Below are 72,089 nucleotides of genomic sequence, written 5' to 3'. Positions count from 1 at the left end.
CACCAAGAAATTGGAGATATAATGGTTTATGGTACCGATTATAATACCGAAACCAAGCACCTCACATTGACATGGAAGAGCTTACAAAGATGATGCAAAACATTTGATTTACTATTACTTTTTTTTTTAACAATTGTTGTAAACTTTTAATTTGCAAGTTCAAATATTTAAAAAATCAAAAAAGAACTAGCAAATTAATTAGAAGTACTATATATTATTCAATAAAAATATCAAAGTTACTTAAAAATTGTGAATTTTTATATTGCATAATGTCTTATACTCTTATTCAATATTTTTTATATAGACTTATGCATTTATATTAATATGTTTTATGTTTTAGACTTTTAGTTTGTTCTTTTAATTCTAACCCTTAAAAGTTCAATTCTAATCTTTAATTTTAACCCTTAAAAGTTTGAAAACACTTAGTACTTAACTATCAATAACATTGAAAAAGAAAAATATAAGATAGTTAAAAATAATTTTAAAAAAAACGAAAGCCCGACCCGCCCGAACCCGCTAGGCCCGAACCCGTAGGGCCCTATAGAACCCGAAAAATCCCAGCCCGCCACCAGCCCGTTAACTTCAGCCCGCTAACAACCCGCCCGTAACCCTAACGGACTGACCATTTTTGTGTCTAGCCCGTCCGATAAACACCTATAAGCTAAACACAATGGAAGGTCAAGGTTCTTCATAATGTATTAATAATGGCGTTGAAAAGTTATGCTTCTAAAAAATGGGACGCCTCCTTCTTTATATTGAAACAACGGAAAAAAAATCCTTAATTAGTACAGTTGTCATCAATTGTTTACATATCCTAATCTACATCTTCAATGTCGGCAATTATTATATTTAAAAAAATTACCTTCACTTAGTTGACAATAAAAGTCTTTTTTTGGGACGTGTCTATGACTTGTCACGCATTTTCTTTTGTAAACCTACCTGCTAAAGGCGGAATCAATAGAAAAAAAAAAAGGATTGAAAAGTCGACCAGATAATTCCTTTTTTTTTTCTTTGGCAGAATGATATGTTTTGTACGATTTTGTCGAAATTTTATTATAACTTTCTTAACCTTAATAAATTGGGAATAGATTTGCGATTAAATTTTATTTGTGGTCATTCAACTGTGTTATGTAAAAGTCATTAAATTTTGTATTTATTAAAAAAGAACTGAGAAATATTTTGTTGGACGAAGACTTTGTCAACCTCCATAGAAATTAAAATAGAAAAAAAATCAATCAATGGGGTCCTTTTTCTTTGGCAGAGAAGAGAGAGAGGGAGGATGTTTGTGCTTTTGAGCAATAATTCAATTCAATTCAATTGGGATAGGTAGACTCTTTCTTTGTAGCTTCCCACTTGTATTTTTATATGTCCATTGTGTATATACAGAGGAGTATTGGGAGGACTTTGTCCATTGAAGGAATTTCCTACCTCCTTCTATTAAAGTTCAAAGAAAACCCATCTCATACAAACTTTTCTTATTTGAAGTGCTAGTAGCTAGTTGTTTATTTCTTTCTCTGATATTATCAGTTGATCTCTTACGACAACTACAATTTATCCACATACAGGTTTTTTTCTTTTCAATCAATGGCATCATCTTCTGCTTCTGCGAGTACTTCACAATTTCCTTGGTGGAACTACAAAGTCTTTCTAAGTTTTAAAGGTGAAGATACTCGAAAAACATTTATAGGTCACCTCTTCAAAGGCTTGGAAAACAGTGGAATATTCACATTTCAAGATGATAAAAGGCTAGAGCATGGCACTTCAATATCAGATGAACTCTTGAAAGCTATCGAACAGTCTCAAGTTGCCCTTGTCGTTTTCTCAAAAAATTATGCGACATCGAGGTGGTGCTTAGATGAGCTAGTGAAGATCATGGAATGCAAGGATCAATGCGGACAAACTGTCATACCAGTCTTCTATGATGTGGATCCATCACATGTTCGGAATCAGAGGGAGAGCTTTGCTGAAGCCTTTAACAAACACGAAACAAGCTATAAGGATGATGATGAAGGAATGCAGAAGCTCCAAAGATGGAGGAACGCTCTAACTGCTGCCGCAGATCTAAAAGGATATGATATTCGTGACGGGTGAGTTAAAAACACATACTCCCTCCGTTTCAATTTATGTGAACCCATTTGACTGGGCACGGAGTTTAAGAAAAGAGATAAACTTTTGAACTTGTGGTGTAAAATGAAGCACATATATTTTGTGTGGCTATAAATCATTGCATAAAGGTAAAGAGATCATTTGCACGGACTAAAAAGGAAATAGGTTCACGTAAATTGAAACGGACGAAATAGTATTTTCTTATAATGAAAAAAATAGAATACCACAAAGATGATTGCTCAATTGCTAAGCACCTCCAACTCCAAACCCTTGGGTTGCGGGTTCGAGTTACCATATGAGAAAAGTGAGGAGCTCAAAAGGAATAATTTTCATTCAAATGTGGTTGCGTATGTGAAGACTACATATTCTACTTTAGAAAAAAGAATTTGTACCTCAAAAATGAGTTAAAAAGAATAGACACTAAATAAATTTATCATATTTACAAAATAAAAATTAAAAGGTGGAAGCTTAATCAATTTATTTTGTTAAGAATACTGCTTACACAATCTAATTTCATTGATTGTCATTTAGACGTTAAAAATGTTTTTATTTTTATTTTCCTGAAAAAAAAGAATGATGGTTGTTATATACGTTTCTATCAGTAAGAAGGTATTGTTCCTATCAATATAATTAGAGAGAACAAATACAAACATCTTAATATTTTGATTGCTCCTTCAAGCGTTTGTTTTATGTGCGTAATCTTTTAATCATCTCTATGCAAATTAACAATATTTAGTAGCTCAATTTGTTAGCTATTTACCTAGTTGATGAGAGTTTGATTCCTCACCTTGCAATCTTCTCTCCTTTTCCCCCACCCCTATGTAATAAAAAATAATAATTATGAATTCTTACTAATACTTGACTTTCTTACATTTATCCACAATTAATTTTCTTATTTTTGTAGGATTGAAGTAGAGAATATTCAGCAGATTGTCGACCAAATTTCCAAATTGTGTAATAGTGCTAATTTGTCTTCTTTGCGAGAAGTTGTGGGAATAGATACTCATCTGGAGAAACTAAAGTCTCTACTTAAGGTAGGAATCAATGATGTTCGGATCATATTGGGGATCTGGGGCATGGGCGGTCTAGGGAAGACGACAATAGCAAGAGCCATTTTTGACACTTTATCTCACCAATTTGAAGCTGCTTGTTTCCTTGCGGATATTAAAGAAAATGAAAAACTACATTCTTTGCAAAACACTCTTCTCTCTGAATTGTTAAGAAAAAAAGATGATTATGTCAATAATAAGCATGATGGGAAGCAGACGATTCCAGACAGACTTCGCTTTAAGAAGGTGCTAGTTGTGCTCGATGATATAGATCATAAAGACCATTTAGATTATTTAGCAGGTGATCTTAGTTGGTTTGGTAATGGCAGTAGGGTTGTTGTAACAACTAGAGACAAGCATTTGATAGGGAAGGATGATATAATATATGAAGTGACTGCACTACCTGATCATGAATCCATTCAATTGTTCTATCAGCATGCTTTCAAAAAAGAGGTTCCAGATGAGTGTTTTAAGGAGCTTTCATTGAAGGTAGTAAATCATGCTAAAGGCCTTCCTTTAGCCCTCAAAGTATGGGGTTCAATGCTGCATAACCTACGAATAACTGAATGGGAAAGTGCTATAGAGCACATGAAAAATAACTCTAATTCTGGAATTGTTGATAAGCTCAAAATTAGTTATGATGGATTAGAGCTCATCCAACAAGAGATGTTTCTAGATATAGCATGCTTCTTGAGAGGGAAATATAAAGATTACGTCATGCAAATTCTTGAGAGTTGTCATTCTGGAGTTGAATACGGATTGCGTGTCTTAATTGACAAATCTCTTATATTTATCTCTGAAAAATGTCAGATTCAAATGCACGACTTAATACAAGAAATGGGTAAATATATAGTGAACTTGCCAAAGAATCCGGGAGAGCGCAGCAGACTATGGCTCGTCAAGGATTTCAAAGAAGTGATGAGCAACAGTACAGTAAGTAGGCTAAACAATGCAATAATATTTAATTTCTAATTTTTATATTCCAAAGACACATAGGGCAGTCAATTCCAATTATTTGTTCATCTTGCTTCATCTTCTTGCAGGTACGTGCTTTTAGTTGTTTACTTTAGTTAGTAGGAGAAGCAAAAATAATAATAATTGCCTAATTAGCAAAAAAAAAAAAAAAAACTGCCCAATTTGTTTAATAGCCTCTTTAATTTTTGTTGCCTAATTTGTTTTTCTTATATTTTTAAGCAGTGGGTTAGTCTAGTAGCCACATAATTTGTTTGATCCAGTTTCATTCTTTGGATTAAAGATTCACTTTACCATTGTTTATTTTTTCTTATTTTAAAAAGTTACTACAATTTATTGGTATTGTTTCAATTACAATTTCTTTCTATCACAACATGAAAAACTTGTAGAATTGACTCTAATGAACTTCTAAGAAATGTAATACAATCACCCTCTATAACAATCTCGCTTGTTCCGATATTTTTTGACTTTTATAGTGAATGACACCTATAACAACATTTGGGGTTTAAATACTTTTTGACAGTTATAGATAAAAATTATCCAAAAATCAACAATTTTTGCTTTTCCAATGTTACATATAAAAGATAAGAAATTTATTCAAATTTAAAATCTCAAAAAATATGCATATTTCACTTGTTAAATATTGAAAAAGACTAATACATTATTAATAAATTCATAACTAAACATATAAAGATTTAAACCATAAGTCACACATTTTAAATCTACTTAGGAAAATAAAGTCTTTCAAGATTAATGGAAGAACTTTGTAATTGTAGTTTGTTTCATGGATTTTATTTTCTTACTAGCAATATAACGCTTGAATTTTTCCGAAGTAACATCAATATTTCTTAAAAAGTAGTCATATTAGCAAGCGGATTTTATGCGATATTTGAAATTATACTTTGTAGACTAATGATCTTCTTATACCAGGGGACCATGGCAATGGAAGCAATCTTTCTTCCTTATCTCAATTCTGGTACATTACGCTTTAGCAAAAATATGAAAAGGCTTAGGATATTTAACATAGAGAGGTCGTTGAACTGTGATGGTTCCATTAAGTATCTGCCCAACAGCTTGCGTTGGTTTGTGTGGGAGAACTTTCCTTGGAAGTCATTGCCATCTACATTTGAACCCAAAATGCTTGTTCACCTTGAACTCTGGGGTAGTTCACTGCATTATTTATGGATGGAAACAAAGGTACAATAGCTGACTTCTATTTTATTGCTATTTATTTTTCTTTTTAACTATCTTTGTCCTTTAATTTAGTGATAATAAACAAATATTATTGCTTTTGTCAAGTATTATTTGAGGTACTTCCTTTTTTTTTTTTTTTGAATTATGATGCATGTCTTTAAATGAAAAAGAGTAAGTTGCTCTAGCGGTAAGCACCCCCACTTCCAACCAAGAGGTTGTGAGTTCGACTCACCCCAAGAGCAAGGTGGGGAGTTCTTGGAGGGAGGGATGCCGAGGGTCTATCGGAAACAACCTCTCTACCCCAAGGTAGGGGTAAGATGTGCGTACACACTACCCTCCCCAGACCCCACTAGTGAGATTATAATGGGTTGTTATTGTTGTTGTTGTTTTTAAATGAACAAAAGTTACTCCCTCCGGTTCATAAAAGTGATTTTTTTGCCTTTTTATTTTGATCCAAAAGAAGTAACCTTTTACATAATCAAGAAGGAATAAATTTTATTTTTTCAAGCTTTGCCCTTGTTTACAAATCTCAATATATCAAGTTAACAATATTCTAATTTTAATTAAGGGTAGTTTAGTCAAAATACTTTTTTTCCTAGGAGTCCTTATTTTCTTAGGAGTGTGTCCAAGGCCAAAATGTTACTTATTATGGTCCGAAGGGAGTATTGATTGATTAACAAGCTCAAATTAATGTATTTCCATCTCCAAAAAAAAAATTTGTATTTTATATTATTTGGGGTTATTTCTTAGACCTTAGTATTATTGTAAGATCTTTTTGTCCTTTTTCCCCAAATCTTCTCATCGTTATTTTAACTAAGAAGCTCAATTTAAGAACTCATTCAATTATTTCTCTTAGTAATATTAGATTCATATGAATCTCATCCTAGGGTTGTACGTAGTGGGACGGAAGGACTACTTATTAGTTAAATAGAAGGAATTTATTGTGTACAATTATTTTCTCGAATGACATATACACTTTCATATATTGCTTCCGGATTTAACATTTGGGTTTCCCTATTTTATATTACAATTTATTAAAGAGAGAAACACTTTTCTCTTTGTTACAGTTTTTTTTTTCAATCAAGTTAAATTACAGTTAGCAATATTTTTATTTATAATTTCCTTTTATTCAGTTTCTTAACAAGTAATTTTCCATACATAAAAATTAAATTTCTAATTTCGCACAAAAATAATGTGTTGGCCCTCATAATTCAAATGCTTTCATTCATTTCTTGTCAATGGAGTAATAAATACTTTTAGGAAAGCTAGCAATAAGTAATTAAAAATCAAGAAAATAGAGGTCATTTACTTATTTGATGCCCACAAATACAAATGATAGATAACCAAATATGTTATTATTGGAATCTTGTGGAGCAGCAAAATAGGTTCTTTTTTTCCCCTCTCTATCTCATTACGTGTGTGTTTTGAACAGCATTTGCCATCTCTACGGAGGATAGATCTCAGCTCCTCTAGAAGACTGAGGCGAACACCAGATTTCACGGGGATGCCAAATTTGGAGTATTTGAATATGTTATATTGCAGAAATCTTGAAGAGGTTCACCATTCCCTGAGATGTTGCAGCAAACTCATTCGGTTAAATTTGAATAATTGTAAAAGCCTTAAGAGGTTTCCATGTGTTAACGTGGAATCTCTTGAATATCTGAGTTTAGAATATTGCTCAAGTTTAGAGAAATTTCCAGAAATCCACGGGAGAATGAAGCCGGAGATACAGATTCACATGCAAGGCTCTGGGATAAGGGAACTACCATCATCTATTACTCAGTACCAAACTCATATTACCAAGCTAGATTTGAGAGGTATGGAAAAACTTGTAGCTCTTCCAAGCAGCATCTGTAGGTTGAAAAGTTTGGTTAGTCTGAGTGTGTCGGGTTGCTTCAAACTTGAAAGCTTGCCAGAAGAGGTAGGGGATTTAGAAAACTTGGAGGAGCTTGATGCCAGTTGTACTCTAATTTCACGACCTCCGTCTTCCATCGTTCGCTTGAGCAAACTTAAAATCTTTGATTTTGGAAGCTCCAAAGATAGAGTGCACTTTGAGCTCCCTCCGGTGGCAGAAGGATTTCGCTCATTGGAAACTTTGAGTCTTAGAAACTGCAATCTAATAGATGGAGGACTTCCGGAAGATATGGGATCCCTATCCTCTTTGAAAAAGTTGTATCTTAGTGGAAATAATTTTGAGCATTTGCCTCGAAGCATAGCCCAACTTGGTGCCCTTCGAATCTTGGAATTAAGAAATTGCAAGAGGCTTACACAGCTGCCAGAATTTACGGGGATGCTAAATTTGGAGTATTTGGATCTGGAGGGATGTAGTTATCTTGAAGAGGTTCACCATTCCCTGGGGTGTTGCAAAAAACTCATTCGGTTAAATTTGAGTTTTTGTAGTAGCCTTATAAGGTTTCCATGTGTTAACATGGAATCTCTTAAATATCTGAGTGTAGGAGAGTGCTCTCGCTTAGAGAAATTCCCAGATATCCATGGGAGAATGAAGCCGGAGATACAGATTCACATGAAACGCTCTGGGATAAGGGAACTACCATCATCTATTTCTCAGTACCAAACTCATATTACCGAGCTAGATTTGAGAAGTATGCATAACCTAGATTCCAGAGGCTACTAGAACTTCCCCCAGAATTAAATGAATTGTGTGTAGATTGTCTATTGATTCTCCATCTTAACCATGGTGAGTTAAAGGATTCCAACGAGTATAACTTTTTATGCTCAAATCAGATCCTGGTATTGTGGAGAAAGCTGAGTACGAGATGAAGTTGAGGTTCGTTCTCCCTTATGATCTCTCTGTTCTTTTATGGGTTTTTAGGAAAAAGTGAAAATAAGCAATGACGGCTTTGTGTTAGCTTGCCTATTATACCAGATGAATCACAGAATACTAGTTTTGTGGTAGAGTTAAAGGCTCACAATCTTTTAAATGTCTTGCAAAATATTGAATGCTAGATTATTATACCAATTGTTACTTAGTATGATCGTTTCAAATTAGGTATATCCGATCCTTTTAATCTTAATGTCTGTTGTTACTTGTTAAAATGGATCTTGATCAAAGTAATAGCATCTATATCTCTATATTACTTATAAATGGTTTTAACAAGTTCACTCTTGCTTTTGGATTAGTTCAAATGGATGGGAACACAAGGTATTTTGAGGTCTGTAGAGGCTGCTATCGTTCGAGGCTGGGCTTTCGCGAACCCAGCTATTTTCTCGAATTGTGTACAACTATTTTCTCGAATGATATATACGCTTTCATACATTGTTTCCAGATTTAACATTTGGGTTTCCCATTTTATATTACATTTTTTTAAAGAGAGACACTTTTCTCTTTGCTACAATTTTTTTCAATCATGTTAAATACAGTTACCAATATTTTTATTTATAATTTACTTTTATTCAGTTTCTTAACAAGATATTTTCCATGTATAAAAAATAAATTTCTAATTTCGCATAAAAAATAATTTCGCCCACAAATACAAATGAAAAAATAAAACAGTTTCTAAATTCCTAGATAGCCCCTAACCAAATACTTTATTATTGGAATCCTGCATAGCAGCAAAATAGGTTCTTTCTTTTTTCTCTCTATCTCATTCTGTCTCTGTTATGAACAGCATTTGCCGTCTCTGCGGACGCTAGATCTCAGCTTCTCTGAAAGACTGATGCGAACACCAGATTTCACGGGGATGCCAAATTTGGAGTATTTGGTTCTGGAGGAATGTAGTAATCTTGAAGAGGTTCACCATTCCCTTGGATGTTGTAGGAAACTCATTCGGTTACATTTGAGTTGGTGTGAAAGCCTTAAGAGGTTTCCATGTGTTAACGTGGAATCTCTTGAATATCTGGGTTTAGAAGATTGCGATAGTTTAGAGAAATTTCCAGAAATCCACGGGAAAATGAAGCCGGAGATACAGATTCGCATGCAACGCTCTGGGATATGGGAACTACCATCTTCTATTACTCAGTACCAAACTCATATTACCAAGCTAAATTTGAGGTATATGAAAAACCTTGTATCTCTTCCAAGTAGCATCTGTAGGTTGAAAAGTTTGGTTAGTCTATATGTGTGGCGTTGCTCAAAACTTGAAAGCTTGCCAGAAGAGATAGGGGATTTAGACAACTTGGAGGTGCTTGATGCCAGAGATACTCAAATTTCACGACCTCCGTCTTCCATAGTCCGCTTGAACAAACTTAAATTCTTGAGTTTTGGAGACTTGGAACATGGAGTGTACTTTGAGTTCCCTTCAGTGGCTGAAGGATTACGGTCATTGGAAACTTTGAGTCTCAAAAACTGCAATCTAATAGATGGAGGACTTCCGGAGGATATTGGATCCTTATCCTCTCTGAAAAAATTGAATCTCAGAGGAAATAATTTTGAGTATTTGCCTCGAAGCATGGCCCAACTTGGTGCTCTTCGATCCTTAGACTTATCATATTGCCAGAGGCTTACACAGCTACCAGAACTTCCACCAGAATTAAATGAATTGCATGTAGATTGTCAAATGGCTCTGAAATTTATCCATGATTTAGTAACAAAGAGGAAGAAACAACAGAGGGTGATATTCAAACCACTGAATAATACTATATATAATTTGTTTGCACATGCCCTGTTTCAGAATATCTCTGCTTCAAATTCCTTGTCCCAAAGTGTGTTTACCATTTGGCATATTAAGATGAAGATCCCAAGTTGGTTCCACCATCAGGGAAGGGATAGAAGTGTATCCGTCAATTTGCCTGAAAATTGGTATATACCTGATAAATTCTTGGGATTTGCTGTATGTCACTCTGGCAGATTAGTTGACACAACAGTCCACTTGATTCCCGTATGTGATGATGGGATGTCGTGGATGAACCGAAAACTTGGCTTATCCAACCATTTAAAAAAAGATAATATTAATTTTTTCTTGGTACCTCTTGTTGGCTTATGGGATCCATCTAAGGCAAATGGAAAAACGCCAAATGACTATGGGCTTATTAGGTTATTTTTTTCTGGAAAAGTGAAGAAGTATGGACTTCGTTTGTTGTATAAAGAAGAAGCTGAGGTTGAGGCCTCGTCCACAAATGAGGGCAAATAACAATGAACCAACAAAACATTCCACTGGGATAAGGAGGACCCGATATAACAATGGTGAACACCATGACTCCGTGACCAATGAAGTCAGTTCCTCCTCCTCTTCTAAGAAACAACGATCACATTTCTAATTTTTAGGGAAACTGTCTTTGAGAATCTGCAGCAACAATTTGAGGGGCCTGTCTCTTTAGAAACTTTGCAGCTCAAATACACAGGTATATATATACCAAGACCAAGTGTTTTCTAATTTTGATTGCAGTTAGCATCAGGTGTTGCTGAAAGTGAGTGTGTATACAATAATGTGAATTCTACTTTCTGTTTGGAGGAACTTTCTCATTAACAAGTACTATAAGAAAGTCATTTTTAAATGTAACATGAAAGTTCTTTCTTCAAGTAGCTTTTAAGCAGATAGGTTAAAGAACGTACAATTCGTAAAATGGACCAACACTAAGATTCTTTCGCATAAAAAAGTTTTTTTTCAACATCTGGAAAGTTTAAGAAAATAATAGAATGTAAAGTACTAAATTTGGTAAATGAAATGAAGCCCACTGTTTAACTTATGGATGCCAGAAAGTTAATCATCCATGCTGAAAAGATGTCAAATTCACGTCTTGAATGTTAGCTTTCTATGCTAACATTCAAATTTGTATTTTCGACTTGTTCATTTATGATGCTTCAATTTACAATTTAATTGGCTCTCTATGAAATAAACTATTTTGTTCTTTAATTAGTTACTCATCATTTTCTGGATATTGTTGAGGTAATAGCTAGTGTGCTTTTAATGAATGAATTTACAGGTTCTGTATATTAGTGTTTTAGGACAGAAAAAGCAAAGTACAAGGACTTGAGACCTGTCCAGGCTCTCCAATTGAAAAATTAGATGTCACAATAGCATCTTACATGATTGAGGCAGTATATATTTCAATTCTTATTTGTGCAAACCATGACGTAGTTTGATTTTTGGGTGTATAATGGTCTTTTAAAAAAAATAAAAAAATACAGAACATATATTTAGAAACTACTCCCTCCATTTCAATTTATATGAATCTGTTTGAATGAGCATAGAGTTTAAGAAAAAATGAAGACTTTTGGAATTTGTGGTCCTAAACAAGTCAAAAAGGATCCAGAGTATTTGTGTGGTTATAAAAGCTTCTCATTAAGGGTATGATTGTAAGTTAAGCTAAGTTATTTCCAAATTTAAAAAGGGGTCATTCTTTTTGGAACGGACCAAAAAGGAAATAGGTTCACATAAACTAGAACGGAGGGAGAGTACAAAATTGTAATTACTCAGGTCAAGATGGTTCCCACAATCAAGATTTTGAAATATGCAAAAAGTAAGACTTTTTATTTGAACTTATGGACAAATCTATTCCCAGTTACTATACATCTAAATATGACATCGGTAAGGGGCATGAGCCTTTTCTGAGTTTGGTTGTCTAGTTTGAGGGTGATATTTATTCCATTTAAAAAAAGTTTATGGGGTAATAGGATTTCCGCAAAAATAAAGTGAGTAGTTGAAAATTTGGGTATAAATCGGGGGTACTTATGCATTTTCCCTAATTAAAAGAGTATACATTATAATACAAAACTTCGTTGCATTTTAATATTCAAATTGATTGAAAATATTTGACAAGTTCATTATTCTGAACGCAGATATATACCGTTGGCTTGACGATGGATTATCACTATTCCACTTAATTTTTGAAGGAAGTAATTCTAAGGTGGAAGTTTATTTCAAATTTATGGGTGTAGTATTTGGATAGGGACCTTTGAACGTGAGACAAATATCAAAACCCGTTTCATACCGATATTTGCTGGAGATTTATTTCTTAAACAATTTATATAACTGATAATTTAACCAAGGGCATGGCGCCGACGATGTATCAGGGCTCGAGTGATTTATCGAAGCGACGAGACCTTGAAAGCTAATTTTTGTATGTGTCAGTAGCGGAACGTTCTATCAATCGAGAAGGTTTCTGCTGACAAGAAATGGGGATATCAGAAGTGAAAATGCTGATATAAGTAACGAAAAATTATGTGAAAACCACGATCGCCTGCCAGTAGAAGGTTTTGCATTCAATCAATCTACACAGATTGAATCGGTCCTAAGGAACCCGATACACGAAAGTGATGAAGTTGCTTTGACTATAGAACCATGCATGTCTATTGGAGCGAATTGGATTTAAAAAATAAAATAAAAGAATAAAATTTATTCTAAAACAGACTAAAAAAAATGATGTTCGATTTGAGATCGAGAATTAGAAAGTTTAACTTTCAGGCTCCAAACTCCTTTATTCTTTTCTAAAACGAAGGGAATAATATATAACAGTGAGTCGATGAAACTTTTTTTTTTTGGTTTTGTAAAAAGTCAACGTAAACCAAAAATCTATCATAATTGAGAATTAAATAACTTTCAGAAATAGATTCTCAGAATTTCCATGATAGAGAGTGACCACTGAAAAATTCAAACCATTCATAGAACCCTTAATATATCATTACTTTCTTACCTAACAAAGTCATTCTAGGGCCCCTAAATGACTCACTCGAATTTAATACATACACATAGCATCCAATTCTATCCTGTGTAACGGAAACATGAGTCTTTTTTTGGGCAATATTTAAAGTATTTCAAGAGGCGTATTTAGGATTTAAAGTTTATGTGTTCCTGCAATGATCTTATCTTAATATGTAATAGTAACCGAATTAACAGATTAAGTTCCGAGCAAAATATTCTTACGCATTTAATGGATTTGAAGGGGAGCCTGGGAGAAGTGGTGAAGTTGTCTTCGTGTGACTCATAAGTCATGAGTTCGAGTCGTGAAAACAATTGCTAATGCTTGCATTAGTGTAGGCTATCTATATCACACCTCTTGGGGTGTGGCCTTCCAGCGCCCTGTGTGAATGCGGTATATCTTGTGCATCGGGCTATCCTTTTTTATTTTTATTTAGTGAATTTTTTAATACCATAGATCGGCTCCTGAGTATCTCACTATCTACAATTAAATTTTTTAATGATATACACCTAAATGAATGGTCAGATACATTGAAAATATAGTTAATATATACATATAACATACCTAGTGTACGCATAAGAATTTCATGTGTGACTTAGAAATTATTTCAACCCTCCTGATATAAATACAGAATAGAGTTCTATTCTCGTATGTCAAAAATTTAATTTCAAAAGCCAAAGTAGACGTTGGACAATTGCACCTTTTACTAGATTTATATAGTTTTATTCTAGACCATTTATATGTGAGTCATTGCTTGGTTGTGCAAATATTTTTTACACCGCAGCCGAAAGCAACCAACTACTTCCTCATATACAAAAGCACAGAATTTTTAGTATTCCAAATCCAAAAATAAAAACAAAAAATTACTCTCTTTCTTCCCTTCTTCTTCTTTCAAGAAAAAACATGTCATCTTCATCTCCTTTCTCTTTCAACAAAACAAAACCATCGAAATCTAGTACTCCCATGGACGATTTAGCTCTAGTAAAAGCAACAACATGGGCTTTGTATCAACATGGAACGGTCTCCACAACAGAAGTACGTAAAAACCTTGATCTGTTTACTTCCTCCTTTAATAAGATCGGAATAAGGAGTGACTTTTTATTGGACGTCGAGGATGGCCTTTCAAAGAATAAAAAGGCACAAGAACCATCAAGGTACAAGGTACAAGTTACAAGTTATTAAGGAAGTTCAAGAAATACAAGAGTCGCCAAATAATGTTTTTGTTCCAATACAATTAATTAGTATTACTAGTAATAGTACTAATAATATTTCCCTTCTTGATAAATATGAGATTGAAAGAATCTCAAGGGAGTTAAATCAATATATAGAAACTACTCATGCTGCTTATCATGAGAATATTCTTGAGAAAAAAAATAATAGTGAGAAAAAGATCAAGAAATTTAAAGGGTTGTTGTTTAGATATAGGATGATAATGAACAAGTGTGGTTCAAGTTCACATGATGTAGTGGAGAGAAGAGCTTTCAGCAATCCACAGTCGTCGGAAAAGTATTATTCACCGGCGCCGGTGGTGAAGTTTGCCTCCTGCCGGCCATGGAGAAAGCATGTCTAGTTGGTTCTAAGTTTCAAGTTAGTCATCCGCTATCTGAAGTTTACTGGCTCAACTAATAGGATTCATGCGATACAATATCTATTCAAGGGAAAGTGTTCTCTACCAGACGATTCTATTCTCAAGATTCGAACCCAAGACCTTTAATCAATGATAGAGAGGTCTATCCACCCTGCAGATAATTTGTGATGCATAGGCATAACTTGTGTAGTATTTTGATAGATTCAATTTAGAGGCTTTTAATATTTGAATGTCATTCAGAAATTAAATTTTGAATGTTGTCATTAAGGTTGGTTATAATGCTTGGAGAAATATTTAATAATGGTTCTGTTGTTTTGCTACTTCAAATAATATATTAACAACAACGACAATAAAAAATCTAGTGTATTTCCACAATGTTGAATTTTGAGAGAATAATATATACGCATACCTTAATCTTATCTTGACAACATTGCTATTTTAATTATTACTTGAAATTCGGGTTGTTCATAAAAATTCAAAAACCCGAACCAAACCGAAAACCAAACCAAACTGACCAAAAAAATCGATACTTTTTGATTTGGTTTGGTTTTGGTTTTAATTAAAAAAAACCGAACCAAACCGAATATAGGAGTAGTTATTTTTAAATTTATTATTACACATATATATATGTATACTTTTATACAAAGTTTTAAAATTTTTATACTAAATATTAATCGTTTGCACTTTTAGTACAATTCTTTACCTTTATATTCTAGTTTAATTGGTAGTTTTCTTTTGTTAAGTGTAAGAATCTATTTCATGTTAAAAATAATATATTTTTAGTTGAGTCCTTAAATTATTCATCACTATTTGATTCAATTATTATCAATATATCTTGGTAAATAATATATTTCTCAAATGGCAATTGATTTGATAGTGTTACGTTGAAAATGTGGTCGCCGAAATATGTGTTTGGTAGTGTATGTCTTATATTTAAGAAAAAACCGACATAAACCGAATCGAGAAAAAACCGACTTAATTGGTTTGGTTTGGTTCTAATATTTGAAAAACCGACTTACTTATTTTTTTTTATAGGAAAAACCGATCTAAACCGACCCATGAACTCCCTGCTTGAAATTTGAATGATATCTAATAGACCAAAATTACAGAAAGTATTCACATTTCTATTTTAAAACTTACACCATTTTTGTCATTCACTCTTATAGTTTTTTTCTTTTCTTTCCTCTGCATTAACCAAACAGTTCAGAGATGTTCACAATGACCATCTCAAGAAGAATACTAAAAAAACTCCTTTCTCCTCCCTTACACCACTCTCCGCCACCACCCCGACCACCCTTGCATGGTTTACCGCACCCCACCATCAGTGACGGACCCAGGATTTTGTGCAAGCGGGTTCAATCTTAGAAATATATAACTTTAATCGTAAAATAATAGTTGTCAGGTGAGTTCAAATAAATATTTATACAAAATTTATAAAGCTTTAATCCTAATTTATACATATAGACAGTATTATTTTTTTGTGAAGCGGGTTCAATTGAATCTGCTAGCCACCACTTGGGTCCGCCACTGCCCACCACTAGCCCTACCCCACCAACATCAAGATTCGTCAGACTCAATACTCAAAACCCTTTCAGAAGCCATAAAAAACTCACATTAAACCCCCTTCAAACTTCCCTTAAAACCCTCCTCCCATCTCTTAAACCCCAACACATAATCAACCTCATTAGCCTTAATCCTCATTCTTTAACCCCTTCTTCTCTCCTCTCTTTCTTCACATGGCTTTCTTCTACTTCTCACAATTCAAAATATTGCCACACACTTCACACTTATTGCACTATGGCCCTTTTTCTTTACACCCACAAAATGAATTCACAAGCTTACTCTCTTATCCACATTATTGTTTCAAGAAGAGGTAAAGACTCTGCCTTTACAGTTTTTCAAGCAATCTTGAAAGCTAAAGGTACCAACTTTACATCTTTTGAGAATGTTTTAAATGGACTTATTGATGTTTATTTGGATTTGGGGTTTGTTTCTGATGCTATTCAGTGCTTTAGGCTTATCCAAAAACATAAACTTAGGTTCCCATTTCAAGGTTGTACTAAGGTTCTTGAATATTTAATGAAGCTTAATTCACCAATGGTAGCTTTTGATTTTTATAAGGAGATTTTGGAATATGGGTATCCTCCAAGTTTGTATTTTTTTAATGTTTTGATGAGTAAGTTGTGTAAGGAAGGTAAAATGGTGGAAGCACGGTCGGTGTTTACGGAGATTTGGAAGAGGAATTTGAGATCTAGTGTTGTTAGTTTCAATAGTTTGGTAAATGGGTATTGTAGATTAGGTGATATGGATGCAGGGTATAGGTTAAAAAGAGAAATGGAGGAAAGAGGAATTTTGCCTGATGTTTATGCGTATAGTGCTCTGATCAACGGGCTTTGCAAGAACTTTTGGATTAGGGATGCGAACGAGTTGTTTAATGAGATCTGTGTAAAAGGTTTGGTTCCGAATGTCGTTATATTCACAACTTTGATTAATGGCTATTGCTAGGATGGAAACATTGTTTTGGCCATGGACGCTTATCAACTGATGCTGACGCAAGGGGTGGAACCGGATTTGATTACATATAACACACTTGTCAATGGACTTTGTAAGAGTGGGGATTTAGGGGAAGCGAGGAAGCTCATTCATGTAATGATTGAAAAGGGTTTTAAGCCTGATAAGATCACATACACTACGGTTATTGGTGGATGCTGTGCAGAGGGAGATTTAGTTGGAGCATTTGAGATCAAGAAAGTGATGTTTGATAGTGACATTGAACTAGATGATGTAGCATGTACAGCTCTTATTACAGGTTTATGTCGGCAAGGGCGAGTAGTTGATGCAGAAAGGATTTTAACGGAAATGTTGAATGCTGATTTAAAGCCTGATGACCCTATTTATACTATGGTTATCGACGGTTTCTGTAAGAAGGGAGATGTTAAGATGGGTTTTAAGTTGCTAAGGCAGATGCAAAGTAATGGACATGCGCCTAATGTTATAACTTACAATGCACTTTTGAATGGTCTATGCAGACAAGGACAGATGAGAAATGCTGAAATGTTATTACAAGCCATGCTTAATCTTGGTTTGAATCCAGATGATATTACCTATAACATACTATTGGTTGGGCATTGCAAGTATGAAAATCCTGATGATTATGATAAACTACGTGGTGAAACGGGGCTTGTTCATGACTATGCTACTTGTACTTCACTAGTTGGTAGCTTAAGTAGGAGCTCGAAACGTCAGGCCAGGAAGTGATGCATTTAATCAGAGAGCCAAAGACTACTATCTGTAACTGCCTTTTAGTAGGTGGATTTCATTCCATAAGTTAATTACCCTGTGAATAGTATTGAATGGATTAGCGGAAGTTTCTCCTGGCTTGTGAATGATGCTGTAAGATGGATTCGAACTAATACAATTTTGGATAAACTGATGAAGATGATGTTAGGTGAATTTTCATTACCTCACAGAACTGCTAGAAAGAGAGTAACTTCCCTTTATTTCTTCTTGTTGTTAAACCATTCTTTGTCTATAACACCAAAACAGAAAAAGTCAATAGTTTTTATGAACCGTTGTATGCATACAAGTATTTGTGAACAAGGATGCTTCATACTTAATTGTATTATCTTATCACAAACGAGTCGGTTGATTCAAAGAGGCAACAGTAAAACAAGGAAGGTCTTTTGCAATGTAGATCATGAACTATCTTTGGTGACATATTTTTGTTTGTTTTGTTAGTACTATTCATTCTGTCTGGTTTTTCATAACCAAGTTGGTTTCGTTATTTAGACATTATGTTAAATTTTGGGATTGTTCAACTCAAGTATCAAGTGGGATTGTTCAACTCATTATGTTAAAGAGGCAAGTTTGTTTTGCTACTTTTGGGGATTTTTCAACTCAAGTATCAAGTGTAAGATATGTGTGTATAGCCCAAATTGCTACACTATTGCAATTTTGCGCTTTCACCTCTTTGTCGCCCTTCCCTCTGAGTAAACTTATTTCTCTGTTTAGGTTCTTTAAGGCAATGAATCCTGTGCCTTGATTCTTTCTTGTTTTCTGTCTTTATTTTCTTACGTCCTTTTCTGGTGTTTTGCAGTGTATTACCTTTCATTCATTGAAGAGTTTTAGAACTGCAATCTCAACATGTCAGTTTGCTTCCCTCAGGACATGTGAAAGGTATCTTGCAGATAAGCTGTTCTTATACACTAGCGATGAAAGGCAGTCTGTTTCTCTGCAATTTGAGAAAATGCCTAAAAATCTACTAGAGGAAGAACATGAGTAAGCTTCAGCTGTGATATTCAAAGATGACCGAATGCCAAGTTCAACAGCATTGTTGAAAATGCAAGTTCAGTCTCAGAGAAAAGAAACAGATTTGAGTAGGGCGACTCTTTGACTCATAGTAGTTGCAAGAAAACTCAGGCTGCTTCGAGTTTGTGTACATGCAAAAGAAGGGAGAATTATTTCAAAGTAGTTCATGTAGCTCAGCGGACTGAAAATCCTTGTGTAGTTCGAAACCACATCCACTTTACAGCAAAGAAAGAGAATATGGGGTAAAAAAATTGGTCAATTCATTAGGCTCAAGACACAAAGATTGCATGTCTGAATCATGTCCCTGCCTAATGATCAGTGGAACATTGTTCGCTAGGATAGAAGGCAGGTAATGCCAATTGACAAAGTGATGTTAAGCATCCCTAGTGGTACAAAAAGGGGGGTCTAATATCATCTACGTCCGTACTGCTCCTCGTTGAGTAGATTTGATAAGACTTGACCTGCTCCTAGCAACTCCGGGTTGCTATAGCATGTCGGGAATAAGGGGGGACATACTCGATGTGACCACTCCCTTTGTTAGGGGCTTGTCGCCCTGCTCATTGAGTTTTGACTTACAAGTATCTGTTGGTTCTCTATTATTTAACGTGTCTACACAACTTATGCAAAGTCAGGTATACACCACTAGTCTAATCGTTCTTTTATATTTACTAAATTAGTCAACCTATCTCAAGTTTCGCTTAGTCTTTTGAGAGAAAACCATTGAATTATAACTCATTGAGGTCTAATTTGACCAAATTACTAAATTTAGGTCCATCAAATTGTATATCCAAATGGTAATATGGGTAAAGTTGAATTTGTTGTATGCCAAATTTAGCTTTGGTTTGGACAATTTCTAACCTCAAAATTTATGAATTTGAGTTCCTTTTCACTGTGTAACAAGATTATGAACTAGAATTGAGAATTTAGCTTAGATTCATGAATTTGGGAATTTGGATGCTGAATATTTATATAGAGTTTGAATTTCCACCATTTGTTGGTAGGAAATGTATTAAAAACATGAAATTGAGGAATATTTTTATGGATGTGATTAAAAAAAAGTGATACTCCCTCTATCCAATTTTAAATGTCGTCTTTGCCCAAAAAAATGGTTCAAAATATCTGTGTTTTAAAAAATTTAAGAGAATCATTATTTTCTTTCAATTTTACTCTTGCTATTGAAGTGATTAATAGTAGGTACTCGCTTTTTAATATTAGCATTAAACAATCAAGTAAATTACAGCTACTACTTAATATTGCTCCCTCCGTTCCACTTTAATTGATTTTTTTTGGGGCTGTTTTCACACATATTAAGGGATTCACCTTTTAGCAGTAATTAATAATAAAATTGATCATATTAACCTTAATTTATTCATTAAAAATATAACAAACACTCCTAGACTTTTATTCCAAGGGCAACTTTGGGAAAAAAAAGTTAATTCCTTCTTGATATGAGGAAAAATCAAATATTATGGATCACAAAAAAAGGTTAAAAATCAATTAAAATGAACTGGTGGGAGTAATGTTTTCTTAGTGTACATATTATTGTGGAATTTTGGTGCAGGGGTGGGTGGGTGGTTTTTGAAGGAATTTCCTGCTTCCTTCTGTTAAAGTTCAAAGAGTTGTATATTTACAAGTATACAAGTATCTGTTGGTTCTCTATTTTTTAACGTGTCTACATAACTTATGCAAAGTCATGTATACACCACTAGTGTAATCGTTCTTTTATATTTATTAAATTAGTCTAACCTATCTCAAGTTTCGCCTAGTCTTTTGAGAGAAAATCATCCAAATTGCTAAATTTAGGTCCATCAAATTGTATATCCAAATGGTAATATGGGTAAATTTGAATTTGTTGTATGCCAAATTTAGCTTTTGTTTTGACAATTTCTAACCTCAAAATTTATGAATTTGAGTTCCTTTCACTCTGTAACAAAATTATGAACTAGAATTGAGAATTTAGCTTAGATTCATGAATTTGGGTTTGGATCCTAAACATTTATAGAGTTTGAATTTCCACCATTTATTGGTAGAAAATGTATTAAAAACATGAAATTGAGGAATATTGTTATGGATGTGATTAAAAAAGAGTGATACTCCCTTTATCCAATTTTAAATGTTGTTTTTCCCCAAAAATTGTTTCAAAATATCTGTGTTTCAAAAAATTTAACAGAATTATTATTTCTTTCAATTTTACTCTTGCTATTGAAGTGATTAATAGTAGGTTCTCGCTTTCCAATATTCTCATTAAACAGTCAAGTAAATTATAGCTACTACTTAATACTACTCCTCCAGTCCATTTTAATTGATTTTTTTTGGTTGTTTTCACACATATTAAGGGATTTACCTTTTAACATTAATTAATAATAAAATTGACCATATTAATCTTAATTTGTTCATTGAAAATATAACAAACACTCCTAGACTTTTATTCCAAGGGAAAAGGATATAATGCAACAACAACAACAACAACAACAACAACGACCCAGTATAATCCCACAAGTGGGGTCTAGGGAGGGTAATATGTACGCAGACCTTACCCCTACCCCGAAGGGTAGAGAGGCTGTTTCCAGGAGACCCTCGGCTCAAAAAAGCAATAGGAGATGATATATTATTACCATAAAAATGCGTGATAAAAATAACAACAATATACAAGAGACATGAAATATGAAATACAGCATACGAAATACGAAATACGAAATATGAAATACAGAATACGAAATACGAAATACGAAATAGATGGCTGGTATAGTACAACTAGAAGGTAAAGCCCTGCATCAATAGACGACCAATGACATTCCTAGTCTAACTCCTAACTGGATAGTCTCACTCTATTGTGCTGTAGAAATATTCACACTCTCCCCTAACCTACAACCTTAATGCTCGACCTCCATAATTCCCTATCAAGGGCCATGTCCTCAGTAATCCTAAGTCGCGCCATGTCCTGTCTGATCACCTCTCCCCAATACTTCTTAGGTCTTCCTCTACCTCTCCGCGTGCCCACTACAGCCAGTCGCTCACACCTCCTCACCGGTGCATCAGTGCTCCTCCTCTGAATGTGCCCGAACCATCTGAGTCTTACTTCCCGCATCTTGTCCTCCATGGGGGCCACACCCACCTTCTCTCGAATATCTTCATTCCTAATCTTATCCATCCTTGTATGCCCGCACATCCACCTCAACATCCTCATCTCTGCTACTTTCATCTTCTGGATGTGTGAGTTCTTTACCGGCCAACATTCAGTTCCATACAACATGGCAGGCCTAACCACTGCTCTATAAAACTTACCTTTTAGTAACGGTGGCACTTTCTTGTCACACAAGACTCCCGACGCTAACCTCCACTTCATCCACCCCACCCCTATACGGTGTGTGACATCCTCGTCAATCTCCCCGATCCCCTGAATAACCGATCCAAGGTACTTGAAACTACCTCTCTTGGGAATGACTTGAGAGTCAAGCCTCACTTCAACTCCCGCTTCCGTCGGCTCAACTCCAAATTTGCACTCGAGGTATTCCGTCTTCGTCCTACTCAACTTGAAACCTTTAGACTCAAGAGCATGTCTCCAAATCTCTAGCCTCTCGTTGACGCCGCCTCTTGTCTCGTCAATTAGAATAATGTCATCAGCAAATAGCATGCACCATGGAACCTCCCCTTGAATATGATGAGTCAGTGCATCCATCACCAGGGCAAATAGGAATGGGCTGAGCGCAGACCCTTGGTGCAACCCCGTAATAACTGGAAAGTGTTCAGAGTCGCCTCCTACTGTCCTAACCCGAGTCTTAGCTCCATCATACATGTCTTTAATCACCCTAATATAGTTACTCGGGACCCCTTTATCCTCTAAGCAGCTCCATAAGACCTTCCTAGGAACCTTATCGTACGCTTTCTCCAGATCAATAAACACCATGTGGAGATCCTTCTTCTTATCTCTGTACTGTTCCACCATCCTCCTAATAAGGTGGATAGCTTCTGTGGTAGATCGTCCCGGCATGAACCCGAACTGGTTGTCTGAAATAGACACCGTCCTTCGCACTCTCATTTCTACCACTCTCTCCCAAACTTTCATGGTATGACTTAGTAATTTGATGCCCCTATAGTTGTTACAGCTCTGGACATCACCTTTGTTCTTATACAACGGGACCATTGTACTCCACCTCCACTCTTCAGGCATTCTATTAGTCTTGAATATAACACTAAACAATGCAGTAAGCCATTCCAAGCCTGCTCTACCCACACACCTCCACAGTTCAACCGGAATTTCGTCTGGCCCGGTAGCTCTGCCCCTTCTCATCTTACGCATTGCCTCCATGACTTCATCGATCTCAATGTCCCTACAATTACTTAATTCATGGTGACTGTCGGCATTCCTCGATTCCCCAAGTATAATATCCTGATCCCCTTCTTCACTTAGAAGTTTATGAAAGTAGGTCTGCCACCTCCTCTTAATCTGGTCATCTCCCATCAAAACTTTGTCGTCATCATCTTTTATGCACCTCACTTGGTCCAGATCCCGAGTTGTCCTCTCTCTCGCCTTAGCGAGTCGGAATAACTTCTTCTCCCCACCTTTGTTCCTTAGTTCCTCATACAGACGAGCAAAAGCTGTCGTCTTAGCCTCCGTCACTGCCATCTTCGCCTCCTTCCTAGCTACCTTATACCTTTGACTGTTCTCTCTCTTCTCCTCCTCGTCAGTGCTCCCTACTAACCTTAGGTAAGCCGCCTTCTTTGCTTCCACTTTACCTTGGACAACTGCATTCCACCACCAATCTCCTTTGTGTCCACCATAGTGGCCCGTAGATATCCCTAACACCTCTCTCGCCGCCTTTCTTATACAGTCCGCCGTCGTCGACCACATTGTGTTTGCGTCCCCACTACTTCTCCAAGCTCCCATTGCCGATAACCTTCCTTCCAACTCTTTAGCTTTATCCTTAGTTAAGGCGCCCCACCTAATCCTGGGGCGTCCTTGTACTGACCTCTTCTTCCTCCTTATCCTAATACAAATGTCCATCACCAAAAGCCTATGCTGCGTTGAGAGGGTCTCACCTGGGATAACCTTGCAGTCCTCGCACAACCTTCTGTCGCATCTCCTGAGGAGGAGATAGTCAATCTGAGTCTTCGCCACCGAACTTTGGTAAGTAACCAAATGTTCATCCCGCTTCGTAAAACTCGAGTTTGCAATGACTAGATCGAAAGCCTTGGCAAAGTCCAACAGCGCAATGCCCCCTCCGTTCCGCTCTCCGAAACCAAATCCGCCATGCACCTCAGTGTACCCACCTGCAGATAACCCAATATGACCATTGAAATCTCCTCCTATGAATAACCTCTCATAAGGTGGTATACTACGAACAATCTCATCCAACCCCTCCCAAAATTGCCTTTTAATATCTTCATCCAAGCCTGCTTGTGGTGCGTACGCGCTAACGACATTTAAAGTACCCTCACCCACCACTAACTTAATAGTTATTAGCCTATCATTCACCCGCCTGACCTCTACCACGGACTCCCTAAGATGGCTATCTACCAAGATACCCACTCCATTCTTACCCCTCAGGACACCAGAGTACCACAACTTATACCCATCCACGTTTTTCGCCCTCGATCCGACCCACCTAGTCTCCTGGACACACGCTATATTAATCTTCCTCTTCTGCAGGATTTTCGCCAACTCTATGGATTTACTCGTTAGTGAACCTATGTTCCATGACCCGATTCTCAACCTATAGGCTCCCTTGCCCCCTCTACCTCCCCTGCTACCCGACCCACCCCCTGAACCCCACCCCACCCTCTGCCCCACCCGAGGACATGCCCTTATTCTATCATCCCAGACTGTAGCCACTACACCTACAACAATCTAGAGAAGACTCGCTAGTGCACAACGTACACAAATCAAACTAGAAGGAAACACGTGTTAACTAGTAACCTAGTTGAAAGGTTTAACTATTGCGAAGTAAAGTAACAGTAATTTAGCTAACAGCAAACGGGAAACAGTAAAACAGGAGGTACCAACTCCCGATAACAAAACCTGTGGCTGATTTTAAGTAATCGACATGGACGTCACAAAGGTAATTTTTATTTTAATTAATTAGAGTAGTTGATTCTTTTATATAAAGCATTCTTTCTCATTTATGGACTAACATTTGTTGACAAACTCTCTGTGCAAAGAAAAATAGGATCATAGTACTACTTTTGATCAGTGCAACAGTCAACAACAACAATAACGACCCAGTATAATCCCACAAGTAGGGTCTGGGGAGGGTAAGATGTACGTAGACCTTACCCCTACTCCGAAGGATAGAGAGGTTGTTTCCAGGAGACCCTCGGCTCAAAAAAGCAATATGAGCCGATATATTAGTACCATAAAAATGCATAATAAAATAACAACAATATAAGAGATATGAAATACAGAATACGAAATACGAAATAGATTGCTGATATAGTAAAACTAGCAGGTAAAGCCCTGCATCAATAAACGACCAATGACATTCTTAGTCTAACTCCTAACTAGCTAGTCTCACTCTATTGTGCTGTAGAAATATTCACAACTTTCCTCTAACCTGCAACCTTAATGCTCGACCTCCATAATTTCCTGTCAAGGGTCATGTCCTCAGTAATCCTAAGTCGCGCCATGTCCTGTCTGATCACCTCTCCCCAATACTTCTTAGGTCGCCCTCTACCTCTCCGCGTGCCCACTACAGCCAGTCGCTCGCACCTCCTCACCGGTGCATCAGTGCTCCTCCAGTGACAAAGGAAATTACTGGGGTATTAACCTTCCTTTCCTTTGAAGCTTCACATATCTGCTTGTACTTTTAGCTATCCCTTGTATACATATTGCTGTGGAATTTTGGTCTAGGGGTGGGTGGGAGGTTTTTGAAGGAATTTCCTGCTGCGTTACGTTAAAGTTCAAAGAATAATTTTCCCTCCACATTTAGTGTTACCGTATGTATCAGTTGACTAGGTCCAACACCAATAATTCTATGGAGCAGAGCCCAACCATACAAACTTTTTCAATAGCAATAATTGTTATAACTTTGTTGAAAATAGTGTTCTCTCGCCACAACCACAATTTTTCACATATAGTTTTCTTATTCCTTTGAAAAAATGAACATTGAGTCCGTGGCATCTTCTTTAAGGGGCTGATATGTGCTTGGCCTTTAATCAATTACGGTAGTTGTTTATTGGAATTTTTACGCCCTATAGAAAACCTTAGTACCCTATTTATTTTAAATAAATACCATTTTAAAATATTACATCATATAGATACCTTTTATACTTTATAGTCAAATATCTAATTATAGTTACATCCTACATTTAAGGCACCATATATGCTAAATAATATTTTTCTCTCTCCTTTTTAGTCTTTTCTCTCACATAATCACAGTAAAATTGACTAACCACGTTCTCTCTCTTTTTGCATACACTTTACTCTTTCTCCCTCAACCCACGATTCATACCTCTCCTCCCACCCAAATTCTCTAGTTCTCCTCCATTATCACTCTATTACAATCACCTAGGGTAAGTTTAATTCGTTGATTTTGATAGACGAAGAGCAATTGGTTCAACTGTAGCGGCTCGATTCTGCTTGGCAGTGGTCGTTGAAGTAGGGTTCACAGCTTTTGCGTAATTCATAGCTTCGTTTGTGGGATTTGAGGGCTGGGGATGGTTTGTAGTTGCTGTAGGAGGTTGGGCAGATGTGTTAAGGGACTGACCAGCGGGAATTAATGGCTGGCCGCCGGCAGGCTGCTTCTCTCTCTAGATCGCCCAAATCGCCTATTTGTATTCAGTTGTATTCGAATGTATATTTCAGCTGTATTCACATGTATTCAGTAGCATTAATTTATATATTTTAGATGTATTAAAAAGTTATGCGTATTCTCTTGTATTCAGTTTTAATCAGTTGTATTTAACTATTTTATTCAGCAAGAAGTTAGTTGTATTTTGTTGCATTAAAGAGTTTTATTCAGCTGTATTCAGTTGTATTTTGTTGTATTCAAGTGTTTTATTCAGATGAATTAAGTTGTATTTTGTTGTATTCAACTGTATACAGTTCTACTCAACTGTATTATTCATATGTATTTCTCTTTATTCAGCTATAATCTTTATTATGTATCTTTCAAATACAGATTTAATGAGGGATCGTTTTAGTTCGTTGAGTTAAATTAGGAGAATATCATGTGATTTGATTTCCTTAGTTCGTGGAGTTAAATTAGGAGAATATCATGTGATTTGATTTCCTTAGTTCGTGGAGTTAAATTAGGAGAATATCATGTGATTTGATTTCCTTCCGTTTTTAACCAGTTTAACCTTCTGTATTTAACGTTAATGCCGCTTGAATACAACTAAATACATGTCAAACTTAGCTGGAATTCCAGTTTTTACGCCTATTTTTTTGGTTGTATTAATGAATACAACAGCTTAAATACATACAATACATTGTATAAAAACATAAAAGGTATCTATAACACGTAATATGAAGTTTTTGAGAAAAGTAATATTCCTTCGCATTTATGGACCTACATTTGTTTTCACTTTTTATCTGCGCAAAGAAAAATAGGACCATAGTACTGCTTTTGATTAGTGCAATTGTTGTTTGTGACTAAGAAAACTACTGGGATATTGCCCTGCATTTTCGTTGTAGCTTCATATATCGACTTGTACTTTTAGTTGTCCCTTGTGTACATATTACAGTGGAATTTGGTGCAGGGAGGGTGGGTGGTCTTTGATGGAATTTCCTACTTCCTTCTAGTACAGTGCAAAGAAAACCCTATAACAATAATAATTCTAATCAACTGGAGTAGAACATTAAGAAAAGCTTCACAAAAACTCCTACTATTTACTTTCTATTAGGAGTAATCTAAGGTGGATCTAATATTTTGGAAAGATAGGTGCACTGTTACGAAGAGATGAATCCAGGATATAAATTTTACGGGTTCAACATTTGGTTCTTACTATTTCACTTTTGGAATTATAAGTTCAAAACTATTATTTTTTTAATAGTAATTTTCTTGTATCTATATCTATACTTTGTGCTAATAATATTGGGATGAGTTGAACCCAATAGCATATTATTTGTTGCATCATGCACTAGTTTAGTTTGCACATTTTATTTAATCATATAAGATTTTCCGGTTACAAAATAGGAATTTCACTATTGAAAATTTTGAAAGAATAAATCAAAAAAAAAGAAAAAGAAATGTCCTTAATTAATATGCATCATGTGATGCTTAGTTTTAGAAAGAAATAATAAATAATATGATTGGCGTAAGATTTGAACTCGTGAATTTAGAGAGATACATCCAATATTATATACTCCATGATCTAGGGAGGAAAACATGGGTTTACGCTCGTGAAAGTAATGCTCTATAAAACCCTACCACATATAATGCTACAATATCCAATAGCAATAATTGTATGGAGTAGAACTCATCTTTTTTAGTAACTTTTTATTTTTTGGAGTGATATTTATTAATTTCTAATCTCCTATTTATAACTTAGTCAAAAATATCATCAGCTGTCTTACTAAAACGACCACAATAAATTCATACAGTTTTCTTTTTCTTCTTCTTCTACAAATGTAGAAAGCTCTTTTTTATTACTATTTAGTACTTTTCAATACAACACTTCTTAGAAATTCAAAGTGGGAAACGATAAATTCCGTGTTATTTCTAGGCCCACTTTTGTTTTCACTGCATGCACAAAGAAAATGCAAGGTAGTGCTTTGTTTGGTTATTATCTTCAACTATAATGAAATCAAGTCGTCATGTGTTGTTACTGACAAAGAAATAACACGGATATTACCTTGATTTTAGTCATTAACATATTTTACTATTCAAATAAACATGCTTATAATTTGTTGAGTAACATGTTTTGTTTAGGTTATCTTTATTAATTTTATATTCAAATTACACTAGATGCAAATATCGGACAATATAATCATATTAAAAAACTGAAAAATATTTTACTGGACGAAGACTTTGTCAACCACCTAGAAAATTAAAATAGAAAAAAAATTCAATCAATATGGTCTTTTTCTTTGGCAGAGAAGAGAGAGAGGGGGGGACGTTTATGTTTGTGCTTTTGAGCAATAATTCAATTGTTCTTATCTCTTTTAACTTTGTTGAAAATATCATCGAGGAGTATTCTATTGTTCTCTTACTACAACCACAATTTTTTTAAAGTGAGAATAAAGCAGGGGCGGGCCTGCTCGAACATACACAGCAGAGCTTCGAATCACCCTTAGAAAATAATCCTAACTAAGCTATTGTCCATAAATGGCCTACCATTTATAGCGATTATTATATCAATATTGCTTTTTGGTAGGACCAAAAGAAAATAAATAAATTATTTTCAGCTGTTTACTGTGTTTTTTTGTTTTATTTTCTTTATTAAAATTTACCAGTTTCAATTTTCACCAAAATGTTTAAGGCTAGTAGCCACAATCTGGAACGTGCCAGTATGTGAGATCTCATACAAACTTTTCCAATATCAATAATTTTATCTCTTCTAACATACATAAAACTTTGTTGAAAATATCATCTATTGTTCTCTAACCACAACCATTATTTTTTCACATACAGTTTTCTTACTCTTTTCAGAGAATAAAGACCGAGTCCATGGCATCTCCTTCTCCTTCTTCTTCTTCTTCGGCTAGATGGAGCTATGATGTTTTCCTAAGTTTTAGAGGTGAAGATACTCGGAAAACGTTTACAAGTCACTTATACGAAGTCTTGAAGGATAGGGGAATAAAAACCTTTCAAGATGAAAAAAGGCTAGAGTACGGTGCAACCATCCCAGAGGAACTCTCTAAAGCTATAGAAGAGTCTCAATTTGCCATCGTCGTTTTCTCGAAGAATTATGCGACATCGAGGTGGTGTTTGAATGAACTAGTGAAGATCATGGAATGCAAGACTCAATTTAGACAAACTGTTATACCGATATTCTATGATGTGGATCCATCACATGTTCGGAACCAAAAGGAAAGCTTTGCAAAAGCCTTTGAAGAACATGAAACAAAGTATAAAGATGATGCCGAGGGAATACAAAGATGGAGGATTGCTTTAAATGCAGCGGCCAATCTCAAAGGCTCATGTGATAATCGTGACAAGTGAGTTAAAAACACATAAGATGATACTTTGCATTCAAATGAGTTAAACATAATCTTACATAAAATTTTCAAATTTTCGGAATATGTAATGGTAGGTGATTATATATGGTTCTATCAACTTAATTACAAACTCAATAACATTGTTACATAGATAAAATTTTAATTAGTTCTTCAAAGAATTTGATTTATGTGCACACTCCTTGTATATATCACAATCTTCTTACTTTTTGTAGGAGTGATGCAGATTGTATTCGGCAGATTGTTGGCCAAATCTCATCCAAATTATGCAAGATTTCTTTATCTTATCTGCAAAACATTGTTGGAATAGATACTCATTTAAAGAAAATAGAATCCTTACTCGAGATAGGAATCAATGATGTTCGGATTGTGGGAATCTGCGGAATGGGTGGAGTCGGTAAAACGACAATAGCAAGAGCTATGTTTGATACTCTCTTAGTAAGAAGGGATAGTTCCTATCAATTTGATGGTGCTTGTTTCCTTGAGGATATTAAAGAAAACAAAGGTAGAATAAATTCTCTGCAAAATACCCTTCTCTCTAAACTGTTAAGGGAAAAAGCTGAGTACAATAATAAGGAGGACGGAAAGCACCAAATGGCTAGTAGACTACGTTCTAAGAAGGTCCTAATTGTGCTTGATGACATAGATGATAAAGATCATTATTTGGAGTATTTAGCAGGTGACCTTGATTGGTTTGGTAATGGCAGTAGAATTATTGTAACAACTAGAGACAAGCATTTGATAGAGAAGTTTGGTATACATCTAGTGACTGCTCTAACTGGTCATGAAGCTATTCAATTGTTCAATCAATATGCTTTTGGGAAAGAAGTTTCAGATGAGCATTTTAAGAAGCTTTCATTGGAGGTAGTAAAATATGCTAAAGGCCTTCCTTTAGCCCTAAGAGTGTTGGGTTCTTCCTTACGTAATAGGGGTATAACTGTGTGGAAAAGTGCTATAGAGCAAATGAAAAATAATCCTAATTCAAAAATTGTTGAAAATCTCAAAATTAGTTATGATGGATTAGAGCCCATACAACAAGAGATGTTCCTAGATATAGCATGCTTCTTCCGAGGGAAAGAAAAAGGTGCCATCATGCAAGTTCTTAAGAGTTGCGATTGTGGAGCTGAATACGGATTGGATGTCCTAATTGAAAGATCTCTTGTGTTCATCACTAAATACAGTAAAATTGAAATGCATGACTTAATACAAGAAATGGGTAGATATATAGTGAACTTGCAAAAGAATCTGGGAGAATGCAGCAGACTATGGCTCACCAAGGATTTTGAAGAAATGATGATCAACAATACGGTAAGCAGGCAAAACAATGCAAGAGTACTTGATTACTAATTTTCATATACCAAAGACATATAGGGCAGTCAATTCCAATTATTTGCTCATCTTAGCGTCATACTCTTGCAGGTATGTCATTTTAGTTGTTTACTTTAGTTAGTAGGAGAAGCAAAAGTAAAATTAATTGCCTAATTAGTAAAAAAAAATACATTAATTGCCTAATTCGTTAAGTAGCCTCTTTAATTTACGTTGCCTAATTCGTTTTTCTTATATTTTTTAGCCATTGATTAGTCTAGCTAGTTGCCACTTAATCTGTTTGATCCAATTTCATGCTTTTGATTAACTTGAAAATTTTATGACATTTTATTATATAATAACTCAAGCAGAGATTCACTTTACCATTTTTTTTAAAAGTCACTACAATTTATTGGTATTGTTTCAATTGCAATTTTTTTCTATCGCAACATGAAAAACTTATAAAATTGACCCTAATGAACTTCTAAGAGAAATGTAATATTAGAAGACAAAACTATAGAATTAATTGCAAAAATTATTTCTCTAAAGTAACATCACTATTTCCTAATGATCTTCTTATCAGGGTACCATGGCAATGGAAGCAATCTGGGTATCGACCTATAGTACACTACGCATTAGCAATGAGGCCATGAAAAATATGAAAAGGCTTAGGATATTATACATAGACAATTGGACGTGGTCCTCTGATGGTTCCTATATTACCCATGATGGCTCAATTGAGTATCTGTCCAACAACTTGCGTTGGTTTGTTTTGCCTGGCTATCCTCGTGAGTCATTGCCATCTACATTTGAACCCAAAATGCTTGTCCATCTTAAACTCTCTGGTAATTCATTGCGTTATTTATGGATGGAAACAAAGGTACAATAGTTAAGTTTTATTTTTCTTTTTAACTATCTTTGTCTTTTAATTTAGTGATAATGGACAAATATTATTGCTTTTGTCACGTATTATTTGAGGTATTAGTTTCTATATTTGCGGGGGAAAAACAATAAACTATATGAACATGAATATTCAGTACAACTGTTTGAGTCTCGACTACCCAGAACTGGTATCACAGTTTCACAGACGATCTACGAATACTACAATTAAAAGTCTAAAAGAATTAAATACAACACTGCCTCTGGAAATACATGTAAGAAACATGAAAGTAGATAGAAGGAGACGCCAAGGCCTACGAACACCTGCAGGGGTACCTCAGGTCGCATGATGAACAAGAATCAGCAATCTCACAGCGGTCCGAAGTCTACAACACTGAGGTCTGCACAAAAGAGCACAAAGTGTAGTATCAGCACAACCGACCCCATGTGCTGGTAAGTGCCTAGCCTAACCTTGGCGAAGCAGTGACGATGCTAGGACCAGACTACCAAATAAACCTGTGCAGTTCAAATATATATATATATACAGCGAAAAAAAAAAACAAAAAAAAATAAATAAAGATAGGAGGGGGGAAATATGCTTCGGGGAATAACAGGTAAACACAGAATATCAAGAGAATTATAAAGGAATCAATATCAACCACTAACAAGAATAAGGAAAACAAAGGTAGATTTCACTTTCTTTTCATATCTCGTGGGAGGCGTGCCACCCGCTCCCATTTCACTTGTCTTGTGGTAGGCGTACCACCTGCTCCCCTTTTATTATATCCTGTGGTAGGCGTACCACCCGCTCCCATTTTATTTTATCTTTGTTGCGGCGTGCAATCCGATCCACATATAATATTGTTGCGGCGTGCAACCCGATCCACATATAATATTGTTGCGGCGTGCAACCCGATCCATATATAATATTGTTGTGGTGTGCAACTCGATCCATATAAAATATTGTTTGTGGCGTGCAACCCGATCCATATATAATATTGTTGCGGCGTGCAACCCGATGCATATATAATATTATTGCGGCGTGCAACCCGATCCATATATAATATTATTGCGGCATGCAACCCGATCCATATAAAATATTTACCATTATAACGAGAGTCCCGACAAGGGATCAATAAGGACTACACTATCCCGGCAAGGGATTCGACAACATAATTAATTACATCCCGGCAAGGGAGAAACAACTATAACCAAACTTGTTGCAACACCTAACTACCTCAGCTACAACCAAACTCGTTACAACACCTAAGTACCTCAGCTATAACCAAACTTGTTACAACACCTGACTACCTCAGCTACAGCCAAACTTGTTACAACACCTAACTACTTCAGCTACAACAAAAATCCTTACCCAACACAAAGAATCATCAACCTAAGCATCCGTAATATCAATTAAGAACACAATGCAAGGGAGCCACAACTCAACAATAGCCCGGCAAGGGGGCAACATAATGATCTCTTCTCTTTCTCACTTTTACCTCACAATTCACTTCACAACTCGAGCCAATGATCTAGAGTTTATATTATCACTTATACTTTCACAATTCGTTATACAACTAGAACCAACGCTCTTCAATGTTCATAAGTCACAATTCTTTCCACAACTTTACACAACAAATAGAAATCTTCACCAAGGCATGAATAACACAACGAAATCAGGAAAATCACAATATAAGACTCACGGTCATGCTTGATACCAACATATAGATACTCATCACCATGCCTATACGTCGTACTCAACAAGAAACAAATAGAAAATAGGACACAACTCCTAATCCCTCAAGTTAAAGTTAAACCAAACACTTACCTCGAACTTCCACGGCCAACTCAAGCCTCAAACACCGCCTTTTCCTTTGAATTCGACTCCAAATCAATTGTATCTATACATAATCGACTTCATAACATCAATAAACACTAAACAATCCAATTTTGATACTTAATTATAACTTTCTAATCATTCTTCCCAAAAATTCAAAAATTGACCCCGGGCCCGCTTGGTCAAAACACGAGGTTCGGACCAAAACCCGATCACACATTCACCTACTAGCCCGAATATATAATTTGTTTTGAAATCCGACCCCAAAACGAGGTCAAATTCCCAAATAATCAAAAAGCCCTAACTCTACCCAAATCCCCAATTTTCTACCCTTAATCTCATGTTTTTAGGCCTATAATCTAATAGATGTTGATGAAAAGGGAAGAAAACAAGTTAAAAATTACTTACCTAAGAGATTATGGTGAGAAAGTGCTTCAAAAATTGCCTAAGAGCTTTGGAGAAGAAGAGGTTCGTGAAAAATGGCCAATTTCCCGTAATACATTCTGTTTTTGAGCTTAAATAACTGGGCGGATTTTTGTTCTATGCGATCGCGAAGAAAGGAATGCGATCGCATAGGGTAAGGGAAATTAGTCACTGTAATCGCGGAAGAATCAATGAGATCACATAGAACAAATTGTGACCTCCCAGAATTTACTCTATGTGATCGCGGAAGAATCAATGCAATCGCATAGAACAAATTGATGAGTACCAAAATTAACTCTATGCAATCGCATAGAACAAAAACCTGGACACCAGCAACCAGCAAAAACACCAGATTTTCTAAGTCCAAAAACACTCCGACGCCTATCCGAAACTCACCCGAGCCCTCGGGGCTCCAAACCAAACATGCATACTAACTCAAAAACATCATATGGACTTATCAGTATGATCAAATCACCAAATTAATGTCAATAACAACAAATTAAACCTCAAAATCAAAGAATTTCCTCAAACTTCTTAAAATATCAATTTGTGCAATTTAGGTCCGAATCACGTCAATGACATCCGTTTTCACCAAATTCCACAAAATCATCTTAAATCATATATAAGACCTGTATCGGGCGTCGAAACCAAAATACGGGCCCGATACCATCATGTTCTAATCAAATTTCATTTCAAGTTCTTTTAAACAATTTCAGAAAATAATTTTCTTTAAAAATTTATTTCTCGGGCTTGGGACCTCGAAATTCGATTCCGAGCATATGCCCAAGTCCCATATTTTCCTACGGATCCTCCGGGACCGTCAAATCATGGGTCCGGGTCCGTTTATCCAAAACATTGACCGAAGTCAAATTTATTCATTTTATAGTCAAAATTTATCATTTTTCATAAATTTTCACATATAGACTTTTCGGCTACACGCCCGGACTGCGCACGCAAATCAAAGTGATGCTAAAAAAGATTTTTTAAGGCCTCAAAACGCAAAATTTCATATTAAATCAGGTGATACCTTTTGGGTCATCACATTGTTCCCCGTATAATTGTAACGTTTTTTTTCTCCAAGTCTTCCCTTCCTCATTTTAACTCATTCAATTATTTCTCATAGTAAGATTAGATTCACATGAATCTCATCCTAGGGCTGTACATAGTGGACCGGAAGGATTACTTATTAGTAAATCAAAAGGAATTTATTGTATACAACATTTTTCACAAATGACATATACGCTTTCATAGATTGCTTCCGGATTTAACATTTAGGTTTCCCCATTTTATATTATACCTTTTTAAAGAGAGAAACACTTTTCTCTTTGCTACACTTTTTTTCAATCATTTTAAATTACAGTTAGCAATATTTTTATTTATAATTTACTTTTATTCAGTTTCTTAACAAGTAATTTTTCATATATAAAAAATAAGTTTCTAATTTCGCACAAAAATAATGTGTTGGCCCTCAAAAACCAAATGCTATCATTCATTTCTTGTCGATGGAGTAATAAATACTTTTAAGAAAGCTAGCAATAAGTAATTAAAAAATCAAGAAAACAGAGTGTCACACCTCCTTTTTACCTACATCCTGGGAATGGAGTATATAAGGGAGTTTTTGCCAACTTAAAGTGACCATCGAAACAGGATTATTTTATTCAAAATTCAGAGTCGCCACTTGGGATAATTTATGGCGTCCCAAGTCACCGGTTCAAATCTCGAATCGAGGAAAGATTGACTCTGTTTTACAGTCCGCGAACACAGAAATTCGGGTAAGGAATTCTGTTAACCCGGGAGAAGTTAGACATTTCCGGATTCCGTGATTCTAGCACGGTCGCTCAACTATCACAATTGGCCTATTATCTGATTTTAATACATATTTTAGCCTATGGTTCAATTTCAACTATATAAACGCTTTTATTTAATTATTTTTAGGACAAATTCAACGTCATCTAAAACACGTCTTGAACCACATCACATAAATGCACCCGCGGTCCACGATACATTTTATCTAACGTTGTTGAGATTTGGATTTGGGTCACATAAATGTATACCCGAGTTTTAGAAATTAGGCATCACAACTACGTCACGAAAACCGTACCCGTAGCTATGACGGTTTAAGCATGCTCCTAGCGGGAAAAAACGAAAAGTAAATGTAAAACAAGACTAAAATAAATAAATACTCATTTCATGCTCCATTTCTTTCAACCACTTCACATCATTAATTAAACCTAAATCACTTAATTCTAACTAATTTGGTTCTTGTCTTATCCAATTCCACCCAATGCCTAACTAATACTCACGAGTAGTATCATGGAAATAAACGATGAAGTAACACCAAATAACCAATTAAACAAAGGGAAGACCTGCTATCACAGAAGAATCACAATTACTTAGAGCTATTCATCAAACTAGCATAATGAGCTAAAATAAAATGGGTTTTAGAAATAGACCTCAACAAGAGCTAGAATGCCTTTGAAATCAAGTTAACGAGCCAAACTCCAAACGAAATAGGTACTATTATATAGGAGCAGGAATTAGTTGAGGAGAATGAGCCTAGGAATTATGGGCTTGAGAATTATCAGTTAAGTTCAAAATTAGGCCTAAAAATGGGTTGCTCGAGCCCAAGTTTTTATTCTTTTCGCGAACGAGCCTAAAATACGATCTCATTTATTAATTAATCCTACTTAAGTAAAATAACCATTAAAATAAGACTGGCCGTTAAAACAAACTATTTTTGGTATTTTTCAAGATTTAAAATAACTACAAAACATTAATGAACCTATTTTTTGTAATTTTCTTTTTCTTGTAATAAAATAAAGTAACAGAGTAAAAATGAGTTGAAATAGCTATATTAGGCCTAAATTAAATATTTATATGCTAAAATATAAAAAATCTTGGGAGGGTCAAAAATTACGTGTGTAGAGAGAGATCATTTGATGCCAACAAATAGAGATTAAAAAAAAAAACAAGAAAGGTTTCTACATTCATAGATAGCCCCACTAGACAAATATTTTATTATTGGAGGTCCCTTTTTTTCCCTCTCTCTATCTCATTTTGTCTGTGTTCTTCTGAACAGCATTTGCCGTCTCTGCGGAGGATAGATCTCAGTCGGTCTAAAAGACTAATGCGAACACCAGATTTCACGGGGATGCCAAATTTGGAGTACTTGGATCTGACTTGGTGTTCTAATCTTGAAGAGGTTCACCATTCCCTGGGGTGTTGCAGAAAACTCATTCGGTTAGATTTGTATAATTGTAAAAGCCTTATGAGGTTTCCATGTGTTAACGTGGAATCTCTTGAATATCTGGGTTTAGAATATTGCGATAGTTTAGAGAAATTTCCAGAAATCCACAGGAGAATGAAGCCGGAGATACAGATTCACATGGGAGACTCTGGGATAAGGGAACTGCCATCCTCTTATTTTCAGTACCAAACTCATATTACCAAGCTAGATTTGAGCGGTATAAGAAACCTTGTAGCTCTTCCAAGCAGCATCTGTAGGTTGAAAAGTTTGGTTCGTCTAAATGTGTGGGGTTGCCCAAAACTGGAAAGCTTGCCAGAAGAGATAGGGGATTTAGACAACTTGGAGGAGCTTGATGCCAAATGTACTCTAATTTCACGACCTCCGTCTTCCATCGTACGCTTGAACAAACTTAAAATCTTGAGCTTTAGCAGTTTCGGATATGATGGAGTGCACTTTGAGTTCCCTCCGGTGGCTGAAGGATTACACTCTTTGGAACATCTGGATCTCAGTTACTGCAATCTAATAGATGGAGGACTTCCGGAAGATATTGGATCCCTATCCTCTTTGAAAGAATTGTGTCTCGATGGAAATAATTTTGAGCATTTGCCTCGAAGCATAGCCCAACTTGGCGCTCTTCAAATCTTGGACTTATCAGATTGCAAGAGGCTTACACAGTTGCCAGAACTCCACCCTGGATTAAATGTATTGCATGTAGATTGTCATATGGCTCTAAAATTTTTTCGTGATTTGGTAACAAAGAGAAAGAAACTACAGAGGGTGGGACTTGATGATGCACACAATGATTCTATATATAATTTATTTGCACATGCCCTGTTTCAGAATATCTCTTCCTTGAGGCATGACATCTTTGCTTCAGATTCCTTGTCCGAAAGTGTGTTTTCCATTGTGCATCCTTGGAAGAAGATCCCAAGTTGGTTCCACCATCAGGGAAGGGATAGTAGTGTATCAGCCAATTTGCCTAAAAATTGGTATATACCTGATAAATTCTTGGGATTTGCTGTATGTTACTCTGGCAGATTAATTGACTCCACAGCTGAATTGATTTCCGTATGTGATGACGTGATATCGTGGATGACCCAGAAACTTGCCTTATCAAACCATTCAGAATGGGATACAGAATCTAACATTCATTTTTTCTTGGTACCTCTTGCTGTCTTATGGGATACATCTAAGGCAAATGGAAAAACACCAAATGACTATGGACTTATTAGGTTATTTTTTTCTGGAGAAGTGAAGAAGTATGGACTTCGTTTGTTGTATAAAGAAGATCCTGAGGTTGAGGCCTTGTTACAAATGAGGAAAAATAACAATGAACCAATAGAACATTCCACTAGGATAAGGAGGATCCGATATAACAATAGTGAACACGACTTCATGATCAATGAAGCCAGTTGCTCCTCGGGTAAGAAACAAAAGTCACATTTCTAATTTTCAGGGGAACTCTGTCTTTGAGAATCTGCAGCAACTTTGCAGCTCTTTCCTACAAACCCCGGATTTTAGCTAAAATACAGGTGTATACCTCATGCCTTGTTTTTTATTTATTTATTTGGTATTGAAATTTTGTGTTTTCTCTTTTTATGTAATTCTCTCCTTCTATTAGCTACAAAGTCTTCTTCCAAAACCAATACTATATTTCTTCTTCTCATTCTTTCTTATTTTTCCTTTTTCGTTTTCTTTCAGGAGCTCATCAATGTCTTCTTTGTGATGTACATTGATGAGGGAAACGGAGATGAAGTAATAAATGGCCCACTGTTTCAATTATGGATGCCAGAAAGTTAATCTTCCATGTTGAAAAGATGTCAAAAGTGCAGGCAACCCATTTTCAGGTCTTGAATGTTAGCTTTCTATGCTAAATTCAAATTTGTTCAATGAAATAAATTATTTTGTTCTTTAATTAGTTACTCATCCTTTTCAGTTGATATCAGTGTTTTCAAAGGCGTGTTTAAGCCCTGAAGTGAGGCGCAAAACATGTTGAGCGCTTCGCCTAGCTTAGAGGGTGCTTCAGTGTCGTTATCAAGGCTCTAAGGTATACTTTTCCTTGCCAATGAGCGTAACCCTGAAGAGGCTACACCAAATAATTGATATTTCACTTTTCATAATTCTTTTTTTAAATTTCTTTGTCCATATATTTGTTATTCATGTGTATAATTATTAATCTTGGACTGCAAATACATATTTGTGTTTTTTTTCTCCATTTGTGCTAGTGCCCATACTTTATTTGCGCTTAAGCCCCAACAGACCTTAGAGCTTTTTGTGTTTTTCGCATTTGATAACACTGGTTGATATATCATGTTTCATTTGAGAAGATGAATAGTTTAATTCTTATTTCCTTTATTCACACCAGTTAATCGGAGTCTTTAACAAGGACATGTACCTAAACTTCTTTGGCTCTCTAATTGTTACATTTGGGGAGATCTTTGCCTTACTCTGATTGTTATATTAGAGGAAAATCTCTGCTTTAACTTTTAACTACAAATATCTCTCTTGTTATGGTAGGGAGGTCAGGAAAAAGCTAAAACAATTGACGGCTTTGTGGTAGACTGTGGAAAAAGTTGAGTACGAGATGAAGTTGAGGTTCGTTCTCCCTTATGATCTCTCTGTTCTTTTATGGGGTTTTAAGGAAAAAGTGAAAATAAGCAACGATAATATATTTAACACAAGTAAATGCTCTTTGATTAATATTTACAATGACGGCTTTGTGGTAGAGTTAAAGGCTCACGAGCTTTCAAATTCCTTGAAAATATTGAATGTTATACCAAATTTATTATGCCAAATGTTACTTAGAAGCCCTTTCCTTTCAAGACTGTTTACACTAATTCATCTGATATGATCGTTTCAAATTAAGAATATCCGATCTTTTTTTTATCTCAACGTCTGTTGTTATTTATAAGTGCTTTTGGATTAGTTTTTGCAGTTCAAATGGGAACTGCAAAATATGCAGGGAAAACCATTCCATGGTTGTATTTCATCAGTTAATTTTATTGGGGTTCGATAGGGCGATTCTTTGACGCATATATAGTAGCTGCAAGAAAACTCGGGCTGTTTCGAATTTTGACTGACAAAGTGAAGATGAAACACTTTTGAATAAGTCTGTGTACATGCAAAAGAAAATTTAGGTTGCAATCAAATATTCATAAAGAAGGGAGAATTATTTCCAAGTGGTTCACGTAGCTAAGCTACATTGAAAGTCTAAAAGGAAACTCAGGTCGCGGCCAAAATACATAAAGAAAGGAGACTTTTTTCAAAGTGATTTAGGTAGCTCAACTAGACTGAAAATCATTGCGTGGTTTGAATTCACAACAAAGAAAGAAAATGCGAGGTAGAGAAATTGGTCAACTCATCAGGCTCAAGACCTAAAAGTTACAGGTTCGAATCCTGTCCCCGCCTAAGCAGTGGAACATTGTTCACTAGGATAGAAGTCAGGTAATGCCAATTGATAAAGTGACGTTAAGCATCTCTAAAGCTACGAAAAGAGGGGTTGTGATAATATCATCTACGTATGACTACATTCGATAAGACTTGACTCACTCCTAGCCACTCCGGGGTACCGTAGCATGTCAGGAATAAGGGGGGACATACTCAATGTGAGCACTCCCTTGTTGGGGGCTTGCTGCCCTGCTCTTCGAGTTTTGACTTGCAAGTATATGTTGGAATTTGGTGCAGGGAGGGTGGGTGGTCTCAAGTGAGGTTCTCCACAAACTTTTTGGTGTACATATTACAGTAGTTGATTCTTCTGAGTAAGTTAATGTCCATGTATCTATAGAATTCCTAGAAGTTGGAGAATGTGTTCATCTCTTGTGCCTTTGTATGGCTTAATTGACTGATCACTAGCACCCTTTTTTTAAAAACATTCACCTGTTTTAAATTAGCTTTACTATGGATTTGCCTGCAGTTGTAATCACTTAATGCCCTTTCACTGTTGGAGATGACTGTCACGCCCCGAACTTGGGCCTGGACGTAACACGACACTCGGTGCCTGACTACATGTGACCGAGCTAACCAACTGGCTGGCTGAATCAACATGTGATATCATAACATACTAAATACGGAAGATAAGCTAACACATGCTGACATACTGAAAGTCCAGATGTTATAAATCAAAGTGCGGAAATACTAATACCATTCTGAAACATATATGCAGCCAACATGGCTTAACATGAAAAGTCTGAGACTCTGTCTAATTGTTACTCTAGTCTATGAAACCTCTAAGGAAGTACTGAAAACACTGACTGTAAAAAAAAATACTGAAGACTGTAAGGTAATGATAATGCCCCGAAAGAACTGGGATCACCAAATAGCTGGTACGAGAATCCTAGCGCTCGGAATCATCAAACTGTAAATCATTACCTGCATTGTGAGATGCAGGCCCCGGACAAAAGGGACGTCAGTACATTTGAATTGTACTGGTATGTAAAGTAACTGAAAGAAAGAATTATAAATGCTGAAACTGAAATTAAGTTGAATACTGAGATTTGATAATTGATAACTAAAATGATAACTATTGAAACTGAAACAGAAATGATAACTGATGACTGAACTGATAACTGATAACTGATAACTGAACTGATAACTGGCAACTGAAATGGTAACTGATAATTGAACTGAACAAAGGAAGTAAGGATATGAATACTCCCTCTTCTGAATGATGAACAACCTGCTTATCTGAATAATAAACTGCGGCCTCAGGCCCAATATATATATATATGCACAAACTGCGGCCTCGGGCCCAAGTATACATATACATAACTGCGACCTCAGGTCCAACATGCATAAAGCATAAACTGCGGCCTCAGGCCCAAATACAGGTGTTCAACATTCAGGGATTTAAAATCAGCAACTGAGAATCATACTGCAATACATGATACTGAAATACTGAATCACGCTGAGTTACATGATACTGGAATACTAGACCATACTGAGTACATAATACTGGAATATTGAATCATACTGAGCTACATAATACTGGAATACTGAATAGGACTAGAATGAGACATGTATTCTTGAATTGATTATGAACACTGAAACTTCAACTGTTTGCGACATGCTAAGTAAGCTATACTGATATTTAGGGACATCAAACCCAAGTCTATATTGAATACGAACTGAGCTCACGACGTTTAGAATGAAAGTCATGAACGAGTTATGAAGCTAGAGAATAGAAGTTCTACAACTATTCAAGGAACTAGGCTTAACTGTATTTCTGAGGCAATTGATATGTCGTAAAAGGAACGTAGTGTAGGGAGAATCATTAACATTCCTAAACATAGAGAGTTAGCCTCACATACCTCAATGTCGCCCTTTAGTGATACTACAATGATCCACAACACTAAGAACCTTCAATCTACAATAGCAATATCCAATGGAACCAATATTAGTAACAAATTCCATAACTTAAGCCATTTAGGCATATTATCAAACACCTTGTAGGCATAAACCTCTACATCTCATCACCATAGTATTTGTTCTTCCAACTATCACCATTTACCAACAATTTATTCCACCATCGTTCCTAACAAATTTATAACTCTCAACAACATATATATATGACCATCCATTCACACCCAACCAACAAATCCTATCAAATAATCACCTTTAAATCCCTACCATAGTCATGCATTTAAATTGGGAATTTATGACTTCCAATCACCATACCATAAGTTGTAATACTTGATTTATACTAATGATTCCATAATAACACCATATATGTAAGTCTAAGGGTGTAGGATTACCTCTTGTAGACCAAATCTTGAAAGACAACTTTTGGGGTGTTCTTGAGATTTTGAAGAAATCTTATGAAACTCAATCAAAATCATGTTGTAACTAGTGATTGAGAAGTGAAATCACGATGAAAACACACTTAAAAACTCACCTTAGGTGTGCAATTGGATGCCTTGGTCGAGTTGGGGTGTAGAGGAAGCCCTAAGCTTGAGAAATGACTCAATTCCTCTTATTTACGGTCTTTAAGATATTTAAAACCTTCCAAGCGTGCGAGCTCGCGCGCCTGTTCGCGCGCGGGAGGCAGAATACTCAGCATAATGCACGATTTCACGCTAATGTTCGCGCTAGTGACACCTGCCCAGTAAAATGGTCATAACTTTCTGTAACCACCTCCAAATGACGAACGGTTTGTTGCGTTGGAAACTAGACTCAAAGGGCTTTAATTTGATTGGTTATGAATCACACAACTCGTTATAGAACTGGAGATATGATCGTTCAAAGTGAGGTCTTGTGCACACTCATTTACAGATTTCGTCTAATATGAAACTTTTCCAACTTGGCTTAGACTTAGGCCTCTCCTTAGACCCCAATTCACCTCTAGTATAACGTATACACTTATTATCATAACCACTCAATTACCATCACGCTAATACTCATTTAATGCATCCACAACCGATTCAAATTACGGGGTGTTACAATGACAAAGCTGGAGCTTGAAGAATCAAAGGTTAGGTTACAGCGATTGTCTTTCATTGACAATCCTATCTATTTCTTTGGGGTGTTTCAAACATTACGAAACTGATTTTTGACTGCACGTAGATTATCAGTTGCATTTACTTTTTCATTTGCATATGCGTAGAACATTATATGAAGCTCTCATAATTTATTTATTGGTGCTTCATACTTTTAGTATAACATAATTTAATGCTTAACATTTTAATTTCAGGAAGTCTATCAAAAACATTTTGAGGAATGACGTCAAAATGTCAACCCGATTCCTAGGATGGTAGCTCAACCCAAGTATCACTCAATGACATAGCTTCAATATGGTCGCAGGTGGTTGGTGGCGCAAAGAAAGGTAGAACCTATGGTCTTGGATTACAAAATTCAGTAGGGCGTTCTACGACATTGTTGATTGATGATGCGAGTTATTCGCAGAATCATGAAGAGGTAGAAGAATGAAAAGAAGTTGAAGAGTTGATTGAGGAACGGAAAGATGATCACACAAATTTTAACAAATTGCAGAGTCTAATGGAGAAACTTATGAGCACGCGTCAATTTGATCCTTTGAATGGAGAGGATGACAAGGATAATGAGTTTTAGTTTGCTGTGGTTATGATGTTTGAGACATTATTATTTGTTGTGGTTGGATGTTTGGACTTGGTAGTATTTACACTTGACTTTGATTGTAATGTTTTAGACTAGATTGAATAATGTTTAACTTGTGTTTGGTTGTTTTAGTTACAAATATTTATGTTTTCTATAATTGTTTGCATTTTATTGATTTGATTAGCTGAAATAGTGGATTAATTGGTTGGAATGGTGGATTGATTGGTTGGGATGGTAGATTGATTGGTTGACATGGTGGATTAATTGTTTTAATTGATGTATATTTGAATTGGTAGGTGGTGGTGCTTTAAAACAGCTGAAATTCGTCAAAAAATTCCCAGTTTTCCAATTGATTTCCGACCTCGATAGTTGCAAAATGCTTTAAAATTTTCTAGATTCAGGACATCTACCATTGCTGTAGTGAGAATATTAAATCAAAAAATAATATTAAATTAGATTTGCGACCGCAGTAGTGGAAAATATAATAAATAATATTAAATTAATGTTGCGACTACAATAGTGGAAAACTCAAATAAAATAAAAATACTTTATATTATTTGCGACCAACCCGGTGAGAAAGAATAAAGAAAATTATAACTATATATACCATTTGTGACGGAAGTAGTGGGAAAGTTAATATAGAATTAAAATTTAATTTAAATCGATTGTGACCGCGTTAGTCGGATAGTTGGCGGCATTTATTAGTTATTTTTATATTTTGACTTTGCGACTGTTGTAGTCGCAAATTACGGACCGATTCAGTTATAAACTATTTCAAACAAGCTAATTTTCGACTATGATTTTTAGGTCTGAATGTAGTCGGAAATTAGCCATTTTCTCGTAGTGATATATGCACCTTCTACTGAAACAGGACCCTTATAACTCTGAGGCTGAGAGTGCTCATCGTGAATGCATTTCTGCGTATTAGCAGTTTATTTCTGGTCAGTAGATTTAGTATAGTCAACTCATTTATGCATATTAGTTTATGATCTTGTGAGCTCTAAATACACCGATTATAAATCCCAAGGAGAGTGTAGTTGAGGTACTTTGTTTCTATCTTTAGATATTGTTTCCTTGGAGCAAGTCAAATTCTCCTTTGGATGTCAAATGTTGGATTATCAATTATGTGTCATGCTATGATAGGGAAATCTCTGTCCTTTCTGGATATTGTTGAGGTAATAGCTAGTGTGCTTTTACAATAATAACAACCCAGTATAATCCCACAAATGAGGTATGGGGAAGGTAGTGTGTACGTAGATTTTACCCCTACTGTCACGACCCAAAGCCTAACTAGTCGTGATGACACCTAACCCATCCCGCTAGGTAAGCCAACTCATCAAGTCCAATACAATATAACTTACCGAGGAAAAATAAATGATCTCTTATACACCTCCCCAGGACTGGTAGTACAAAGTATGAGCTTCTAAGAATAGAGTTTACAAAGCTGATATAAAAAAAATACATCATTTGTTTGACAAATACATAAATAGAGTTTAAAATTCTAAGGCTACCATGACCAAGAGGCAGCTACAACAGTGATGCCGGTACATTTTCCAAGTCAGCTCCCATCGAACACAGCAACGTCGACATCCGAAATCTGCACGCAATGTGCAGGAAGTGTAGTATGAGTACAACCGAACCTATGTACTCAATAAGTAACAAACCTAAACTTAGGTTGAAAGTAGTGACGAGCTTGTACCAAGGTCAGAGTCCACACCAATATCCAGTAACATCTCATAACAATATAATTAAAGCATCACAAGGAATAACTCAATAATAAAATGCTCAGCTCATTCACAGTTCCAAAAAAATATTTTCTTTTCAAGTATAATAGTAAAACTCAATTCTTTTCACTGAAATCACCAAAATATGAGTAAGTCTGAAAACTATGATCTTTCCCATAAAACTTTCTTTCAAAATAAGAGATTTCATTTTTCAATTGGCATGAGGAAAGTACATCTCTATGCCTATAATTCAATGTGCATGCCAATGCAATGCAAAATAGTGACAAAACCATATGTATACTCTTAGAGTATCAATTCACTCAGCCCTCCCTGTCACTCAATCCTCTCAGTCACTCAGTCCTCCCAGTCACTCAATCCTCACAGTCACTCATGCCTCACAATCACTCAATCCTCCCAATTCACTCGGCACTCGCACTCAGTAGGTATCTGCGCTCACTGGGGGTGTGCAGACTCCGGAGGGGCTCCTTCAGCCCAAGCGCTATAACAAGCCACCTCGTGCCATAAATCAATCAAGCCCTCGGCTTCACTCAATCATAAATTAGTAACAACATGCTGCGGCGTGCAGCCCGATCCCATAATCATCCTCACAATTAGGCCCTCGGCCTCACTCAGTCATCAATCTCCCCAGTCTCTCGGGCTCAAAATGTCATGAAAATCAGCCCAAAAATGATGATATAATGTATCAATAATAACAACTGAGACCGAGATATTATATGAATAAATGAATATGACTGAGTATGAAATATCAATGAAATCAGTGAGATGACAGCAAGAAACGACCACTATGGGTCCCAACAATATCGGCATAAAGCCTAAACATGATATCTAGCATGATATACAGCTTACTTATCACATGGTGAAAACACAGATATCAACAAAGTAGGACCACTACACAGTGTCCCGGAAACAATAGAGTCACCATTTATAGGGTGCATGCCTACACGCCTGTCACCTAGCATGTGCGTCACCTCAACATCAATCACATAACACATAATTCGGGGTTTCATACCCTCAGCACTAAGTTTAAAAGAGTTACTTATCTCAAATAAGCCGAATCCAATGTAGAGCAAGCTAAACAATGCTCCAGAAATTCCATTATGCGCGTATCAACTTCTGAACAGCTCGAATCTAATAATTAATTCGATTCAGTCAACACAAATTATAGAAATTAATTCCATATGAAAATACTAATTTTCCAACAAAAATCCGAAATTAACTCAAAAATTACCCATGGGGCCCACGTGTCGAAACCTGACAAAAGTTACAAAATCTGAATGCCCATTCGACCACGAGTCCAATCATACCAAATTTACCAAATTCCGACATCAACTCGACCTTCAAATCCTCAAATCTTATTTTCAAATCCCTAGGTCCAAATCCTCAATTTATACCTCAAAAACATGTAATCTAGTCGGATTATTCCATGATAATTCAATATTATGAAGTAGAAATGATCACAAGTGACTTACCTCAAGATGTCCCATGATTTCTTGCTCAAAAATTGCCCCAGGCCGTGTTCTTTAGCCCAAAAATGTCAAAATGGGCTAAAAAAAAATAGAACAACATTAAAAACACGATTCTGGTCGCTAAAGGCCAAATTACCGTCTCTATAAGTGTCACATATGTTTGCTAAAGGTGCACACCAGATCCTGCTGCACCAGCAGTCTTTAATTTCACTAAAAATGCTCTAACTCCATCATACGAACTCGGAATTCGATGATTCTTGTTCCTATGAGTCACAAATAATAATATGGACCTAGTCCTTCAATTGAAACTCAATTTGGAGCTCATTTGCTTAGCACGATACCCATTTCGCTCGTTAAATAATTAACTCATGTTTCACGTTAAAAACTCAATCGCGACTTGACGAAATTAGACCAAACTTTCCAGATTACTTCTATAATTCATTATAAAAATTTCAGAAGTCTCGAAATCAAATTTTGATCTCTAGAACTAAAAATGGACCTTTGGATCATTACATGCTTAAAACACTAAACTCTTCCAAAACCTCTTCCAGACAGCCTGTAGTGTATCAACCATAACGTTTTGTACGCAACTCCAACTTCCAAACGGTTTAAATTTATGAAAACTAGATACAATGGGTTACAACTTTCATGTTTTGATAATCTCCGAATTCCTTATAGATTGCTAGATATAAGCTCCCAAAATAAGCCTTTTGCATCTAAAACTTCACTGCTCTAGCCAAAAACACCAGCAGTTAAAAATGGCCTAGAAATGGTCCAAAACCACTTTGAAACTCACCCGAGCCCCTCGAAACCTCATCCGAACATATCAATAAGTCTCAAAACATATTACAAACTTTTTCAAGGCCTCAAATCACATCAAATAACACTAAAACACGAATTGCACCCCAATTCAAGCTTAATGAAAACTAACGAATTCCAAATTCTACATTCAATGCTGAAACCTATCAAATCAATCCGGAATGACTTCAAATTTTGCACACGAGTCATAAATATCATAATGAAGCTGTTCAAATTTTCAAAACTGGATTCCGATCCGGATATCGAAAAGTCAACTCCCCGGTCACACTTCCAAACTTAAATTTCCTATTTTCGTCATTTCAAGCCTAATTTAGCTACAGACCTCAAAATAAATATACGGGCATACTCCGAAGTCCGAAATCACCATACAGATCTATTGGAACCATCAAAATCCCATTTTGGGGTCGTTTACACATATTTCACTATCCGGTCGATTATTTCAACTTAAGCTTCCAAAACAAGAATTGTTCTTTCAATTAAATCCCAAATCATCTGAAAAACCAAACTTGACCACCCTTGCAGTTCATAATAAACATTTCAAAGCTTCTCAAGACCTTAAGCCACCGAACAGAATGCTAATTCTCAAAATGACAAGTCGGGTCGTTACACCTAGGGTAGAGAGGCTGTTTCCAATAGACCTCCGGCATCCTTCCCTCCTAGAACTCCCCACCTTGCTCTTGGGGTGACTCGAACTCACAACCTTTTGGTTGGAAATGGAGGCTAGTGTGCTTTTAATGGATGAATTTACAGGTTCTGTATATTAGTGTTTTAGGACAGAGAAAGCGAAGTACAAAGACTTGAGACCTGTCCAGGCTCTCTAATTGGAAAAATTAGATGTCACAATAGCATCTTACATCATTGAGGCAGCATATATTTCAATTCTGATTTATGCAAACTATGACATAGGTTGATTTTGGGCGTACAATGTTCTTTTATTTAGACATATTATGTTAAATTTTTGGATTGTTCAACTCAAGTATCAAGTGGGATTGTTCAACTCATTATGTTAAAAAGGCAAGTTTGTTTTGCTACTTTTGGGATTGTTCAGCTAGGTATCAAGTGTAAGATATGTGTGTATAGCCCAAATTGCTACACTATTGCAATTTTGCACTTTCACCTCTTTGTTGCCCTCCCTCTGATTAAACTTATTTCTCTGTTTGGATTCTTTAAAGCAATGAATCTTGTGCCTTGATTCTTTCTTTTAGCCGTTCTGCTGCATTAAAGACCAGATGAGGGTGGCTTTAAGCTGAACAATATTAATACTATTGTTTGATTAGCAGGTCTCAGGAGCTTTTTGGTTGCCTCAGTTATTGTAATTTTAGTCATTCCACGACATAGCATCTAAGAATTCCAATAGTAGAATATCTTCAATAGTAGTGAGAACTACCCTGTTCTACTTCTCTTGTTCTAACCTACAAAATACAGAAATATGGTTTAATGTGTAATATGTAAATGGAACTTATTTGAGTAGTTTTAATAGTTTCATATTCTATTCAGCTTCCCAAAAGAAAAATAGCAGCAACCATGAGTGAAACGCCCTCCAAAAATAGCAGTAAAAGTAATTCAAAGAGCATCCAACTTTTACCTCATTTAATTCTCCTCTTCTAACCTACAAAATAGAGAAAACATGGTTTAACTTTTAACTTGTAAATAGAAAGGCGACTTAAAAATTACGTCAGATTCAAATATTATACCGGTAATTTTTCAGGATGTGATGATGTAGTTGATTGCCAAAAGACTGGTTCATTTAGGACAGTTTCTCTCTCCACATAGCTAAACTTGCAAGTTCTCTTGTTGTGACCAAGCTTATGACAAATGCTACATTCAATAGTTGTTTGCTTCCTTTTCATCCTTGTTCTGCTCGCTCCAGCTTCACCAAATTCCCTTTTCCTCAATTTTTGCTTTCTTCCTCTCTTTTGTTTCACATTCTTTGGAGGCAAAGGAGGAATTTTACTAGATTTAGGCCACAATTGTGATCTATTAATTTGAAGAATAGCATATTCATAAATTCTCCTATATGTTTCCACCATGTAGCAGTCATTTACGTAGTTAATTACCTCATCATTTTTAGCCCAAATTGCCGAAATGGCATGCTTGCAAGGATATCTGATTATCGTCCACTTTCTACAACTACATGTTTTGTTATGTAGGTCCACTGCCCAATTATCATCCATGCTCTCTCCAAGGATTTAATAATTCCAGGTGTTTGATTTTTAAGGAATAAACGTAGCTGCTGCCAGCTCATTTTTGTGTAAAATATCCTTGATTCTAGGGCAAACATCACTCAGATTCCATTTTTCTCCTTTATCCCTGTTAGCTTGTATCCAAGCCATCAATATGTATCTTGATTTCTCTAACAATATTATAATGGGCTTGTCTCGAGCCTCAAGTATCATGCTATTAAAAGATTCACACATGATATTCAACAAGATATCACACTTAGCATTTGGATTGAAGTGAGATCTAGACCATTCACTTGGTGGTTTGTCATTTAACCAAGAAACAACATTTGCATCTAAATTTAAAAGGTCAGACATGCGATCATGAAAGAACTTCACCATCATAGACTTTGCAGCAGCCCAAAATGCATTCCTTAAGGAGAAACCACTAAAGCCAGTCCTCCTAAAATTGTCATAGAGGTGTCTCACGCAGAATCTATGACTGACGAATGGCAACACATCGTTAAATGCCTGAAGAAGACCTTCAATAAAAAAGATCATATTTTTCAGTAAGAGTTTCAAACTAAAATGTTGAAGAAAGCAAAACTTGAATATAAAAGCAGCTCAAATCCAATAAACCGAATATAAATGCTTCAAGAAGACATTTTTGTTTATCTGACATGAAGGTCCAACCACCATAATCATCAATCTCCAAATCAATAGACAAGTAGTTCAAAAACCATGACCACGTATCCCGTGTTTCCTTTTCAACAACTGCATATGCGATTGGGAATATGTTATTATTAGCATCAAGTCCAACTTCTATTGACAATTGAGTTCCATACATCGGTCCCTTTAACCAACAACTATCTACACCAACTATCTTTCTACAACTGGCCTTGAAGCCTTCCTTACGAGCAGCAAAACATATATAAATTCTGTGAAATATATATGACCTGTTAGCTATTTCATTTTCTGTTAATTTCACATGAATCAAACTACCTGGATTTGTCCTTTTAAGCTCATAGATGTAGTCCTACAACATAGAAAATTGATCTTTAATATTACCATCAAGCAATGCGATTGTGACTCCCCAAAGGGGTCATCACCGGATTCCTTCCTTTTTCATGCTTCCTAGGCTTTGAAAGCCTTACTTTTAGTTGCCTCGATTTGCGTGCGCAGTCTGGGCGCGTAGCCGGTAAGCTTTTATGTTGAAATATGCGAATTATGTGAAAAATTTGATGAATTTTGATATTAATATTGTTAAAGTTGACTTCGGTCAATATTTTCGGTAAACGGACCCGGATCCGTGATGTGAAAGTCCCGTAGGGTCCGTAGGAAAATATGGGACTCGGGCGTATTCCCGAAATCGAAATCCGAAGTCCCGAGCCCGAGTAAAGAATTTTTGAAAGAAATTGTTTTTCTGAAAATGATATGAAAACGTGAAATCAAAATGAGTTAGAAAATATAGGTATCAGCCCGTATTTTGGTTCCGGCACCCTGTACAGGTCTTAAATATGTGCTAAGCGCTTTCTATGAAGTTTGGTCGAAATCAGACGTCGTTTTGCGTGTTTCGGACCTAAATATCTAAAGTTAGAAGTTTGAGAAGTTTGAATTGGAAATGATGATTTTGAGGCTTGATTCATTGATTACGATATTATTTTGGCGATTTGATCGCACAAGTAAGTCTGTAAGGTGTTTTCGAGATCATATATATGTTTGGTTTGGAGTCCCGAGGGCTCAGGTGAGTTTTGAGTGGGGCCGGGAGGTCTTAGACTAGCAGGGTGTTAGCTTGCACGATCTCTCGATCGTCGTTGTGGGAGCGTATCCGTGAGCGGCAGTTCGATGATCCCCATTTATGTGTCCTGAGAGACACGGTGCAACATGGAGGTGCCAAGAAAGTGACCTTGGGAGATGATGGAGTATTGAGACTGCAGGGGCGAGTTTGTGTGCCCAATGTTGACGGTATTCGGGAGTTGATTTTAGCGAAGTCCCATAGTTCTCGGTATTCTATTCATCCGGGGCCCCGCAGTTTACCTCGCATTTCTGGAGAACGGTTCAGCAAGAGTTGGGCACCCAGGTTCAGTTGAGTACAACATTTCATCCCCAGACGGACGGTCAGTCCAAGAAGACTATTCAGATATTAGAGGATATGCTCTGAGCCTGCATCATTGATTTTAGAGGCTTGTGGGACCAGTTCTTGCCTTTAGCAGAGTTTTCCTACAACAATAGCTACCAGTCCAGCATTCAGATGGCTCTGTATGAGGCGTTGTATGGTAGGCGGTGTCGATCCCCAGTCGGATGGTTTGAGCCGGGAAAGGCTCGGTTATTGGGTACAGACCTAGTTCAGGAGGCCTTGGATAAGGTCAAGATCATTCAGGATAGACTTCGGACAGCTCAGTCTAGGAAGAAGAGTTATGTAGACCGCAAGGTCCGAGATATTGCTTTCATGGTTGGTGAGCGAGTGTTGCTCCGTGTGTCGCCTATGAAGGGCGTGATGCGATTTGGGAAGAAGGACAAGCTTAGCCCTAGGTTCATTGGCCCATTTGAGATTCTTGAGCGTGTGGGAGAGGTGACCTATAGACTTGCTTTGCCGCCTAGCTTGTCAGTTGTGCATCTAGTTTTTCATGTATCTATGATTCGAAGGTATCACGGCGATCCAACCCACGTGTTAGATTTCAGCACAGTCCGATTGGACAAGGACCTATCTTATGAGGAGGAGCCGGTGGCTATTTTAGACCGGCAGGTTCGACAGTTGAGGTAGAAGAGTTTTCCTTCAATGCGTGTTCAGTGGAGTGGTCAGCCTCCTGAGGCATTGACCTGGGAGTCCGAGTCTGATATGCGGAGCCGTTATCCTCATCTATTTCCCGACTCAGGTACTTCTTTCTTTTGTCCGTTCGAGGATGAACAGTTGTTTTAGAGGTGTAGGATGTGACGACCCAAAGGGGTCATCACCGGATTCCTTCCTTTTCCATGATTCCTAGGCTTTGAAAGCCTTGCTTTTAGTTGCCTCGATTTGCGTGCGCAGTACGGGCGCATAGCCGGAAAGCTTTTATGTTGAAATATGCGAATTATGTGAAATATTTGATGAATTTTGATATTAATATTGTTAAAGTTGACTTCGGTCAACATTTTGGGTAAACGGAACCGGACCCGTAATGTGACGGTCCCGGAGGGTCCGTAAGAAAATATGGGACTCGGGCATATTTCCGGAATCGAATTCGAGGTCCCGAGCCGGAGTAAAGAATTTTTGAAAGAAATTATTTTTCTGAAAATGATATGAAAACTTTAAATGAAAATGAGTTAGAAAATATAGGTATCGGGCCCGTATTTTCGTTCCGGTGCCCGGTACAGGTCTTAAATATGCGCTAAGCGCTTTCTGTTAAGTTTGGTCGAAATCAGACGTCGTTTGGCGTGTTTCGGACCTAAATATCTAAAGTTAGAAGTTTGAGGAGTTTGAATTGGAAACGATGATTTTGAGGCTTGATTCATTGATTACGATATTATTTTGGCGATTTGATCGCACAAGTAAGTCCGTAAGGTGTTTTCGAGATCATATGTATGTTTGGTTTGGAGCCCCGAGGGCTCGGGTGAGTTTTTAGTGGGGCCCATGAGGTTTTAGACTTAAAAATAGCAGGTTCAGGTGTTGCAGGCCCCAGTGCGGCCGCGACCATTTCCACGGGGTCCACGCTGGAAGCCACGCGGCCGAGATGCTTTTCTGTGCGGTCCGCGTGGTGGGGTCCAGAGGGTCGGTAGCCAGGTCGGCCAGCGCGTCCGTGCACCAAATCAGTGCGGTCCGCGCTGGGTGGGTTCAGAGAGCCCACTTCTTCCCTCCCTCGGCGTGGCCGCGGTACGTTTCTGCGCGGTCCGCGCCAACCCCCAGCAAAGTATATAAACTCGGGATTTTCAGTCATTTTTCCACTTTTCAAATACCCAAAACCTAAGAGGTGATTTTCCAAACAACTTTTCTTCTCCAAAACGATTGGTAAGTGATTTCTAACTTAATTTCCTTATTCCTTGACATCTTTTAACATGATTTCAACTTGAATCAAGGATTTTCATAAATGGGAATTGGGGGTTTTGGTTAGAACTTAGGTTTTTCTTAAATTTGGGGAGTTGGACCTCAAATTGAGGTATGATTTCAACACTAAGCATATATTTGGATTCATTGGGGAATGAGTAATCGGGTTTTGGTCCGAACCTCGAGTTTTGACCATGTGGGCCCGGGGGCATTTTCGACCTTTTTGGGAAAACCTTGTAAAAACTATTTTTATGCATTGGGGTTAGTTCCAATAGTATTTATTAATGCATTCAAGTAATTTATGACTAGATTCGAGTGGTTGGGTGGTGAATTCGAGGGGTAAAACTATACTAGATGCGTGGATTGAGTTTGGAGCATTTGAGGTAAGTGTTTGATCTAATTTTGGCTTGAGGGAATAGGATTAGAGTGTTTTAATTGCTAATTGCTAAATGATCGAGTACGGTGTATAGACATGGTAACGAGTATCTATGCACTGGTGTCTAGCATGACCGTGGGTCTTATGTGAAAAGTACGAGGATTAGTTATGAATTGTGAATTCTTTGGAGCGTTGGCTCGAACGATATAAATGCTATTGAATAAGATGTTAAAGGAAAGGAGAGAGACGTGATAAATCCCTTGTCGGGATGTGTAGGTTACTGGTGTTGCTCCCTTGCCGGGAGGTTTTATTGGTATTATAGATTTACTCCCTTGCCGGGAATTTTGTTGAGTTGATATGTTGCCTTGCCGGGATTTCTCTACTATCTATTCTTCCCTTGCTCTATAGCTGTGATAAATGTTTGGAAGAGAAAACATGATCTTAGCGGATCGGGTTGCACGCCGCAACAAGGATACATAATATCCGAACGGACCAAGTTGCATGCCGCAACAAGGATAATAATATCCGCACGGATCGGGTTGCACGATGCAACAAGGATACATAATATCCGAACGGACCGGGTTGCACGCTGCAACAAGGATAAATATTATCTGCACGGATCGGGTTGCACGTCGCAACAAGGATAGATAACATCTACACGGATCGGGTTGCACGCCGCAACAGTGATGCACTGTATGGGATAAATGTGTTATTTCCGAACTTGAGTTTTGTTGGTGGATTTACCTGTATTTAGGCTCTTTAGTTATAACTGTATCTTCCCCCAGCATGTTCCTACCCCCTTTTTAGTTGATATTTTCTGTTGTTATTTCCGTTACTTTTGTATACATAAATATCTAAACAGGTTTATCTGGTAGCCGGGTCTAGCCTCGTCACTACCTCACCGGGGTTAGGCCAGACACTTACCAGCACATGAGGTCGGTTGTGCTGATGCTGTACTTCTGTGCTTTTTGCACAGATTACGGTACCGGAGCAGCTTTAGGACCGCAACAACAGCGTATTGATCGGGAGCTGACTTCAGTCCAGAGATTTCAAGGTAGCCTAGCTGGCATTCGTAGACCGAAGTCCTTCTCCATGTTTAGTTTGTCTTCATTGTACCGAGACAGACATTTTGTATTTTCATTCAGACTTGTTTGTAGCACTCTTTAGCAGTCCGTGAGTTAGTGACACCAAATTTTGGGTAGAGATTTGTCTTAAACTTCCGCATTTGAATTTCAGTTTTATAAACTTAAAGTCTTCTGCTTTTATTTAATTGCTTTCGTATATTGTTATTGTTGAGAAGTTATTAGAGAATGTTTAAAGTTTGGCTGGCCTAGCTCCGTTAGTAGGCACCATCACGACTCCCGATGGTGGGAAATCCGGGTCGTGACAGCGATGGCCTTTCTTTTAGCCCTTCTAGATTGAGGTAAACTAATGTGAGCTTTAAGTTGCCGACTAATTATATCTCTGAATTTAGAAACTTTCAGATCCCTGTTTGAACTGATTGTATCTAGATATCTCCTTGCAATAAAAGAAGATGTGATCGTCTTATTACGGTTATACCATTTTTTACAACTATGCTCAAGGTTGTAAGTTATTATTTGAAATCCATTGTCCCTGTGCATTCTTGAAGCCATTATTTCCCACTCACAAGTCGGAAGTATGCACTTACCTCTTATTCTTATCTTGTCATTTTTGCACCACTTGATACACTTTCCAGCTCGTATTTCGTGAGTTTCCACAGCATATTTAAACTCTTTTTTGTTTCCAAATGTATATTCAAGAGCAAGTACAGGATTCTTCTCATCAGTTTTAGGATTGTACTTCGGAAAATCAAAACTCTCATTGTCTGAATCACTATCCAAGCTTAAAGTGTCCGAAGAATTCACGCAATCAAAATCCCCTTTTTCATTTGACAATTTTTTTTACCTCGACACTAATACGCTCTCTACCACCTTCAACGCGTTGTTTTCCAGTAACTCCCTTATCAAGCATTGGATTGAAATCTAATAGTTCATTTTCAGAATCGTCAAACTCATGACTACTAAACGAGTTTAATGTTTCAACTAGTTTCTCAGTAATTCCAATAGTTTGTTGCATATTTTCAATGTTTATTGTTTGACCTTCATTCTCAGATTCTATCTCTGTCATTTCAAAGTAATAGTCCAGATTCTCAAAATATATCCGTAAAGACCCGGCCAGTCATTTTTAGAATTTAAGCTCTGTTCGGCAGCGTACGGTCTTGAACAGCTTCAGAATATGAGTATCGACTTGCATGCATGGTTGAATTCAGTTAATGGATGATTCAGAGTCAATTTGGAAGAAGGAATCTAGTTTTGGAAGTTTAAACGGTGAGAATTTGACCAGAATTGGACTTTTGAGTAAACGGCTCCAGAAAGGATTTTTGATGATTCCAATAGCTCTGTATGGTGATTTTGAACTTAGGAGCATGCCCGGAAAATTATTCGGAAGTTTGTAGTTTAATTAGGCTTGAAATGGCGAAAACGAGAAGTCGAAGTTTGGAAGTTTGATCGAGGGGTTGACTTTTTGATATCGAGATCAAAATCCGACTCAAGAAGTTGGAATAGCTCCATTATATCATTTATGACTTGTGTACAAAATTTGGGGTCAATCGGACTTGATTTGATAGGTTTCGGCATTTTTTGTGGAATTTGAAAGCTCCTAAGTTCTTAAGCTTGAATCCAAAGTTAATTTGGTCTTTTGATATTGTTTTGAGTGATTCGAAGGCTCGACTAAGTGTTAATGATGTTATGAGAGGTGTTGGTATGTTTGGGTTGAGGTCCGAGAGCCTCGGGTGTGTTTCAGGTGAGTTTTGAGCGATCGGGCATTACCGGGCTCAGGTATTGGTTCTGGTGCTTAAAGTTACAGCTGGGGTGGAAGTTTTACCGCGGGGCGTGGTGGTTTTATTTCGGTCACGGAAAATGGTCCGTTGTCTGCGGTCATGAAGAAACCGTAGGTCGTTGGTCCAACTTCAGAAGTCTATATCTTTTGATCTACAAGGAATTTGGAGATGATTCAAACACGAAAGGTGTAGATCTTTGAATCTAGTTTGCAGAAACATATTATAATAGATATTGGACATCTGTAGCGAAAGTTATGGCCAAATTACTAAAATCTATCACTGCAGTCAAAATCCACCGCGGCAGCAGTGAATTTACCGCGGTCAGCGGTGATTTTCTGCAGTCCACGGTGAGGGAATCCGGAAGGTACATTATAAATACGAGATTTGGGGATTTTATTTCATATTTGGACCTAGGGAGCTCGGTTTGAGGCGATTTTTCGAAAGTTTTCAAGAAATTCATCGGGGTAAGTGATTCTAACTCGGATTTGGCTAGAATACATGAATCTATCATTGAATTCATCATTTGATTCATGATTTGGGATGGAATTTGGAAAAAATTAGGAAATCTTTCAAAAATGTAAAATGATGATTTAAAGGACCAAATGGTATCGGAATTGGATAATTTTTGTATGGGTGAACTCGTATCGAAATGAGTATTCGATTTCTATAAATTTTGTCGAGCTTCGAGGTGCAGGCCCGAGGAGTTGACTTTTGTTGATGTTTTGAAAATTGTATAAGAATCATAGTTTTGTTATTTGGAATTATTTTCTCTTGCATTTCTAGATGGATTCAATTCGTTTTTGGCTACATTGAGCCGAACATTGATGAATTGATAAAGAAAAAGCTAAATTGAGTATTGAATTGGCCGGATTGAGGTAAGTATCTTGCCTAACCTTGTGTGGGGGACTTTCCCTTAGGATTTCAGTCTGTTATGTTTATTGTAGTTCGTGTACGCGAGGTGACGAGTGCGTGCTCGGACTTATTTGTGGAAAAATTGGCGTTTTAGGGTTCTTAGGTCCTTATATTCACTATGTATGAATGTGTACTTGATATGCTTGAGTTTTTCACTTATTAGTTTCACCTCTACATGCTCTAATTGGACTTAATTGCTCATGATTCATCCTTATTGCCTATTTGACTCTTATTTTGCTTAAATCAGAGATTCTTTTTTACCTATTCTATTGTCATGCTATCTTCCATAACTGCTCGTCTTTATTGGAAATCATTTTTATCTCCCCTGTAATTGTTTAGTCTTGATTGAGGTGATGATTATCTTCCTACTGCTCATCCTTAATTGAAATTATTGTATACTCTTCATAAATTGCCCAATCTTAAAAGAAGTTTAGATAATCTATATTTAGTTGATATTTCTTTATTTGGAATTATTTGATTCGTGTTAGCTTCTTTGTTGTTGAATTACATATTGCGGGATCTTTGCTTCATATTATTTTTTCCCATGTTGAGTTGTTCTTATCACGCTTAGTATTCTCTATTGTGGTTATTCTTTGTGAGCTAGTTTTACCATCTCCTTGTGATCGAAAGTTCTTGAGTTGATTTACTTGTCGTGTTCTTGTATATATTGTCATTGTTGCTATTGTACTTGTTGTTGTGGTGCACGAGGTTTATGCCGTGCGGTTGTTGATATTGTGATGCACGAGGTTTATGCCGTGCTATTGCTACTATCGATATATTGCATATGCGGCGTAACAAGGCAAGGTATGTATATATATGATTATATGTGGGTTGCGCATGTGGCGAGACAAGGTGGGAACATTATGATGCACGTATGGCAAAACAAGGCGGGCACTTATTATGTTATTATTTGCACACGTGGCGAGACAAGGTGGGCTATGTCAGGGATTGATTATGATGATTTATGATGGCCTGGGGGCATTCTTGTTGTTTAATATTGTGTTGTGGTACACTTACCTGTGTGAGCTTTATCTCGTGGGAATTGTGAGGAAACATCTTACGTGCGGTCCGTTCTTTTCCTTACGCGTATTAGCTGGTAGGAACTATATTAAAGCACGTACACAAGCATACACGTAGTTGAACACTCCTATTGGATGTGAGGTCCTCCTGATTTTTCTGAGTATAGATGTACACCCTTGTTTACTTGTTATATATGTGAGAGTAACTCTAATTAGCAAGTGAGTTGTCAGCATGACCGTGAGGTTGATGGGGGCACAAGATGCCAAGTGTTAGATTTCAGGTACGGGGACTCATGAGCTGTAATTCGTCTGAGATTCGGTACTTCATGGAAATTATTGGATAAGACCTAATGTGAACACTGTCGTAGGACCCGAGTTATTGCTTACCTTTACTGTATTGTGAATTTAGGATTTGGGTTTGTATTTTCGCTTGCTCTTCTATGTCATTATTTTGGTATTCCTGTTGTTACTTGTTGTTTTCTTTCCTTATTGTGATTGTAGGATTGTTAGCCATTTCGTGTAGTCTTTATATATACATCATGTTTCGTTGTTCCTATATTTGTACAGTTTATTAGACCGGTAGGTGTCTTGACTGTTCCTTGTCACTACTCCACCGAGGTTAGTCTTGATACTTACTAGGCATCGCTGTGGTGTACTCATGCTACTCTTTTGCACATTTTTGTTGTGCAGATCCAGGTACTTCCACTCAGTCTTATCATCCTTGAGGCGAGGCGCTTCTGTAGCGACTTTGAGGTATATCTGCCGCGTTCGCAGACCGAGGAGTCCCTTTCTATTTTTCTGTAATAGTATAGCCCTTCAGTAGTTTTTCCTTTTGTTAGACATTTCTGGAGTTAGAGCTTCTTATGTATCTCTTAGCTTGTGATTCATGGGGTTCCGTATTTTGGGAGTGTTAGGTTGAGATTTTGTATTGTTATGTGCCAGGCGGAATCTTAAATACTGTTTATTTTACTATTTCGGTTTTTAAATTATTTCTTCCGCAATTGTTGTTTATATTCCGCATTATTAGGCCTACCTAGTCGTAGAGACTAGGTGCCGTCACGATGGTTCATGGAGGGCGAACCGGGGTCGTGACAATATCTCAACTATATTATCTTTGGGAATTGATTTGGCGATTCTGCTAGCTTCAACTTCAGTTGATACTAGTCTCAATATGTTACCAAACTTACCACATTTGCGCCAGAATATCACTGAATCATTGATGTAACCATAAATCTCGGCCATCTTCCTCAATTCTATTATATTAAGATCTGTTGGTTTCACATAGTCAAAGTAGTCGATCACACCTCTAACATAGTGTTTAGTTGGTTGATGTTTCATCAACCCCCTATGATATACCTTAATGCTGAAACATGACGCCACAATTACAGAGTGTGTCAAGAATAAAACCCATATTTTTAATAGGAGTTCAAACCAAAATAATTTGAAGCAAGCAAAATAGAATATAAAAGCAACTCAAAAAATAAACAAAGAAGTTCTAATTATACTTTTGTAAAGGCAAGCAAAAAAAAATTAAAAAGCAACTTATAATCTAACAAGATTTAGTTTTCCTATGTAGAAATAAGATTAAGAAAATATAAAGTACCCAAATTCATACTACTTAGATACGAATTAACAAACATAAATAAGAATCAGTGTAAAAACTTATAATCAAAGATTTTGAAAACTAGTTGGTAAAAATAAATTTTTACCATAAGATGGGCTTGCTTTTATTGCACCGTTCCTCTTGATATACATGGCTGGAGATGGAGAATAAAGATCGACAATGAAAAAGTTTTGATTTTAAAAGAATGATTCTGGCGCCAAAGCAAAGAGAAGAACGGTGTTGGCGCCAAAGCAAAGAGAAGGAACTAGGGATTTTCCCTTCTCCTGCGTTGTTTTTAGTTTAACAACGTTTATTTTAACTCTATTTAAGGTTTTTTCGTCAGTTTTTTAAACTTTGTTAAGGGGTAAACTATATTTGTCCACTTTTACAAAGGTAAAGGATATTTTACATTTAGTAATATAGGTAAGGGACAAAAATACTCTCATAGACATATTTAAAGGACTACCTAAGTCTTTTCCTAAAAATGAAAAACTTTTGAATAAGTTTGTGCACATGCAAAAGAAGGGAGTATTATTTCTAAGTAGTTCATCTAGCTCAGCTGGACTGAAAATTCTTGTATGGTTCGAAACCACATCCACTTTACAGCAAAGAAAGAGAATATGGGATAGGAATATTGGTCAATTCATCAGGCTCAAGATGCGAAGATTGCATGTTCGAATCCTGTCCTTGCCTCATCAGTGGAACATTGTTCACTAGGATAGAAGGCATGTAATGCCTATTGGCAAAGTGAAGTTAAGCATCCCTAGTGGTACGAAAAGAGGGGTCTAATATCATTTATGTCCATACTGCTCCTTGTTGAGTAGATTTGATAAGACTTGACCCGATTGTTGCAATTCAACTCCGGGTTGCTATAGCATGTCGTGAATAAGGGGGGACATACTTGATGTGACCACTCCCTTTGTTAGGGGTCTGTCACCCTGCTCATCGAATTTTGACTTACAAGTTTCTGTTGGTTCTCTATTTTTTACCGCGTCTACACAACTTATGTAAAGTCATGTCTATGCCACTAGTCTAATCCTTCTTTCATACTAAATTAGTCAACCTATCTCAAATTTCGCTTTAGTCTTTTGAGAGAAAACTATTGAATTATGACTCATTTAGGTCTAATTTCACCAAATTACTAAATTTAGGTCCATCAAATTGTATATCGATCCAAATGGTAATATGGGTAATGTGACGGCCCAAAGGGGCCACCGGATTCCTTCCTTTTCCATGCTTTCTAGGCTTTGAAAGCCTTGCTTTTAGTTGCCTCGATTTGCGTGTGCAGTCCGGGCGCGTAGCCGGAAAGCTTTTATGTTGAAATATGTAAATTATGTGAAAACAATTTGATGAATTTTGATATTAATATTGTTAAAGTTGACTTCGGTCAGTATTTTGGGTAAATGGACCCGGAACCGTGATGTGACGGTCCCGGAGGGTCCGTGAGAGAATATGGGACTCGGGCGTATTCCCGGAATCGAAATCCGAGGTCCCGAGCCTGAGTAAAGAATTTTTGAAAGAAATTATTTTTCTGAAAATGATATGAAAATTTGAAATGAAAATGAGTTAGAAAATATAGGTATCGGGCCCGTATTTTCGTTCCGGCGCCCGGTACAGGTCTTAAATATGTGCTAAGCGCTTTCTGTGAAGTTTGGTCGAAATCAGACGTCGTTTGGTGTGTTTCAGACCTGAATATCTAAAGTTAGAAGTTTGAGAAGTTTGAATTGGAAATGATGATTTTGAGGCTTGATTCATTGATTACGATATTATTTAGGCGATTTGATCGCACAAGTAAGTCCGTAAGGTGTTTTCGAGATCATATGTATGTTTGGTTTGGAGCCCCAAGGGCTCAGGTGAGTTTTAGTGGGGCCCGGGAGGTCTTAGACTTAAAAATAGCAGGTTCAGGTGTTGCAGGCCCCAGTTTCGGCCGCGGCCATTTCCGCGCGGTCCGCGCTAGCAGCCACGCGACCGTGATGTTTTTCTGTGTGGTCCGCGTGGTGGGGTTCAGAGGGTCGGTAGCTAGGTCTACCAGCGAGGCCGCGCACCAAATCAGTGCGGTCAGCGCTAGGTGGGTTCAGAGAGCCCACTTCTTCCCTCCCTCAGCGCGGTCGCGGTACCTTTCTGCGCGGTCCGCGCCAGCCCCCAGCAAAGTATATAAACTCGGGATTTTCAGTCTTGAGGCTTGATTCATTGATTACGATATTATTTTGACGATTTGATTGCACAAGTAAGTCCGTAAGGTGTTTTCGAGATCATATGTATGTTTGGTTTGGAGCCCCGAGGGCTCGGGTGAGTTTTGAGTGGGGCCCGGGAGGTCTTAGACTTAAAAATAGCAGGTTCAGGTGTTGCAGGCCCCAGTGCGGCCGCGGGCATTTTCGCGCGGTCTGCGCTAGTAGCCGCGATGTGTTTCTGTGCAGTCCGCGTTGTGGGATTCAGAAGGTCGGTAGCTAGGTCGACTAGCGCGGCCGCGCACCAAATCAGTGCGGTCCGCGCTAGGTGGGTTCATAGAGCCACTTCTTCCCTCCCTTGGCGCGGCCGCGGTACGTTTCTGCGCGGTCCGCGCCAGCCCCCAACAATGTATATAAACTCGGGATTTTATGTCATTTTTCCACTTTTCAAAAACCCAAAACCTAAGAGGCGATTTTTCAAACAACCTTTTTTCTCCAAAACGATTAGTAAGTGATTTCTAACTTAATTTCTTTATTCCTTGACATCTTTTAATATGATTTCAACTTGAATCAAGGATTTGCATAAATGGGAATTAGGGGTTTTGGTTAGAACTTAGGTTTTTCTTAAATTTGGGGAGTTGGACCTCAAATTGAGGTCCGATTTCAACACTAAGCATATATTTGGATTCATGGGGGAATGGGTAACCGGATTTTGGTCCGAACCTCGAGTTTCGACCATGTGGGCCCGGGGGCATTTTCGACCTTTTTGGGAAAAACCTTGTAAAAACTATTTTTATGCATTGGGGTTAATTCCAATAGTATTTATTAATGCATTCAAGTAATTTATGACTAGATTCGAGTGGTTGGGTGGTGAATTCGAGGGGTAAAGCTATACTAGAAGCGTGAGTTGAGTTTGGAGCATTCGAGGTAAGTGTTTGATCTAATTTTGGCTTGAGGGAATATGATTAGAGTGTTTTAATTGCTAATTGCTAAATGATCGAGTACGGTGTATAGGCTTGGTGATGAGTATCTATGCACCGGTGTCTAGCATGACCGTGGGTCTTTGTTTGCACTTATTTTATATTTTGGGGACTCCTCCATATTAATTGATGAATTCTACATGATGTGAAAAGTACGAGGATTAGTTATGAATTGTGAGTTCTTTGGAACGTTGGCTCGAATGATATAAATGCTATTGAATAAGATGTTAAAGGAAAGGAGAGAGACGTGATAAATCCCTTGCCGGTATGTGTAGGTTACTGGTGTTGCTCCATTGCTGGGAGGTTTTATTGGTATTATAGATTTACTCCCTTGTTGGGAATTTTGTTGAGTTGATATGTTCCCTTGCCGGGATTTCTCTACTGTCTATTCTTCCCTTGCTCTGTAGCTGTGATAAATGTTTGGAAGAGAAAATATGATCTTAGCGGATCGGGTTGCACGCGGCAACAAGGATACATAATATCCGAACGGACCGGGTTGCATGCCGCAACAAGGATAATTATTATCCGCACGGATCGGGTTGCACGCCGCAACAAGGATACATAATATCCGAACAGACCGGGTTGCACGCTGCAACAAGGATAAATATTATCCGCACAGATCGGGTTGCACGCCGCAACAAGGATACATAATATCCGCACGGATCGGGTTGCACGCCGCAACAAGGATAGATAACATCTACACGGATTGGGTTGCACGACGCAACAATGATGCACTGTATGGGATAAATGTGTTATTTACGGACATGAGTTTTGTTGGTGGATTTACCTGTATTTAGGCTCCTTAGTTATAACTGTATATTCCCCCAGCATGTTCCTACCCCCTTTTTAGTTGATATTTTCTGTTGTTATTTCTGTTACTTCTGTATACATAAATATCTGCATAGGTTTATCTGGTAGCCGGGTCTAGTCTCGTCACTACCTCGCCGGGGTTAGGCCAGGCACTTACCAGCACATGGGGTCGGTTGTGCTGATGCTGCACTTCTGTGCTTTTTGCACAGATTACGGTACTAGAGAAGCTTTAGAACCGCAGCAGTAGCGTATTGATCGGGAGCTGACTTCAGTCCAGAGACTTCAAGGTAGCCTAGCTGGCGTTTGCAGGCCGAAGTCCTTCTCCATGTTTAGTTTGTCTTCATTGTACCGAGACAGACATTTTGTATTTCCATTCAGACTTGTTTGTAGCACTCTTTAGCAGTCCATGAGTTAGTGACACTAGATTTTGGGTAGATATTTGTCCTTAACTTCCGCATTTGAATTTCAGTTTTATAAACTTAAAGTCTTCCGCTTTTATTTAATTGCTTTCATATATTGTTATTGTTGAGAAGTTATCAGAGAATGTTTAAAGTTTGGCTGGCCTAGCTCTGTTAGTAGGCGCCATACGACTCCCGATGGTAGGAAATCCGGGTTGTGATAAGTTGGTATCAGAGCTCTAGGTTATATAGGTCTCATAACTCGCGGACAAACTCGGTAGAGTCTAAGGGATCGGTACAGAGACGTCTGTATTTATCCCCTAGAGGCTATAGAGTTAGGAAAAATTTCACCTTGTTCTTTCTTGTCGTGCGATTCTGTTTCTCACTGATTGTCGTTCTACTCTGTTCTATGGCGAGAACACGCGTTTCCTCTTCTACCACGCAACAGCTTCTATTAGAGGCAGAGGGCGAGGCCAAGGCCGTTCCAGAGGCCGAGGCCGGGGCAGAGCTCAGCCCCGAGCAGCAGTCCCAGAGGTGGAGCCTCATGTTGACTATGATGAGGGGGTTCCAACTCCAGTAGCTCCAGTAGGCCCAGCTCAGGTCCTAGAGGGCTTCATAGCCACCCCAGTACTCCAGGACGCTTTGGTCCGATTGGTAGGCTTTATGGAGAGCGTCTCTAGAGCGGGTTTTCTTCCTGTAGCACCAGCCACATCTCAGGCTGGGGGAGGAGTTTAGACTCCCGCTACACATACTCCGGAGCAGGTATCTCCTCAGGCTCAGGTTTCAGCAGTTCAGCCAGCTGTGGCAGCCCAGCCGGGTATTCCAGTTCAAACCGGTGATGTTACGGCAATGTCCGCAGATGCTTTGTGGAGGCTTGATAGGTTCACCAAGCTCTTCACCACCACCTTCAGCAGTGCTCCTACAGAGGATCCCCATGACTTCTTGTTCAGCTGCCATAAGGTTCTCAGGACTATGGGTATTATGGAGGCCAATGGGGTCAACTTCATCACCTTTCGGCTAGCAGGATCCGCCAAGACTTGGTGGAGAGACTATTGTTTATCCAGGCCATCAGGGTCGCCATTATTGACTTGGGATTAGTTTGTAGAGTTGTTCTTGGAGAAGTTTCTCCCAGTGACTGAGCGAGAGGCTCTACGCAGACAGTTCAAGCGTCTTCATCAGGGTACTATGACAGTCACACAGTACGAGACTCATTTTATTGATTTGGCACGCCATGCTATTGTGATACTCCCAACTGAGAGAGAGAAAGTGCAGAGGTTTTTTTATGGGTTGATCCAGCCGATCCGTCTCCATATGGCTATAGGAGCCGGGAGCGAGATCTCTTTTTAGGAGGCGGCCAATGCGACCTGTAGAGTGGAGATGGCTCTTGCATGAGGAGGTGGTCAGGGGTCAGATAAGAGGCCTCGTCATTCTGGTAGGTTTAGTGGTACCTCTTTTGGAGGTAGGGATTCATATGGTAGAGGCCATCCCCCTAGGCCCTTTCAATCAGCACTCCAGGTCTCACATAGTACTTCAGGTGGTAGTGGTTCTCAGCAGCACTATTCTGATCAGCAGCCTATTAGTGCACCACCGCTTCAGAGCTTTCGAGGAGGTCATTCAGGTCGACAGGGTCAGCCTCAGCCCTCTCGGCTGCAGCAGTCAGGTGGGTGCTATGAGTGTGGTGAGTATGGTCACATCAGGAGAGCTTGCTCGAGATTGAGGGGTACACAGCCGTAGCAGCAGGGTCCTCAAGCTATCATCCAGGCACCAGAGGCTCCGTGGGCCGCCCAACCAGCTAGAGGCGGGGGTAGAGGCAATAGAGGTGGAGGTAGAGAGCATAGAGGTGGAGCTCAGACCGCCAGAGGCAGGGGTCAGCCAGTAGCCGATCGTCCTAGAGATATAGTTCAGGGAGGTGGGCCAGCCCCGGTGTTATGCTTTGCCAACTAGGCCAGAGGCTGAGTCTTCCGATGCTGTCATCACAGGTACTATTCTAGTCTGTGATAGAGGTGCTTCAGTGCTATTTGACCCTGGATCTACATATTCATATGTGTCGTCCTATTTTGCACCCTACTTGGTTATGCCAGTGATGCCTTGGGTGTTCCTGTATATGTATCTACACTGGTGGGTGATTCTATAGTGGTCGACCGAGTGCATCGTTCCTGTGTAGTACTATTTGAAGGTCTTGAGACCCGTGTTGACTTATTGCTCTTAGATATGGTGGACTTCGACGTTATATTGGGGATGGATTTGTTGTCCCCGTACCATGCTATTTTGGATTGTCACACCAAGACCGTGACCTTGGCTTTGCCAGACTTGCCCTGACTTGAGTGGAGAGGGACCCCAGGTCATGCCACCCGCAATGTTATTTCATATGTTAAGGCTCGTCGCATGGTCGAGAAGGGGTGTCTAGCATATCTGGTGCATGTTCGCGACTCCAGCGCGGAAGTTCCTTCCATTGATTCTGTTCCTATTGTTCGGGAGTTCCCCAAGGTTTTCCCTTCAGACCTGCCGGGTATGCTGCTCGACAGGGACATTGATTTCTGTATTGATCTGGCTCCGGGCACTCAGCCTATTTCCATTCCGTCGTATCGCATGGCCCCGCCAAAGTTGAAAGAGTTAAAGGAGCAGCTTCAGAATTTGCTTGATAAGGGTTTTATTAGACAAAGTGTGTTGCCTTGGGGCGGGCTGGTATTATTTGTGAAGAAAAAGGATGGGTCGATGAGGATGCGCATTGATTACCAGCAGTTGAACAAGGTGACAATAAAGAACAACTATCTGTTGCCGAGGATTGACGATTTATTCGACCAGCTTCAGGGTGCGAGGGTGTTCTCGAAAATAGATTTGAGATCTGGTTATCATCAGCTGAGGATTAGGGCGTCTGATGTCCCTAAGACAGCATTTCGCACTCGGTATGGGCATTATGAGTTTTTGGTCATGTCATTTGGGTTGACCAATGCCCCAGCAACATTTGTGGAATTGATGAACCGAGTGTTCAGGCCCTATTTGGATTTGTTTGTGATTGGTTTCATTGATGATATTCTGATATACTCCCGCAGTCAGGAGGAGCATGAGCAGTACCTCAGAGTGGTTCTTCAGACTCTGAAGGATAGTCAGTTATACGCCAAGTTTTCGAAGTGCGAGTTCTGGTTGAGTTCTGTTGCATTCCTGGGTCATGTTGTTTCAACAAAAGGTATTCAGGTGGACCCGAAGAAGATTGAGGCAGTTAAGAACTGGCCTCGACCAGCATCAGCTACAGAGATCCAGAGTTTCTTGGGGTTAGCAGGTTACTACCGTCGGTTCGTGGATGGGTTTTAATCTATTGCAGCCCCGATGACCAGATTGACCCAGAAGGGTGCCCAGTTCAGGTGGTCAGATGAGTGCGAGACAAGCTTTCAGAAGCTCAAGACAGCTCTGACTACGACACCGGTATTGATTTTGCCCACAGGATCAGGGCCTTATACCTTTTATTGTGATGTTTCTGTATTGGGCTTGGTGCAGTATTGATGCAGGATGGCAGAGTCATAGCATATGTTTCGAGACAGTTGAAGATCCACGAGAAAAATTATCCAGTCCATGATCTAGAGTTGGCAGCCATCGTTCATGCTTTGAAGATTTGGAGGCATTATTTATATGGTGTGATGTGTGAGGTGTACACGGATCACAAGAGCCTTCAGTACTTGTTCAAGCAGAAGGAGTTAAATTTGAGGCAGAGGAGGTGGTTGGAGTTGTTGAAGGACTATGATGTTTCTATTTTATACCACTCCGGAAAGGCCAACGTGGTGGCCGATGCATTGAGTAGGAAGTCCGCCAGCATGGGTAGTCTTGCTTATATTCCGGTCAGCCAGAGACCGCTTGCTTTAGACGTTCAGGCCTTAGCCAATCGATTTGTGAGGTTGGACATTTCTGAGCCTAGCAGGGTGTTAGCTTGAACAATCTCTCGATCGTGCACGATCTCTCGATCGTCGTTGTGGGAGCGTATTCGTGAGCGGCAGTTCGATGATCCCCATTTGTGTGTCCTGAGAGACACGGTGCAGCATGGAGGTGCCAAGAAAGTGACCTTGGGAGATGATGGAGTATTGAGACTGTAGGGGCGAGTTTGTGTGCCCAATAATTGACGGTATTCGGGAGTTGATCTTAGCGCAGTCCCATAGTTCTCGGTATTCTATTCATCAGGGCACCGCGAACATGTATCGGGATTTGAGGCAGCACTATTGGTGGCGCAGAATGAAGAAAGACATTGTTGCATATGTGGCTCATTGTTTGAACTGTCAGCAGGTTAATTACGAGTATCAGAGGCCCGGTGGTTTATTTCAGAGGATTGAGCTTCCCGAGTGGAAGTGGGAGAGGATTACTATGGATTTTGTTACTGGACTTCCGATGACTCGGAAGAAGTTTGATATGGTTTGGGTTATTGTGGATAGGCTGACCAAGTCAGCGCATTTTGTTCTGGTTGCCACCACCTATTCGTCCGAGAGATTAGCTGAGATTTATATCAGAGAGATCGTTCGCCTTCACGGGGTGCCTATATCTATCATTTCGGACCGGGGTCCGCAGTTTACCTCGCATTTTTGGAGAGCGGTTCAGCAAGAGTTGGGCACCCAGGTTCAGTTGAGTACAACATTTCATCCCCAGACGGACGGTCAGTCTGAGAGGACTATTCAGATATTAGAGGATATGCTCCGAGCCTGCGTCATTGATTTCGGAAGCTCGTGGGACCAGTTCTTGCCTTTAGCAGAGTTTGCCTACAACAACAGCTACCAGTCCAGCATTCAGATGGCTCCGTATGAGGCATTGTATGGTAGGCGGTGTCGGTCCCCAGTCGGATGGTTTGAGCCGGGAGAGGCTCGGTTATTGGGTACAGACCTATTTCAGGAGGCCTTGGATAAGGTCAAGATGGTTCAGGATAGACTTCGAACAGCTCAGTCTAGGCAGAAGAGTTATGTAGACCGCAAGGTCCGAGATATTGCTTTCATGGTTGGTGAGCGAGTGTTGCTCCGTGTGTCGCCTATGAAGGGCGTGATGCGATTTGGGAAGAAGGGCAAGCTTAGCCCTAGGTTCATTGGCCCATTTGAGATTCTTGAGCGTGTGGGAGAGGTGGCCTATAGACTTGCTTTGCCGCATAGCTTGTCAGCCGTGCATCCAGTTTTTCATGTATCCATGCTTCAGAGGTATCACGACAATCCAGCCCACATGTTAGATTTCAGCACTGTCCGATTGGACAAGGACCTATCTTATAAGGAAGAGCCGGTGGCGATTTTAGACCGGCAATTTCGACAGTTGAGGTCGAAGAGTTTTCCTTCAATGCGTGTTCAGTGGAGAGGTCAGCCTCCTGAGGCATCGATCTGGGAGTTCGAGTCTGATATGCGGAGCCGTTATCCTCATCTATTTCCCGACTCATGTACTTCTTTCTTTTGTCCGTTCGAGGACGAACGGTTGTTTTAAAGGTGGAGGATGTGACGATCCAAAGGGGTCATCACCAAATTCCTTCCTTTTCCATGCTTCCTAGGCTTTGAAAGCCTTGCTTTTAGTTATCTCGATTTGCGTGCGCAGTCCGGGCGCGTAGCCGGAAATATTTTATGTTGAAATATGCGAATTATGTGAAATTATTTTGATGAATTTTGATATTAATATTGTTAAAGTTGACTTCGTTCAACATTTTGGGTAAACGGACCCGGACCCGTGATGTGACAGTCCCGGAGGGTCCGTGGGAAAATATGGGACTCGGGCGTATTCCCGGAATCGAAATCCGAGGTCCCGAGCCCGAGTAAAGAAGTTTTGAAAGAAATTATTTTTCTGAAAATGATATGAAAACTTGAAATGAAAATGAGTTAGAAAATATAGGTATCGGGCCCGTATTTTGGTTCCGGTGCCTGGTACAGGTCTTAAATATGCGCTAAGTGCTTTCTGTGAAGTTTGGTCGAAATTAGACGTCGTTTGGCATGTTTCGGACCTAAATATCTAAAGTTAGAAGTTTGAGAAGTTTGAATTGGAAACGATGATTTTGAGGCTTAATTCATTGATTACGATATTATTTTGGCTATTTGATCGCACAAGTAAGTCCGTAA

The 72,089-nt window shown here is 37.9% G+C and overlaps 4 protein-coding genes and 1 pseudogene across 7 annotated transcripts; 4 read left to right on the top strand and 1 right to left on the bottom strand.

The window, feature by feature from the left end:
- Positions 1-1,415: 1,415 nt before the first annotated feature.
- Positions 1,416-10,828, top strand: LOC104244395 (TMV resistance protein N-like; annotated as a pseudogene).
- A 5,305-nt stretch (positions 10,829-16,133) lies between these two features.
- Positions 16,134-19,489, top strand: LOC138891152 (putative pentatricopeptide repeat-containing protein At1g09680). The gene is made up of 2 exons (XM_070174136.1): positions 16,134-17,956; positions 18,605-19,489. The coding sequence occupies exon 1, from the start codon at positions 17,035-17,037 to the stop codon at positions 17,764-17,766; it is 732 nt and encodes a 243-aa protein (XP_070030237.1). The 5' UTR covers positions 16,134-17,034; the 3' UTR covers positions 17,767-17,956; positions 18,605-19,489.
- LOC138869730 (putative pentatricopeptide repeat-containing protein At1g09680) lies at positions 16,333-17,013 on the top strand. The gene has a single exon (XM_070147384.1). It carries the CDS (start codon positions 16,333-16,335, stop codon positions 17,011-17,013), a length of 681 nt encoding a protein of 226 aa, XP_070003485.1.
- Positions 19,490-29,029: 9,540 nt separating the features above from the next.
- LOC104212154 (TMV resistance protein N-like) lies at positions 29,030-44,848 on the top strand. Of its 4 annotated transcripts, none has more exons than XM_009761352.2 (9): positions 29,030-29,126; positions 29,406-29,914; positions 30,148-31,240; positions 31,821-32,117; positions 37,456-39,155; positions 39,325-39,470; positions 39,560-39,670; positions 40,141-40,218; positions 44,309-44,848. In XM_009761352.2, exons 2-5 carry the CDS (start codon positions 29,424-29,426, stop codon positions 39,070-39,072), a joined length of 3,498 nt encoding a protein of 1,165 aa, XP_009759654.1. In that variant the 5' UTR covers positions 29,030-29,126; positions 29,406-29,423; the 3' UTR covers positions 39,073-39,155; positions 39,325-39,470; positions 39,560-39,670; positions 40,141-40,218; positions 44,309-44,848. The 4 variants fall into 4 exon arrangements, with proteins under 4 accessions (XP_009759654.1, XP_009759655.1, XP_009759656.1 ...); XM_009761353.2 differs by lacking the exon at positions 29,030-29,126 and adding an exon at positions 29,198-29,263; XM_009761354.2 differs by lacking the exon at positions 29,030-29,126 and having other exon boundaries at positions 29,274-29,914; positions 44,309-44,440; positions 44,521-44,848.
- A 6,086-nt stretch (positions 44,849-50,934) lies between these two features.
- Positions 50,935-57,425, bottom strand: LOC138869729 (uncharacterized). The gene is made up of 3 exons (XM_070147383.1): positions 57,204-57,425; positions 51,520-51,916; positions 50,935-51,422 (listed from the first exon to the last, which is right to left on the bottom strand). The coding sequence occupies exons 1-3, from the start codon at positions 57,423-57,425 to the stop codon at positions 50,935-50,937; spliced, it is 1,107 nt and encodes a 368-aa protein (XP_070003484.1).
- Between the last annotated feature and the right edge of the window lie 14,664 nt (positions 57,426-72,089).

The sequence above is a fragment of the Nicotiana sylvestris genome, chromosome 5 (genome assembly GCF_000393655.2).
Source record: "Nicotiana sylvestris chromosome 5, ASM39365v2, whole genome shotgun sequence".
In the NCBI taxonomy this organism is placed as follows: Eukaryota; Viridiplantae; Streptophyta; class Magnoliopsida; order Solanales; family Solanaceae; genus Nicotiana; species Nicotiana sylvestris.
Note: the sequence above shows the minus strand (reverse complement) of the source record. Positions and strands in the feature narration are given on the sequence as shown.

Bases quoted from the DNA above. Each gene is read 5' to 3' on its own strand.
- LOC138869729 (XM_070147383.1), bottom strand. From the start codon at position 57,425: ATGACAGAGATAGAATCTGAGAATGAAGGTCAAACAATAAACATTGAA. The intron at 51,917-57,203 runs GTAAAAAAAATT...TCTATGTTGTAG, and splicing joins GAGAGCGTATTAGTGTCGAG to GACTACATCTATGAGCTTAA. The intron at 51,423-51,519 runs GTTTATTGGATT...TTTTTATTGAAG, and splicing joins TCTTGAAGCATTTATATTCG to GTCTTCTTCAGGCATTTAAC.
- LOC104212154 (XM_009761352.2), top strand. From the start codon at position 29,424: ATGGCATCTCCTTCTCCTTCTTCTTCTTCTTCGGCTAGATGGAGCTAT. The intron at 29,915-30,147 runs GTGAGTTAAAAA...TACTTTTTGTAG, and splicing joins TCATGTGATAATCGTGACAA to GAGTGATGCAGATTGTATTC. The intron at 32,118-37,455 runs GTACAATAGTTA...TCTTCTGAACAG, and splicing joins ATTTATGGATGGAAACAAAG to CATTTGCCGTCTCTGCGGAG.
- LOC138869730 (XM_070147384.1), top strand. From the start codon at position 16,333: ATGAATTCACAAGCTTACTCTCTTATCCACATTATTGTTTCAAGAAGA.
- LOC138891152 (XM_070174136.1), top strand. From the start codon at position 17,035: ATGGACGCTTATCAACTGATGCTGACGCAAGGGGTGGAACCGGATTTG.